Raw genomic sequence first — 72089 nt, 5'->3', positions numbered from 1 at the left:
TGAGACTGGAGGACTACCTGAGATTACTGCCCTAAAATAATCTTTAAACCTTGAACTGCAACTAACCCCTGAGGTCACCTTGTAGCTCAATAACAGATTGGCTCACAGAATAATGAATATCACCCGTAAGTACTGTGCTCCTTTAAAAAATCACCTACATGACACCAAATGGTCATCAATTTCTTTATGACAAAGATGAGAATGTAAGGGGCTAGGGAAACTAGATTAGTGGAAATGGAACAACCAGAATGGAAATAATGAGAATGTTCATGCATTGTGAGAAATGTAACCGAACAATAAATTAACTAAAAAAATGGCGTGACAGCAGGGGTTTCTGACCTCCTCTAACTTCACTAGGGGGAGAGAGAATCATTATCTCTATCAACAGCCCAAGGCTGATTCCTATGAGGCTGCCGTCAGACATGCCTCCTCTTTCCAGCCTTGTTACCAATTCTGACACCAGCCATCCCTCCCACGGCACTCTCTACTCCTCTGCTGGGTTTGAGAATTCACGGCAATGGCCACACAGAACTCAAAGACAATACTCACAGTTATGGGGTTTATTAGGGAAGTAACAGGTTACAATTCAGGCTCAGGAACACCTAGGATACCGTTCTTCTATCAGAACAGCCTCTTCTCAGCTGTGCCCGCAGGCAAGCCTCTCTCCCCGGCCCTCGGCCCCTCGGCCCCTCGGCCCCTCGGCCCCTCGGCCCCTCGGCCCCTCGGCCCCTCGGCCCCTCGGCCCCTCGGCCCCTCGGCCCCTCAGCCCCAGCCCTGCATGGGCAAGTGTTACAAGGCTCTTTACCTCTGCCAATAAGTGCCCGGAGGCACCCCATTCTGCCAGAAAGCCTCAGCCCAAAAGCACTCAACTCTCTCACTCTGTGGGACGGGAAGCCTACTGCGCAGTCTCCTGCCAGCTTCCTGATTCTGCTGCCTCTGCTGCCATTCCTCTGCCACTGCTTCTTGCCATCTCTCACTGTCTCTGGTGTTACAGCTCTCTCTGTGTCTCTGGGGTCTAGGAGGTTTCCAGTGCCAGGATCCCAGGTCCAAAGGATGAGTTCCACTCCCAGATCTTCTTTATTAGTGGAAGTAGGTCCCCCTCTTCTCTGCTAGCTTCTCTCTCACAAGATAAAAGGTGTAGCTCAAGCAAGGGTGTGATCCAGGCAAGACAGTGTCATGGATTGAATTGTGTCCCCCCAAAATATGTGTATCAGTTTGCCTAGGCCATGAGTCCCAGTACTGTGTGATTGTCTACCATTTTGTCATCCGATGTAATTTTCCTGTGTGTTGTAAATCCTATCTCAATGACATTGATGAGATGGGATTAGTGGCAGTTATGTTAATGAGGCAGGACTTAATCTACAAGATTAGATTGTGTCTTGAGCCAATCTCTTTTGAGATACAAAAGAGAGAAGAAAGCAGAGAGACATGGGGACTTCCTATCACCAAGAAAGTAGAGCTGGGAGCAGGGCGTGTCCTTTGGACCCAGGATCCCTGTGCCTGAGAAGCTCCTAGACCAGGGGAAGATTGATGACAAGGACCTTCCTCGAGAGCCTACAGAGAAAGAAAGCCTTCCCCTGGAGCTGATGCCCTAATTTGGACTTCTAGCCTCCTAGACTGTGAGAGAATAAATTTCTCTTTGTTAAAGCAATCCACTTGTGGTATTTCTATTGTAGCAGCACTAGATGACTAAGACAGGTAGTGACTTGAGTAAGGGTGGTGAGGGCAGTGACTGGGGCTAGGGTAGTAACTTGACTCACACCCTCTAGTAAAGCAATGACTCAAGATACATCCCACCCTAACCTTGCCTCATTAACACAACAGACAGTTCATTCCCAAATGGGATCACAACCACAGGAATAGAGGCTAGGATTTACAACATATCTCAAAATGGAAGAGAGTTACATCAGATCACAAAATGGAGGACAATTACATCGGACCACAAAATGGAGGATGACCACGTCATTACATAACTGTCAAAACACTGAAAATTGTGGCCCAGCCAAGGTGACGCATAACCCTAACCATCACAGGTTCCATATACCTCATTTGCATAATCCCACCCAATCATTGTGTGAGAGTCACAAAAACTATGGATAAAAAAAAAAAGGACCATATTAAGTAATTCACTGCCCCTTATCGACAAAGAAGCATGAGGAATCACTTATAAAAAGGGCTGAAATACAGAGGGTTTTGGGGGCTTCTTGGCTGAGAGCTGAGAGCTGAGAGGGTGGTGCGTCCACTAAGACATAGAAACCCTGCAACTGAAACCCTCCCAGACCCAGGTAAAAGAGCTGTAACACCTTTAGAGCTGTGGGCCAGGAGCGATGGTGCCTGTGATGGTTAAGGCTGTGTGTCAGCTTGGCTGGGCTATGCTTCTCAGTGGTTTGGCAGTCGTATGATTTTGTGATCACTTCCATGATGAGATTTGATACAATGTGATCATCTCCATGATGGGATCTGCTGTGAGTAGCCAATCAGTTGAAAGGGAATTTCCTTGGCCTGCATCAAATAAATATAAGTGGACATTTTGGCAGGGCTTGTGGCTTTTTGCTTGCCCTGGATCCTGCAGCTGGCTGCTGTTCATCGGGCCTCCAGTTCTTGGGACTTGAGCTAGCAGCTTACCTTTGGTCTTACCTGCCTATCTTGGGATTCATTTATCTTCATGGCCTGTGAGCAAGACCCTTGCTCTCTGACCTGCCGATCTTGGGTTCCCCAGCATTTGCCACTATGTGAGTCAGGATAATCCTCTGTTCTGACCCACAGATTTGGGACGTTCCAGCCTCTACAAATGCATGAGCCATTTCCTTGATATAGATCTCTCTATATGTACACTTTGCTGGTTTTGCTTCTCCAGAGAACCCAGCCTAAGACAGTGCCAGAAATGGCAGAGACAACCCGCAGGCCTGGACAATGGCACCAGAGCGGAGCAGAGCTAAGATGAAGAGCTGGGCCGAGAAGAGAACACAGCAGCGCTGTCCCAACTGAGAGAAGGATCACTCAGAAGTTGCACCAGCGGGGGCGTTTCTGCCCCAGAAAGAACTCATAGAGCACTTGAGAGTGAACGTGTATTCTCAGGAGGGTAAGCTTGTGCCCTTGAGATGTTGAAGGGACCCCTCCTGGACCTCGCCCTATGCATATCTTCATTTCTGTTTATATCTTTTGCTGGTATATTAACATTGTTGTTGCAGGCATGCTGATTCCATGAGTTTGGTGGACGTTGCAACAAGTTATCAAATACAGTGGACACAGTGAGTACCATGGGATGTCTGGTGTCAGAAATAAGGCGGAAGTTGGAAAGTGGCGATATATTTGACTTCTCTCTGCCTCATTTAAAGCAGCTTTGACTTATCGTCATTGTCAAGTATGAAGTTATCCAAAAAGTTAATCATTTCAACATCTCAAAGTTTATTTAATTAATCTGCTGTTGTTAGGTATTTAAATACTTCCCTGAGTTTAATCCTTAAGCATACTTTACCTCACATGTTTGCTGCCTTCTGAGTAGTTCAAACACTTCCTTGAACCTCCATGCTGGGGTTGAGTAAAACTCTTCATCTCTGAGCCTTTGATAGCAGCACAAGGTGAGAGGGTGAGCCTAGACCGGGGATCAACATATGGCCATCTGTCTGCTGCATCCAGTCCACAGATATGTTTCACTCATTTGGCCCACATGGTGTTCTTTAATTTTTTTTTAATTCTATTATCAAGATCTAAAACTTGAAACCTGGATTCGATTTGAAAATCTGGATTTCTGACTTCTCTTGACACCTCAGATTTGGCAACACTGAGTTCATATTCTGCCATAGCTATCATGGCTGAGTTTCAGCTGCCCCTTGTAATGAGGAATGTGTTGCCTGCCAGCCCAGGTGTGTGGACCCCTGGTGGTGCAGTGGCTAAGAGTTCGATTGCCAACCAAGAGATCAACAGTTCAAATCCACTGGAGCTCTTTGGAAACCCTATGAGACAGTTCTACTCTGTCCTATAGGGTCGCTGTGAGTCAGAATTGACTTGACGGCAATGGGTTTGGTTTTTATTTTTTAGCCCAGCTGTCTTTACTTACTCGTCTCTTGGCTCCTATATGCACTCAGGCCTCATCGAGGGCCCTAAAGATCTGTATCTGGGAACACAATCACACAGAACAGGGTCTGCTCAGGACTTTTTATAGAAGGCAGTATAGTTGAGAGCAGTAAAGCCCTGGGTTTGAGCCAGGAGAGATCAACTTTAGCCTCTGCTTGGGTGAAGTACAACTAGAATGCTCCTTAGAAGCAAGGACGGCGAGACTGCATCTTACCTACTTTGGACATGTCAGGAGGGATGAGTCCCTGGAGAAGGACATCATGCTTGGCAGAGTACAGGGTCAGTGGAAAAGAGGAAGACCCTTAATGAGGTGGACTGACACAGTGGCTGCAACAATAAGCTCAAGCATAACAATGATTGTGAGCATGGCGCAGGACCAGGCAGTGTTTCTCCTGGGCATAGGATCCCTATGAGCCAGAACAGATTCGACCGCACCTAACAACAACAACACAGTCCAGTGGGCTACTCCTTGCTCAAATTTGCTCTCTACTAAATGGTCTAGAGGGTGGTACTTAACAAATGGGTGGGGGTTAACTGTCATAATGATGTTGTTCTTGGTGGTTGCTGTCGAGTCACCTCCAACTCATGGCGACCTGTGTATAACAGAATGAAGCACTGCCTGGTCCTGCGCCATCTTCATAATTGATGGTATGTTTGTACCTTCCAGCACTGCATCAGACAAAGTTCTGTTGTGATCCGTAAGGTTTTCATTGGCTGATTTTTGGAAGTGGATGACCAGGCCTTTCTTCCTAGTCTGTTTTAGTCTGTCACTATCGGTGACCTTGCTTATATTTGAAATGCCGTTGGCACAGCTTCCAGCATCATAGCAACACACAAGCCACCACAGTACAACAAACTGACAGGTGGGTTGTTGTTGTTAGATGCCATTGAGTTGATTCTGACTCATAGCAACCCTGTAGGACACAGTAGATCTGCCCCATAGGGTTTCTTAGGCTGTAATCTTCATGGGAGCAGATTGCCAAATCTTTTCTCCCATGGAGGAGCTGGTGGGTTCCAACTTCTGACCTTTCGGTTAGCAGCCAAGTGCTTAACGATTGCGGCACCAGGGTTCCTTTGACAGATGGGTAGTGGGTCATAATGACAGGTATGGGTAAAGGGGAGTCTAGCTTGAAAAACTCCCCGAAATGACTCAGTGTCCCCAACCTCCTTGAGAACAACAGGCTTACATGTCTGCAGATTCAAAATAACTATCACATCCGGTTGAGAGCTCAGGCTCTGGATTCAAATGCCAGCTCTACCCTTTACTTGGTATGTGACCTGGGGTAAATGACTTCACTTCTCTGAGCCTGATTCCTTACGTGGGACCTCAGAAAGCAGGAAGTAAGACAACAGTTCCTGCTTCAAAGCACTCTGGAGATGACACCAAACGACACATATAAAGAACTAAAGATTTCTTGGCACAAGGGAAGGGCTTTGTATAAATGTTGGTTACATTTATTATCTACTTCCTAAGGTTGTTGTGAGGAGTAAATCCTGAGGACAAGCAAGAATTCTTACTAAAAACAAAAAGTGAAAGATAATGAGGTAAAATGCTTAAAGTCAGCAAAATGGTTATTTATCATTATCCAAAAAAACTCCAAAGGGGAACATGCATTTATCATTGCCAAAGGGAACAGAGAGAATGTGATAGTTGGACTGGGCTTGGTCAAAGCTCTCAGATAGGTTCAAGTCTTCAGACTGGAAACTGAGAGGACGGGAAACAAGAGGCAAGGGGAAGAGATTGGATTCCATTTCAAGCAGTAGGTTTTAAGTCTCCAGCAGAAATCTAGGATCATTTGTGGTGTTAGGTGGAGATCTAGAAGACCTAAATTCACAGTGAAGAGAAAAAAGGGAAGGATTTGTTGTTGTTACTGTTTTCCTTTTTTTGTGGAATTAAAATACTGGGACCTTGTCCCAGTCATCTAGTGCTGCTATAACAGAAATACCACAAGTGGATGGCTTTAACAAAGAAATTCATTCTCTCACAGTCTAGGAGGCTAGAAGTTCCAATTCAGGGCGCCAGCTCCAGGGGAAGGCTTTCTCTCTCTGTTGGCTCTGGGGAAAGGTCTTTGTCCTCAATCTTCCCCTGGTCTAGGAGGTTCTCAGCGTGGGGCCCCTGGGTCCAAAGGACACACGCTCCTGCCTCTTCTTGCTTGGTGGTAATGAGGTTTCCCTGTCTCTCTGCTTGCTTCTCTGTTTTATATCTCAAAAGAGGTTGACTCAACACACAACCTAATCTTGTAGTGGTTAAGAGCTATGGCTGCTAACCAAAAGGCTGGCAGTTCAAATCTACCAGGTGCTCCTTGGAAACCCTATGGTGCAGTTTTATTCTGTCCTATAGGGTCACTATGAGTCCTGACAGCAACTCATTTGGTTTTGTTTTTTGGTATAGCCCCAAATTGCAAAATAGCTAGCTTGAGGCACACTCGCACAACCATACAGAATTTCATACAGAAATGAAAATGAAAGAACAATTGCTACACACATGAATGAATCTCACAAACAGGAGTAAAGAAGTCAAATGCACAGCACCAACTGTACAGGTACACAGACAAGAGTTCAAAAACAGACGAAATAGCCCATGATGTTAGAAGTCAGATAAGCCATAGCGTTTATAGGGCAGGAAAGAGTGGCAGAAAGGGAGCACTCAGGGTTTTGCGGGGCCGCTAATATGTTGGTTTCTTGATTTGGGTATTGGTTATACAGGTGTTTTCCCTTTGTGTAAATTCGCTGAGCTATACTGTAATGTCTGTGCACTTGTTTGTATTTTCACCCCATAAAAAGTTGACTTCTCAGTGCTTAAGGGGACACTAAACTTCCATTCAGGGTGATGTGAAAAACTGAAAACCTACAGTGGTGATGGTCACTGAATTGTACACATTTGAATAATATTCAAAAGGCAGGCGAATTGTTACATATATATTTACCACAAAAAAAAAAAAAAAAAAAACAAGTATTGTAGCTGTTGTGATGGGTAGCAGTGTATCCCTGGGGCCAGGAGCACAGGCTTTTGGGGTCAGACAGATCTGGGCTCCAAATGGCCCTCTGGGCTCCTTCAACTGTGGCAAGTGGCTTCACGGCTCTGAGCCTGTTTCCTTCTGTATAAAATGTTAGGTGCTGTCGAGTCCGTTTGGACTCATAGTGACCCCATGTACAACAAAACGAAACACTGTCCGGCCCTGGGCAAAACAGGGAATATAATACCTGTCAAGATTCAATGGAGGAAACCTGGTGGTGCAGTGGTTAAAGCGCTCAGCTTCTAACGGGAAGGTTGGCGGTTCAAACCCACCAGTCGCTCCTCGGGAGAAAGATGTGGCAGTCTGCTTCGGCAAAGATTACAGCCCTGGAAACCCTATGGGGGCAGTTCTACTCTGTCCTATAGGGTGCTATGAATGAAATCTACTGACGGCGACCGGTTTTTTTTTTTTTTTTTCGGTGAGATTCAATGAAACGATGCATGTAAGGCTAAAGGGCAGGGCCTGGCACAGGTTCTTCGCTGCTAAGTGCAACGCAGGTTGGCAGCTGCGCACCCCAGGGGTGCAGCCCGGTTCAGCGTCATTCTCAGGGCAGCCCGGGCACTCCTGCCCCCGCGCGGGGGTCAATCCTCGGGCGTTGCACACGAGGAGACCCGCTGGGGGAAAAGAAAAAACACATCCCTGACAATTTTCTCGGTAAAAGAGCAATGGGGCCACGCCACCTGCCGGCTAGAAGGCCAGAGCCACCCGCTGCCCGGCTACACGGCAGCGCGGTGTGCTACTGCGCACGCGCAACGCCCCGCGGCCCGCGGGTTTCAAAAGGCGCCCGAGCTGATGTTGGGGGCGGAGCCTAGGACGAGGTCTTCCCTTCGCTCCCTCCCCTCAGCGGCGGCTTGAACTATGTTTCCCAGGAGCCTCCGACGCCAGACTTCCGGTTGCGTCATCGGAAGCGGTGACTGGATCAGGCCGGGCCACACAGCGGCCGGCTTGGTCACTATGGAGGAGATAGGCATCTTGGTGGAGAAGGCTCAGGTCTGGTGGGGACTTGGGCTTTTTAGTCTGGGCCGGGCTCGCGGGGATAGGGCGAAGGCGGGCCTGAGTGGAGGTCCGCGTGACTTCGAGGATCCCGGCCCGGGTCTGGGTGACTTCAGAGGCCTCGGTGGAGAGCCTTGTGTCTTCCGGAGGCCTGTCTGGGGAGCCGAGTGGTGGTAGGAGGGCGGCGAGGCTCAGAAGGCGGCGCTGGAGGATTGAATGACGGCAGAGGTTCTTTGGAGACTGAATGATTACGAGACCTGGCTGGGAAGCTTAGTGAGATCGGGGGCTCGGCGGGAGTCGGGTTGGGTGGTGAGTGCAGTGTGGGACCCAGATGGGGGGACGAATGGTGACGGGGGGGCTAAGTAAATCCTAGGGCTAGGCCGAATGATGTTTGGGGGCTGGATGACATCAAGGACCTGATGTGAGCTGGGGTTGTGCAACGTAAGGGAGCTTTGGGGGGAAACTGGGTAATACTAGGGTTGTTTGAAGGCTTCGTGACATTAACAGCCTATACGGAGAATCATGTAACATTAGGAGTTTGTGGAGAGGGGCCGGGTGGCTGGGAGGTCTGCTGAGGAGTTGATATAACAGGTCCTAGTTGGGGGTTGGGTGACACTGGGGACATGTTATGAGTAGCATATGATAGCAAAAGATCTGTTTGTGGGGCTAGCTGAGGTACGGGGCCGTTTGGGGACTGGGTGACATCAGGGGCCTATTTAGGAGCCTGAGAGGTTTCAGGGATCTATTTAGAGGAGGTGAATATGGTCAGGAGCCAGCTAGGGGCTGAACGATTTTATATGCTGAAGTGGGGAGGGGCTTCTAGATGGGTTCATGAGGACACCCTCTTCCAGCCTGGTTTTACCCCTTGGTCTAGGATGAGATCCCAGCACTGTCTGTATCCCGGCCCCAGACTGGCCTGTCCTTCCTGGGGCCTGAGCCTGAGGACCTGGAGGACCTGTACAGCCGCTACAAGGTACATTCACCCCCAACCCAGACTCCACACAGGACCCAGCATCCCACGCTCCCACCACTTCCTGGCCCAAGGCCTAGAGCCATCCCCCATCTCTCCCCACTCTGCTCACAGAAGCTGCAGCAAGAGCTGGAGTTCCTGGAGGTGCAAGAGGAGTACATCAAGGATGAGCAAAAGAATCTGAAGAAGGAATTCCTCCACGCCCAGGAGGAGGTGAAGCGAATCCAGAGCATCCCCCTGGTCATCGGGCAGTTTCTGGAAGCTGTGGATCAGAATACAGCCATCGTGGGCTCCACCACAGGTGTGTGTGGCGGGCGCGGGCAGGGGGCGCTCAGTTCATTCAACAACCGTTTCCTGCCATGTGCCGGGAAGTGTGCTAGGATCTCACAGAAGCAAACAAGGCAGGGGTGTAATGGTGTTTTTCAGAGCATTTTGAGTCTGATCCAAAGGTATAAATATATTTTATATTATTCGTGTGTCTGTATCTATGTAACTGAAAAGTTTCCCCAGAAGATGTTTACCCTTACTATGTGGGTTGATAAGTGACATGCTCAGATATGTTTTTTATTCTGCTCTAGTCTGTTTTGTTTTCAACAAAATTCTAGTCATAGGCCTCTAAATCGATTTCATGACAAACTGCTACCTATCATTTGAGAACGTTGGTGGGGTGTTAATATTGGGCTCTGAAATCGGACACAGCCACTTACTGGTTGTGGGTTTTGGGTAAGACACTGTCTGTCACTGGGTCTCACTTTCTTCATGAGGCCTTGACTACACTGGCCTCCTAGGGTTGTCCAGAGGACTAAATGAGATTGCGCACATAAAGCATTCATCGTAGGGCCTGAGCCTTGGTAAGGACTCTGTATGTAGCAGCTGTTGTTATCAGGGTAGGTCCAGGCCCTGCCTCTGTGATGGCCATTGTCTCAGGTGTCTTTTCTTGCTTCTGGCCTCTGTTCTCCTGGACTAAGCCACGTTCTTGTAATGGTTGGGGAGAAGGGTGTGATTGTGCCTGGAATTAGACTGATGGGAAGTGAGGGGAGAGAGGTATCCAGGCCCCTATCTTTGATCTCTGAGACTTAGGGGGTCAGGGGGTCTATCCCTGAGATGGTAACATGGGCAGAGTAGGTATGGAGGGAGACAGTGAGGATAATTAGGACACTCGGGGAGGTGTCCTGGAGGCTGCGGGACAGTCAGGTCTGAAGATCAGGAGAGAGATGGAGGCTGGAAGGAAATGTGTACGTGTAGAAGGCGGATTGGAGGGGGTGAGGCTGGAGGCTGGGAGAGCAGGGAGGAGTGTGGTGCAGGGACCCAGATGGTAGAGGACAGGGCTGAACCAAGGCAGAGACCACGGGGAGGAGAGGAGCGACTGATTGGAGAAACATTCAGGAGGCTGGGAGGAAGGTTGTGGGACTAATGGTCTGTGGAGGGACAGGGCAAAGGTCCAGGATGAGGCCTGGGGCTCTGGCTGGGGGGTGGGGGGACTCCCCTGAGACAGATCCAGGGGGAGGAGCACAGTTTGGGGGACACCACTAGCATCACTTTGAGACACAGTGAGTGAGAGGTGCCCAGAAGACATCCAGGGGAGGTATTCAAGGAGGCGGCTGGCCACCCGGGACAGGAGCTCAGGAGAGTCAGGGCTACAGATGGACAAGGACACCATGGGTGTGAATATGGGGCAGACTAGAAAAGGCAAGTCTGGAGGCCAGGAGGGGGTCAGTCAGGGTCTTAGTGAGAGAGATGAGGAGGAGGGAGTGGCTTCGAGGGACTGGCACCTTTCACTTTCCGTCTCCCATCCTGCCCCCTCCCAAAGGCTCCAACTACTACGTGCGCATCCTGAGCACCATCGACCGGGAGCTGCTCAAGCCCAACGCCTCAGTGGCCCTCCACAAGCACAGCAATGCCCTGGTGGACGTGCTGCCTCCCGAGGCCGACAGCAGCATCATGATGCTTACCTCAGGTGAGGGGGGAGCCCGGGGCCAGGGAGGCCCATAGACCCCAGGGCCCAGGCTGGGAGCTCCAGCTCTGCTTTCCCACCAGACCAGAAGCCAGACGTGATGTATGCAGACATTGGGGGCATGGACATCCAGAAGCAGGAAGTGCGTGAGGCTGTGGAGCTCCCGCTCACCCACTTCGAGCTCTACAAGCAGGTGAGGAGAGGAGGTGGCAGGGAAGCAAGAGGCACTACCAGGCCTGTGATTGGTGGCACAACTCCCTGGCTCACCCTTCTTTCTCCTGCCTCGGGGTTTCAGATAGGCATTGATCCTCCTCGAGGTGTCCTCATGTATGGCCCACCCGGCTGTGGGAAGACCATGTTGGCAAAGGCTGTGGCGCATCACACGACAGGTGAGTGTCTCACACCTCCCCCCATGCTCTGATCTTGGCTCTTCTGACCCCGCTCCCTGCTCTCACCCTCAGGAAGTGCAGTGGCACCGTGATTAAGAACACAAGCTCTAGGTTCAAACCTGTTACCAGCTCTACAACCATGGACAGGTGACTTCACCTCCTGGTGCCTCAGTTTCCTCAGCTAATTAGAAAATCTCACTTTACAGGGTAATTGTGAGGAATTAATGAAACAATGCAGTATATTTCCTGTGGTGGTGTCTTAGTTACCTAGTGCTACTATAACGAATACCACAAGTGGATGGTTTTTTTTTTTTTTTGATATAATTTTTATTGTGCTTTAAGTGACAGTTTACAAATCAAGTCATTCTCTCAGATATAAACTTATGTACACCTTACTACATACTCCCACTTAATCTCCCCCTAATGAGTCAGTCTGCTCCCTCCTTCCAGTCTCTCCTTTCATGACCGTTTTGCCAGTTTCTAACCCTCTCTACCCTCCCATCCCCCCTCCAGACAGGAGATGCCACCATATTCTCAAGTGTCCACCTGATGCAAGTAGCTCACTCCTCATCAGCATCTCTTTCCAACCCATTGTCCAGTCCAATCCATGTCTGATGAGTTGGCTTCGGGAATGGTTCCTGTCCTGGGCCAACAGAAGGTTTGGGAGCCATGACCACCGGGATTCTTCTAGTCTTAGTCAGACCATTAAGTCTGGTCTTTTTATGAGAATTTGGGGTCTGCATCGTACTGTTCGTTCTCCTGCTCCCTCAGGGGTTCTCTCTTTTGCTCCCTGTCAGGGCAGTCATCGGTTGTGGCCAGGCACCATCTAGTTCTTCTGGTCTCAGGATGATGTAGTCTCTAGTTCATGTAGCCCTTTCTGTCTCTTGGGTTCATAATTACCTTATGACCTTGGTGTTCTTCATTCTTCTTTGATCCAGGTGGGTTGAGACTCATTGATGCATCTTAGATGGCTGCTTGCTAGCATTTAAGACCCACTCTTCAAAGTGGGATGCAGAATGTTCTTAACAGAATTTATTTTGCCAATTGACTTAGGTGTCCCCTGAAGCCGTAGTCCCCAAACCCCCGCCTCTGCTCAAGTGGATGGTTTTAACGAAGAGAAATTTATTCTCTCAAAGTCTAGGAGGCTAGAAGACCAAATTCAGGGTGCCGGCTCCTGGTGAAGGCCTTCTCTCTCTGTTGGCTCTGGGGGAAGGTCCTTGTCAATTTTCCCAGGTCGAGGAGCTTCTCAGCACAGGGACCCTAGGTCCAAAGGACATGCTATCCTCCTGGCTTGTTTCTTGGCGGCATGAGGTCCCTACGTCTCTCTGCTCCCTTCTCTCTTTTGTATCTCGAAAGAGATTGACTTAAGATACAACCTAATCTTGTAGATTGAGCTGTGCCTCATTAACATAAGTGCCTTTAATCCCACCTCATTAACATCGTAGAGGTAGAATTTACAACGCATAGGAAAATCATATTAGATGACAAAATGGTAGACAGTCACACAATACTGGGAATCACAATCTAGCCAAGTTGACAGGTATTTTGGTGGGGGGTACATAATTCAGTCCATGACAGGTGGGTAATTATGAATTCAAATTTAAATCTGCAGCCAGCATTTAAAAAATGAAATTGAAGATGTCAAAGTACATCCCACATAATGCGAATTAGTATTGTTTTGTGAAATTTGTTTCACACACATACACACAAGTCTGTGTGCTTGTGATTATTTGTAAGTGTGTTTCTTATTGTATATTTCAGACAGAATATCTGAAAGCCACTGTAATGCTGTTTGTAAAGCCCTGGTGGTGCAGTGGTTAAGAGCTCCACTAGTAACCAAAAGGTTAGCAGTTCAAATCCACCAGCCGCTCCTTGGAAACCCTGTGGGGCAGTTAGGTGACCTATAGGGTTGCTATGAGTCGGAATTGACTCAGTTGCACCTTCTCTGAGGTGCATGGAGGAGCAGTTTTGGAGGCGTGCTCCCTTCTCTGAAGTGCACAGAGGAGCAGGTTTGGAGACATGCTTAGTGTAGTACAAAGCCGTATCAGCCCATTAAGAAACAAGTTAAACTTTAAGAAGCAAGTTAATTAAGGGGAGAGTACTTGGGAGTGTGTAGCAAGGTGTATATGGGTTTTTGTGTGAGAGACTGGCTTGATTTGTAAACTTAAAGCACAATAAAAATTATCTAAAAAAAAAAAAAGCAAGCTAAAAAGGAGAGGTCTGGGACAAACCTACCTTTACCCCATTGCAGAGTGAGCAAACCTGTGGCCCCTGGCTCTGGCATCATTTTAAAAAGTGTATGAATGGTGTATCTTGTTTTTACTGATTTTTCTGGAGGAAATCTAGATTTTTTTGTATTCAGTATCCCGATTTTTAAATGTTGGGCCAAGAAACAATTCATCTGTGGGCAAGATTCATGATTTGGGCTGCTGGGTTGCTATGGGTCGCTGGGAGAGACGAGCAGGTGGCTGGTTCTGGGACACGGCCTTGGGCACGACAGAATGACTGGCTACTTGGAGTGGTCACCCAGAGAAAGCAATGTCGTTGTTAATAACCCTTGTTATCCTGCCATTAGCCGCATTTATCCGGGTCGTGGGCTCAGAGTTTGTACAGAAGTACCTGGGCGAGGGCCCTCGCATGGTCCGGGATGTGTTCCGCCTGGCCAAGGAGAACGCACCTGCCATCATCTTCATAGATGAGATAGATGCCATCGCCACCAAGAGATTCGATGCCCAGACGGGGGGTGAGTGATGCCCAAACAGGGACTGGGGTCTCGACCAGCTTTAGTACAGGATGGTCTGGGCTGATCGTGCTGAACTCTCTTCAGCTGACAGGGAGGTGCAGCGAATCCTGCTAGAGCTGCTGAACCAAATGGACGGATTTGACCAGAACGTCAATGTCAAGGTTCGGGGTTCAGGATGGGCAAGGGGGGTGTGGTGTAGGAACTGGAGAGAGGAGGGGCTGGAATGTGGCGGGTATCATTATGAGAAGGAGGGTGAAGGTCTGAGCCGGCCCACCCCGATGCCAGGTGATCATGGCCACAAACAGAGCAGACACCCTGGATCCTGCCCTGCTGCGGCCAGGACGCCTGGACCGTAAAATTGAATTCCCGCTCCCTGACCGCCGCCAGAAGAGATTGATTTTCTCCACTATCACCAGCAAGATGAATCTCTCTGAGGAGGTTGACTTAGAAGACTGTATCCTGTTCTGGAAGTGAGGGAAGGGGCCAGGGTTGGGAACGGGGGTCAGACCTGGCTTCTTTGAGAGCTTTATTTCCACATCTGCTGTCACCACGACCCCGATGGTGCGGGGGGGCGGGGAGGGCAAAGTCCAGGGCGGGGTGGTGGTGACAGAAATAGCCCATGGATGACTTCCAGCTCCAGGCATTCACCTCCACGGGGAATGGTTTCCCTAACTCACCCACTTCAGATGTGGCCCGGCCGGATAAAATTTCTGGGGCTGATATCAACTCCATCTGTCAGGAGGTGAGTTAGGTTTTCTCCCTGGATCCCTGGTGGGGTGTGTGTGACAACCCTTCCTCTTCTCTTACACCCCTCTGCTGCAATCCTTCCTTTCCCTCCTGGCCCCCCAGGGTCTTGGTGTGTCTCTTCCTCCACCGTCACCAGGGGTCGGGAATGGAGGGAGTAGATTTTAACTTTCACCCCTCAACAGAGTGGAATGTTGGCCGTCCGAGAGAACCGGTACATTGTTCTGGCGAAGGACTTCGAGAAAGCATACAAGACCGTCATCAAGAAGGATGAGCAGGAACATGAGTTTTACAAGTGACCCTCCCCCCACATTTCCCCTGCTTGCCACAGGGGTCTGGACTTCTCTCACCTCCCCAGGTACCTCGGTCCCAAAACCTGGTCCTTTTCTCTCTTCATCCAGGATTGGTTTATTCAATAAATACACACAGTAGAGTCCAGCTTCGTTTCTTCTTAGAAGCTTCACCCCTCTGGAGAGCCTGGGCCCTGAATAGCACCTTGTCTTAGTCATCTAGTGCTGCTAATAACAGAAATACCATAGTGGATGGCTTTAACAAAGAGAAGTGCTTTTTTTTCACAGTCTAGTAGGCTAGAAGTCTAAATTTGGGGTGTCAGCTCCAGGGGAAGACTTTCTCTCTCTGTTCCTCTGGAGAAAGGTCCTTGTCCTTAATCTTCCCCCAGAACAGGAGCTTCTCTGCGCAGGAACCCTGGGTCCCAAAGATGCGCTCTGCTCCCAGCACTGCTTTCTTGGTGGTATGAGTGTGTCCCCCCGCCCCCGTCTCTCTGCTTGCTTCATTATTTTATATCTGAAGGGACTGTCTCAAGATAAAATCCAATCTTGTAGATTGAGTCCTGCCTCACTGACACAACTGCCACCCATCCTTCCTCGTTAACATCATAGAGGCAGGATTTACAACATACAGGAAAATCCACCATACCAGGAATCATGGCCCAGCCAAATTGATACACACATTTTTGGGGGGACATAATTCAATCCATGACACACCCTCTGTGCCCCTCCTGAGCTCCTGACAGGTGAGCGAGTGAGGTGCTTGCCTGGGTCACAGCCTGAGAGGCAAAGAGTAAGAACCAGGTGACTTCAGAAATTTGGGGGAAAGGGATGAAAAATGAGCCTCAAACAGAAGCTGTGGACCACAAAATAAAGTCCCCGTGCATCCCCCACCCCCATTTCTATCCCCTACAGGTAGAAGACCATTTGCATTTCCCACGATTTCTGCCTTCCTCACACTCAGGGAATATCAGGGACAGAGAGACACCCCTCAGGGTCCCCCAGAGCAGCACACGGTGGTGGGGTAGGATACCTGGATTCTGTGAAGGTAGTTCTCCACACGGGAGTGCTGGAGCATGGTCGGGGCTGGCTGCTAAGTGAACAGTTTGCCACAATCCTCACTGACATCAGTGCCCACCAGCCTGTGCATGTCGGCTCAGGCATGTCACTGAGGGGTTCTGTCTTGCTCTGTGTCTCGAGAGCTGTAATTTCTGCTGAAAAGCAAACTTCCCTAAGAAATAAGACTTCTCCTGAATTACACGTGACTTCTAGCGAAGCCCTTTTTGGTGCTTTCTGATTGCCTGAAGCTTTCCCTTCAGCATACCCTTTTGTGTCAACACAAAGTGAGGTTTGCTTCCTGGCTAAAGCTGTACCCGTAGTTGCCATCCCCGAAAGGCCTCTTCCGATTATGTCCGATGGAGGTTTGCTGTATGCACCGTTCATCCCCTTCTGGTCCATTTCAGCTGCAGCTGAACGGCCCTCTGTGACCCGGCCCTGCTCACCTCTTGCCCCATTTCTGGGTCTGGGCACTGCTGATCTACTTACAGGTCCCTAAAGGGCATGCCCATCGCTAGGCCTTCGCACTTGCTTTTCCCACAGCTTGGACTGCCCATTCCTCTTCACTGGACTAATCCCCAGTCTTGGAGGTCGCCGTTTAGACACATCTCTCTCTAGGCACCCTTCCCTGACCCCCAAAGTTAGCAGCCTTTCGTCTGTGCTCTCCTGGCACCACATACATACCATCTTGGCACTTACTACCAGTTGCTGTCAAGTTGAGTAACTCATGGCAACCCTGTGTATGTCAGGGTAATCTGCTCCATAGGGTTTTCAGTGGCTGATTTTTCAGACCGCCAGGCCTTTATTCCGAGGTGCTTCTGGGTGTACTCAGACCTCCAACCTTCCAGTTACTAGCCGAGCGTGTTAACCATTTGCACCACCCAGGGGCTCCTGGCACTTCTGCATCCTGTATAATTTCTCGTGCGCTTGCCTGTCCCCTTCCCTAGACTGAAATCTGCCCTAGAATGGGCAGGGTCGTATCTTGGTCACAATTCAAGCCCCTGCCCCTACCATAGTGTCTGTACGTGGCAGACATTAGGTTAATGTTTCTTGAACAAACATGTGAATTGTCCCTGTGTATTTGGGACGAGATGGGGTGCAGGTATAAGGAAAAATGGTGGAGGAATCAGGGGCCCTTGAAGGGAAGGAGGTGATTCCTCCATAGATAAAAAGGAGACTGCTGGTTGAGCATGGCAGGTTGAACAGAGAAGTTAATGTCCCCTTTCCTGAAACCTCACTAAAATGAGAACAAGGAGATAAAAGAGTAAGACAAACCCACAGGGACAAACACGGTTTTGGAAGTTATAAGACAAAGGGATACCTGCTTACTGATGTAGCCAACCCGAGCTGGCAGCAAAGGAAGCCCAGAGGCGGCAATTCCCACTTCACAGAGGGTTAGGAGTCTGTTATGGATTGAATTATGCCCCCAAAAATGTGCATCAATTTGGCTAGGCCACGGTTCCCAGTATTGTGTGATTGTCCACCATTTTGTCACCTAATGTGATTTTCCTGTGTTGTAAATCCTACCTCTATGATGTTAATGAGGTAGGATTAGAGGCAGTTATGTTAATGAGACAGGACTCAATCTATGGGATTAGGTTGTATCTTAAGCCAATCTCAGAGAGAAGTGAGCAGAGAGAGATGGGGACCTCATACCACCAAGGAAGCTGCACTGGGAGCAGAGCGCGTCTTTTGGACCTGAGGTTTCTGTGTGGAGAAGCTCCTAGAGCAGGGAGAGATTGATGACAAGGACCTTCCTCCAGAGCTGACAGAGAGAGAAAACCTTCCCCTGGAGCTGACACCCTCAATTTGGACTTCTGGCCTCCTAGACTGTGAGAGAATAAATTGTTTGTTGAAGCCACTTGTGTTGTTTGTGTTACAGCAGCACTAGATGACCAAGACAGAGTCAGAGGTACCAAGTTCCACTGAAGGTGAGGACTAGCGATAGGACTACCTGAAAGGCCATACTGTAGAAACCCGAGTTCATACATATGAGTTGTGTAGAGTAGAATGTCGCATATAGTAAATAAACATTGAACCAAAAATAATTGGCGTCAAGTTAATTCTGACTCATAACGGCCCTAAAGGACAGAGTAGAACTGCCCCACAGGGTTCCCAAGGCTGTAATCTCTACAGAGGCAGACTGCTACTTCTTCATCCTGCAGAGTGGCTAGTGGATTCGAACCACCAACCTTTCAGTTAGCAGGCAAGCGCTTTAACCACTGTACCATCAGGACAAACAAGCTCTTCACAACTGTACCACCAGGGCTCCCCAGGTCCCTTCTGTAGCCTGGCCCAAGACTACAGGTTTACCCTTTAGAAAGGCTGAGCCAGCAGTGCTGGGCTGGTGTGTGGATGGGGGACAGGGGTGCTGATGAAATGAGGCTCCAGGCAGGAGACTGGAGGATTCCTTCTGAGAAAGCCGAATAGTTTCAGAGAAAAGCCTGGAGAGGACAGAAGGTTGTTAACAGACTTAACGTCCTCATCTTCCATATTCAGTAACAGATCATGTCTAAACTGATTTTTTTTTTTTTTTACTTTTTCTCCTTTTCCTAATTTTTAAAAAAATTTTCTTTTTTTTTTTTTAAAGCAGTAACTCCCTGCTCCCCTCTCCTACCCTGTGGTAGCCACTCATCCACCTTTGTCTCTACATTTGCTAATTCTCGATTTTAAAAAAGAGATGAATTTTTTAAAAACATATAATTTAGAAATACAGAATTAAACTTCAAAAAAAATAAAAGGGATGGAAAGTGCCTCTTGAAAGTGGACTGGGAAATAGGGGCTGATGGTGCCTCAGGAATGGTTTTTGTTATATAATTTCTATAATATTTGACCTTTTAAATTCTCCCTACTTAAAAAAAATGGCAAGAACAAAACACACAAAAGAAAAAAAAGAAAAAGAATCCTACAAGCCACTAGATATTAGGGAGAGAAGGTAAAGAAGGAAAATGAAAACACCCTAATCATGGACGAGAAAGGACAAAGATTGGAAGATTCAGCTGCCCATCTGGGAGTCGGGGCTTTCTTCAGTTGGGATAAATGAATCCAAGCCTTAACTCCCTGTAACTTAGCAGCACAAGGGTTAATGAGAAGGACCAAGTAAAGCCCTTGCCATCGAGGTTTGAGAGAATCTTTTAATGGGAGTTTTTTCCAGTAAACATATCTCCAGGTTGAACATTAGCTAATTTAGATATTTCTTGCTTTTGATTATCAAAAGCTTCCTTAGACTGTGTAAAGTATCCTTTAGAATATTAGATCAAAGATTTAAATATTGTAACAAATAGGAATGAACTAAATTTGAATCAGGGCATGACACCCAATAGGGGAGGGCCATTGGCCATTGTCTTAGGCTGAGTTCTCCAGAGAAGCAAAACCAGTAAAGCATATAAATGTATACAGTGAAATTTATATCAGGGAAATGGCTCACGAAATTGTAGAGACTAGGATGTTCCAAGTCCATGGGTCAGGGTAGAGGCTTCTCCTGATTCATGCAGCCACAGGGGCTGGCAAACTCAAGATGGGCAGGTCAGATAGTAGGGCTCTTGCTCACAGGCTGTGAAGATCGACAAATCCCAAAATCTGTAGGCAAGATGGCAGGTAAGCGGCTAGCTCAAGTCCCAAGAACCAGAGGTCAGACAAACAGAAGCCAGCTGCAGGATCCAGAGTGAGCAAAAGCTGGCAAGCCTTGCCAGAAAGTCCACTTATATTCGATCAAAGCCACATCCCCAAGGAAATTCCCTTTCAACTGATTGGCTACTCACAGCAGATCTCATCGTGGAGGTGATCACATCACCATATGACTGCCAAACTACATCATAACGTCCAAACCACTGAGAATCATGGCCCAGCCAAGTTGACTCACAACCTTAATGATCACGGCCGTCCAGTGATAATTTCATGAGCAGTCAATCTGTGAGGTCCAAACAGAGTTCTTAAATTTAAAAGGACCAGAGGGAGCACCTCAGTCCAAAGCAATTTGTAAAGATTTGGAAAGTTTGGCTAGTTGAGTTTTTATTATACCATTAGTTCTTTCAACTAGACCAGAGGATTGAGCGTGATAAGGACAATGAAGTCTTTGAAAATTGGGGAAGATTTTACGTATTTCCTTATTTGCCCAGTAAAATGGGTGCCTTTGTCACTACAAAGGACCCTTGGGGTTCCTCAAGTGGGGATAATGTTCTCAAGAAGTTTCTTAGCCACAAACATGGCAGTAGCTCAATGACCAGGGAAAGCTTGTACCCAGTGAGAAAATCTACAAATCATTACTAATACAAACTTGTAATCACTTGAGGGGGGAAGTTGGATAAAATCAATCTGCCATTCAAGAACTGGTCCTGATACCAAGGCATATCTCCTAAATGGAGCTTTATAAGGTTTACCTGGATTAAATTGAGAGCAAGTTGAACATTGGGAAGCCACTTGTTCAGTGACATCATCAAAATGCTCCACCAGTATTTCTTTAAAATCTCTATCGTATCTCTTTCCAAATGGGTATTCATGTGCAATGCCTCTAGTACAGGGGCTTACGGGGATTTAGGGAGAACTAAGTTCTCGTTGGGTTCCATCCATATTCCAGAGGTGAGGCACTGGGAGTAACCATGTTTCTTACATTTTTTCAACCTCATCATTAGGGAGGAGCAGGTGAGGGTTAGGAACTATGAGAAATCTTGGGATTACTATACCATTGGTAGCACACAAGTCTCATACAAATCTCCACCCCAATTGTTTAGTTTCTTGACAGGGAAAACTGCAATGTTGCAAGGACTGGTACAAGGGACTATTAAGCCTTTAGCCAAAATGTTCTGAATTATAGGAACAAGTCCTCCCTTGGCTTCTTGTTTTAAAGGGTACTGAGAAATTTTAAGTAAGGGTTTAGAGCTATCTATTTGAATTTTAATTGGTTCAGCTGATAGGACCTGACCAACATCAGTAGAAGTAGTGGCCCACGAACTTTCAGGCACAGAAGATACTCCGTAGAATTGGATACAGCTTATGTGGGTCATAGGCTAAGCACCTGTAAAATAGCAATAGGCTTCTTCACTTATTTTCTATTGTAGAGTCTGTCTGTTGATTGGCTTCAAGTAAATCCAATATCATTTCTCCTGTTTCTGAAATTTTTATTTGGCAATTGCATTTAGGTAACAAATCTCTTCCTAGTAAATTTACTGGAGTATCTAAGCTGAATAAAAATGGGCATATGTCCTCTATAGGATCTGAAGAGACAGAAACAGGCTGGGAATGGGTTAAAATCTGTTCTTGATTAGTAACCCCCAGGATTCTTGAGGTTTTATTACTCTGGGGCAAGGGCTTTTGTAAATTTGGGGGTTTATTATAGAAAAGGTAGAACCTGTGTCAATTAAAAATTTACATGGTTCTTCATTTATTTGAATAGCAGTTTCTCCCTGAGAATTCAGTCCTACCACAAGAAAAGCTCCTGATTTGTCCCTGGAGCCCCTTCATTCTATCAGCTTCTGGCTACATCTGATGTTACGTTGCCCAGTTTATTTTTTAGCTTTAAACATTCCGTTTTAAAGTGTCCAGATTTCTTACAGTAGTAACAAACAAGAGGCACGTTACTGGACCCAGTCTTAGCCATATGTCGGGTGAACCTGTTCTGTGTGTGGAAATTATTCTGAGGCTGGGTCTGCGACTGCTGTAATTGCAGGGCCATAACTTGATTGTTCTCTTGGAAGAAGAACAACCAGAATGCTCCTTGGAAGCAAGGATGGCAAGACTGCGTCTCACATACTTTGGACATATTGTTAGGAGGGATCAATCCCTGGAGAAGGACATCATGCTTGGTAAAGTACAGGATCAGCAAAAAAGAGGAAGACCCTCAACCAGATGGATTGACACAGTGGCTGCAACAATGGGCTCAAACCTAACAATGATTGTGAGGATGGTGCAGGTGAGGATGGTGTTTCGTTCCATTGTGCATAGGGTCGCTATGAGTCAGAATCGACTCGATGGCACCTAACAAGTTGATTTTATTTAGCTTTAGTTGATTTTATTTAGCTCTGTTCAGCTTCTCTAGCCTGCTGTTTGAGTCAGACAGCTTATAGGCTACGGTGGCTAGCTGTGAAGTGTTTTCATTTTCTAAGTCTAGTTTGTGGCATTTTACTAACTCAGAGAGCTCTGGATGAAAGCCATTAACAAAAAGGGAGCTGAAAGCAATATGGGATCCAGACTCTTCTAGCTTTAAACCAGAGTGTTCTTGAAAAAGTTTAGTCAAACAGTACCTATCATCATAAACATTTTCATCTTCATTTTGTTTGCAACCCTGAACCTTGGTCCAATGTATTCTCGGGGGAGAACTTTGAGGATAGCTTCAATAAGGTGACAATAGCCCTGGTCTGTGCTACTATTTCCATGCCAGGAATGTTAGGCCAAATGGTCAGAGATTCTATAAGAGTTTTCCATCAGGCCTTTTCCATCCACCCCAACTAAAAACTGATTCTAGGTAGTAATATTAATAATAGCCTTTGATATGGAAACTTGAAAACCAGATAAAGGAGTATTCAGTCACAGACCAAAATAACTATGTTTAATATGTATAAGGAATTAAAGAAAAATATTACTTTTGACAGAAAAATGGAAACTTTGAAAAGGAACCAAATGGAGATTACAGATGAAAGCATACCACAGTGCAAAGGAGGTAATCAAAAAATGTTGTTAGGTGCCATGGAGTTGGTTCCAACTCATAGCGACCTTATGTACAATAGAACAAAACACTGCCTGGTCCTGTACCATCCTCACAATTGTTATGCTTGAGCCCATTGTTTCAGCCACTGTGTCAATCCATCTCTCTGAGGGTCTTTCTTTTTTCCCCTGACACTCTACTTTACCAAGCATGATGTCCTTCTCCAGGGACTGGTCCCTTCTGATAACATGTCCAAAGTATGTGAGATACAGTCTTCCACCCTTGCTTCTAAGGAGAATTCTGGCTGTACTTCCAAGACAGATTTGTTTGTTCTTCTGCAAGTTCACCGTATATTCAATATTCTTCACCAACACCATAATTCAAAGGCATCGATTCTTCTTTAGTCTTCTTTATTCATTGCCCAGCTTCTGCATGCATAAAAGGCGACTGAAAAACCATGGCTTGAGTCAGGTGCACCTTAGTCCTTAAAGTGACATTTTTGCTTTTTAACACTTTAAAGAGGTCTTTTGCAGCAGGCTTGCCCAATGCAATGTGTCATTTGATTTATCGACTGCTGCTCCCATGAGTGTTGACCGTGGATCCGAGTCAGATGAAATCCTTGACAACTTCAATCTTTTCTCCATTTATCATGCTGTTGCATATTGGTCCAGTTGTGAGGATTTCTGTTTACTTTATGTTGAAGTGTAATCCACACTGAAGGCTGTGGTCTTAGATCTTCATCATTAAATGCTTCAAGTCCTCTTCACTCTCAGCAAGCAAGGTTATGTCATTTGCATAACTCAGGTTGTTAATGAGTCTTCTCTAATCCTAATGCCATGTTCTTCTCCATATAGTCCAGCTTCTCGGATTATTTATTCAACTGACAATTGAATAACTATGGTCAAAGGATACAACCCTTATGCACACTTTTCCTAATTTTAAACCACACAGTATCCCCTTGTTCAGTTCGAACAACTGCCTTTTGGTCTATGTACAGGTTTCTGCATGAACAAAATTAAGTTTGATATTTCAAATTAAAAAGTTAAAAATACAATTGGGCTCCTAAGGATTTTAAATATTTAGCTATATTGAGTTCTCTGCTATTCTAAGAGCTAGAGACAGAAATGGCAGCGTCAAGAGTTACGATGAAGCAAATCTTATGGAATCTTTGCTAGGCTGGAACCCTGCCCAAATCTCAATTCTATGCCCTACTTCAAATTAGACCTTTGGAAACAGCGTTAGTGCAAACAGGCCCTGCTGTCAGATCTTTGCCCAAGGGCCCAGAGATCCTATGTTCAGTTGAATTATGGTTCTCCCAGTTTGCCCAATATGCTGCCTGGTAAGGACCTTTTCAGGAGTTTTTCCCGCCCACCTGCCTCATGCTTTCTGGATCATCCTTAATCCTGCACCAGTTCTCTCCCTCCACACTGGGGAAGGCTAAAAGGTTATTTTCTCTTAGATGCTCTGAAATGAAAACTCAGGCTGCTGTGCCTGCTTCTATAGCATAAAAATACTGATTGGGTAGCTTCTTATGAAATCATCCTTCCTTCTGGACATAGAAGATATTCTGTTCCCCGGTCTGTGGTTTTTTTGTTTTTTGTTTTTTTCATCTAGCATCTGTTCACGCTGCTCAGGTCAGAAAATTGACACCTGATGTTCTTTGATGAAGCCCTCAGCCCTACACCCTGTCCATGTGTTTCAGGTGGAGGTTCAGGGAAAACATGTGACTCAGGCTAGCCCCTTAGGCATTTTTAAAGGTTTTTTTTTTTTAATTGTAGTAGAATATATACAACAAAAATTTTCAATTTCAACCATTTTTAAGTGCCTAAGGTTTCTCTTCAGAAATTAGAACAAAGTCTGTCTTAGAATTTAGGACATCTGACTCCCTAATTCTAGGCAATCTGTTCTATGTCACGCTGCCTTTCCAAGTGTAAAGCTATTCCTTAGTCCAAGCTTTTCAAATTTATCTGCCAAAAACCCCTTAACAGTACAGAAGAATGGAACAAATTCTTTTTTCATTAAAAAAAAAAAGTTACTATGATTTTCATTTTTCTCTATGAAAAAACTCATTTGATGCAATATAAAAAGACAAAATTATTTGGCAGATATAAACTGCAAATCTTTAAATAAAGCTGATGCCCTATGAAGATGGGACATATCTGTATTCCAGAGATGAGAACAGGCCTGTCATGGATTGAATTACATCCCCCCAAAAATGTGTTTATCGATTGGGCTGGGGGGTGATTCCTGGTATTGTGTGATTTTCCTATATGTTGTAAATCCTGCCTCTGAGATGTTAATGTGGGAGGATGGGCAGCAGTTGTGTTAGTGAGGCAGGACTCAGCCTACAGGATTGGATTCTGTCTTGAGGAAATCTCTTGAGATATAATAGAAGCAAGCAGAGAGAGGGGGGACCTCATACCTCCAAGAAAGAAGCACCGGGAGCAGAGTGCGTCCTTTGGACTCAGGGTCCCTGCATGAAGAAGCTCCTAGTCCAGGGGAACATTGATGAGAAGGCCGACAGAGACAGAATGTCTTCCCTTGGAGCTGACACCCTGAATTTCGACTTGTAACCTACTAGACTATGAGAGAATCAACTTCTCTTTGTTGAAGCCATCCACTTGTGCTATTTCTGTTATAGCAACGCTAGATGACCAAGACAAGGCCTATGGTTGCACGCAATCATACACATTACCGCTTGCCCACTGCAGTGAGCTGACCCTGACTCATGGCGACTCCATGTGTGTCACAGTAGAACTGTGCTCTGTAAGGTTTTCAATGGCGGATTTTTTGGAAGTAGATTGCCAGGCCTCTTCCAAGGCACCTTTGGGTGGACTCAAACCTCCAACTTTTCAGTTAGCAGCCAAGCGTGTTAACCACTTGCACCACCCAGGGACTGCAATCATGCACTGAGTCACAACCCCACTGGCACCCATGGTGTTCCACATTCAGATATTCAAAATCACACACACCCATCTTCACATGGCCTTGCCTGCACCCATCGCCCAACGATCCCAGCCACACAGCAGCCCACATACCCACACCATCACCAGAGGGGTAACTAAGGTATGGCAGGTAGGGCTCTGCCCCGGGCGCCCTTGAGGAGTGGGCTAACGAGCACTTTCCACAGCCAGCTTGAGAGATCATTCAGCAATTTAAAGCTAGTTGTTGCCACAGGCCCTATTTTCCGTAGACAGACCCCTGACCATCACACACAATCGCCCTGAAACTGTCACTTCATTGCTCAGTCACAAAACAACACTCCCAGGCTACTTTGCTGTGACCTCCCTAGTCAGTTGCCATTTCAGTCACACCACCTCACACCTAAAGAGCTACACACACGCAGGAACACTATCCAGCCACGGCCAGGGAGGTGCAATAGGTCCCACAACCCTTACAGTGACACGCACATATTCGCTCACACACGCGCGCGCGCGCTCACAAGGTCAGTACAAAGAGCCACACACGTATTCTTTCAAATGCTGTGGACCAGGAGCCACTCAGGCCCCGCCACTACCTCAGGAAGAAATGGACAAAATTCCCCCTTGTGGAGCCCGCGCCCAGGGCCGCACGGTATTGTCTCAGCGTCGCACCCACGGAGAGCCCCGGGCAGCCTGGCACACAGAGGAAAATCTCCGAAGGCCCAGACAGCCCGGAGTTGTCAGTCAGCTCGCGGCCTCAGCTTCTCGCGCGGGTCCCTGGAGCCGCCTGCTCCGCGCGCGCCTGCGCAATTCGAGGCCAGGCTAGCCGGCCTCTTTTTATGGACTACATTTCCCAGAAGCCCTGGGGTCGGGGTTAGCCTCGACCTCGAGGGCCCCTTCCGGTGTGTTCTCGGTGCTTCTGCTATGCAGGGAGAGAGGGTCCCAGCCAGGCAAGAAGCAAGTGGGCACTAGGTAAGGCGGAAGGGGTTTCGTGGGGCTGGGGCTTCCTCCCAACGTGAGGCGCCCTGGGGCGCGAACAGGGCGTGTTGTGCCCGAGTCTCAGGTCTGTACGTACGTGAGGAGCACAGGAGGGAGTTTGTGTGACTCCGTGTGACAAACTGCGTGTATGTGTGTGTGTGCGGGCGCGCGCGTGACTGTGCGCCTGGCAGGGTCGCGGTGGGTCTCTGTGAAGCCGTGTGCAGCTGCTGGTGCGTGGCTCTGGTGTCACCGACTCGCCGCTCGAGGCTCCTGCTGCTTCCTCCGCCCTCTTGCCTTATAGCCCGGGGTGTCTGCCCCAGAGCCATGACCCCAAGAGGGAAGTCAAATATTGAGCCCCAGGATGAAGGTCACTAGCAAGAAGGCATAGACCTGGGCTTGGGGTGGGACTTTTAGAACTGGAAGTGTCCCCTAGACAAATTCCTGGGACGACGTGATGACAGGGTCCCCACTTGGAGGCGTTGTTGGGGGCAGTTGCATTTTTCAGAACCACAGCATTCCCAAACCTCTGATCCTAGGACTCTGCTGTGAATTCAGAAACAGATTCCAGCCTCCGCTGCTAACCCAAGATCGTCAGTTCGAATCCACCAGCCGCTCCTTGGAAACCCTGTGGGGCAGTTCTCCTCTGTACTATAGGGTCGCTATGAGTCGGAATCGACTCGACCCCAGTGGGTTTGGTTTTTTTGTTTCTCACACCTGGTTGGTGGTTGTGTGAGGCTAGGGCAGATGTAGTTTTGGAGGAGACTTTTTCAGTCTGTGCTCTTAAGAAAGACCTGGGGTCTCATGATTTCGTCTGCCCCAGACCTGCCATTCTCCAATAGAAGGCTCTTGAGAAGGAATAAAATAATTGTTGTTAAAGTCCAGATCCAGGCGAGTTTGTGTTTCCTTTTCGTTTATAAAAAGCATCTTTTTTTTGAGTACATGGAACATTTGCTTTTTTTTTTCTTTTCCTGAAATGTTTGGTGACATTTACTTTCCAACGAATCCATGCAGATGGGTCTCCCTCCTCACCACCCCAAATCCCTCATTTTCCAAGTCTTTGCTGTGCACTCATTTTCTATAATGGTAGGGAAGGACATATCCTGGAGTTTACAGTTTTGTTTTATCGAGATTAACGTTTAGGTGGAATCACATCATTGATCTTTTCCTAAGACCTCAGTTTAAATATAAGGCAAGAATTAGAAATGGTTTGACTGGTGTCAGGAAGTAAGTAACATGGTCATCTGCTTTGTATGGTGTGTGAATGTGAAGTTTAAAAGTGTAACTTTGGTTGGGAATCTGAGCCCGCAATCTGTGTTAACAGGGGCAAGGATTTTTCCAGGGAATAAATAAGTTTAGATTTATGTTTATAAAGAATTGGTCATAAGAACCCCGAGAGTATGGCCCCTGGATACTTTTTTAATTAAGTAGTTATAGTTGCTCCTGAGGTTCACCCTTCAGCCAAAAGATTAGACAGGCCCATAGAACAAAACGAGACTAAATGGGCACACCAGCCCAGGGGCAAGGATGAGAAGGCAGGAGGGGACAGGAAAGCTGGTAACAGGGAACCCAAGGTTGAGAAGGAGAGAGTGTTGGCATGTCGTGGGGTTGGCAACCAGTGTCACAAAACAATGTGTATTAATTGTTTAATGAGAAAGTAGTTTGCTCTGTAAACGTTCATCTAAAGTACAATTAAAAAAAATTGGTCTTAAGAAAAAATGCATATGAGGTTAAGCAATATTCTTAGTGATGAACAGTAATGCTCAAATTTTAATTTTTATATGAATCTCATTTGCTAATATTGGGATTTAAAAGACATTTACAAGGATTACATCCAAAATGACATTTCAGTTGAATGTTCAGTGGGGAAATGGAGGGAGAACACCACACTGTTCTGTTTTGCACAAATTTTCTTATTCAGGTTGCGGATGCCACTCACCTGACTTGTGTTCTTTCAGAGAGAAATCTCGACAGTAAAAACAACGAGTGTTCGAAAATGTTGAGCTGCTAGCAGTGTTTGCGACAGTCACACTGAGTTCCCTACAATTCCCAGGAATGTCAAGCCTGTTGGCTTCCAACATTGAAAATTTTCTTATTTTTAAATTAAATATGGATTCATTGTACTTTTCTGATTATGGAATTAATTTTGCACACTTTTTGCAAAAAAAAATCCAATTATATTACATAAAAACCAAAATCCCAAGCCGCTGCCATCAAGTTGATGACAGTTCATGGCAATTCCATGTGCTACAGAGTCAAGCCGTTCCATAGGGTTTGCTTGGCTGTAATCCTAACAGATTAATGGGCTCAAACATGGCAACAATTGTGAGGATGCTGCAGGCCCAAGCAGGTTTTTGTTCTCTTGTAACATGGGGCCGCTGTGAGTCGGAACCAACTCAGTGGCACCTAACAACAACAGCAGCGATCTTAATGGGAATATTTCACCAGGCCTTTCTTCCACAGGTGGCATGAATGGTTAGGCGCTCTACTTCTAACTGAAAGGTTATTGGCCTGAACCCACCCAGAGGGGCCTCAGGAGACGGCCCTGGTGATCTAATTCTGAAAGTTCACACCCTGAAAGCCCTATGGAGCAGTTCTACTCTGCACACACGGGGTCACCATGAGTCAGAACCAACTTCACGGCAACTAAACAACAACAGCCCCAGCAACATTATTAATACTTTGGGGACGTATATTTGTGTATGTATGTGGTCTGTGTGTGGTTTTGTTTCGGCAGAATAGACTTGCATTAATTGATCATTCAGAGGAGACAGACTTTCTAAGTCCTAGTAAGTAATTCTACATAGCCATAGATTTCTCACACTTCTGTGCATATACAGAGAAGAGAAGGGCTGATGAACCCCTTTGTCTAAGTCATCTAGTGCTGCTGTAACAGAAATACCACAAGTGGATGGCTTTAACAAAGAGTTTATTTTCTCACAGTAAAGTAGGCTAAAAGTCCAAATTCAGCTGCTCAGCTCCAGGGGAAGCCTTTCTCTCTCTGTAGGCCTTCTCATCCATCTTCTCCCAGTCTAGGGACTTCTCTGCACGGGGACCCCGGGTCCAAATGACGCGCTCTGCTCCCAGCACTGCTTTCTTGGTGGTAGGAGGGCCCCCGTCCCTCTGTTCACTTCTTTTTTTTATATCTCAAGAGATTGCCTCAAGACACAATCCAGTCTTGAAGGTTGAGTCCTGCCTCACTAACACAACTGCTGCCCATCTTCCCTCATTAACATCACAGGCAGGATTTACAAAGTAAAGGAAAATCACACAATAGCCGGAATCACGGCCCAGCCCAAATGATACACCCATTTTTGGGGGGACATAACTGAATCCATGACACCCTTCTAGTTTGATAAACCTTCCAGGTATTTCCACCTTTTAGGATTACATAAATCAAGTACGCATAATTATCATGGTACAATTTATCAAATAAGATAGCCCTTCAGGATTACAGGTTTAAGGTTGCTTTCACAGGACATAGCGATCGTCTGTCTTGTCTAGGTGTCTTTTAAGGCTCCATTACGCAAATAACACTTTAAAGGACACATTTATAATAGTAGAAAATAGAATAAGATGGTGATAACTGTAAATATTTGTGTAAATCTCTATATAGGACAGGAGACTAAGGTTGAACCTCTTATTGAAGTTCTTTTAGTACTTTATTAGATTGTTTGGCTAGTTTTATGTTGAAGAATGATTTCTCACCTTTGGTAGCTGCGGGGATGAGGGGGGATTTCTTGGTTACCTTTTTGAGAACCTGTTTTGCTAATATTATTAATTAAAAAGAATTGTATTTTCAAGGCTTGGCTCCAAAATATCATTATAAAAAAGAATGGACCTGAGGCTCAAATTTTACTACGAGGAAAAAAAGGAAGCAGTAGAAAATAATTTTATTTAATAACAATAGAATAAAGGACATAATGACCTTTATTTTAATAATAATGTTTTAATTTTTTTTAATAATTACATACTGTTAAGTAATATTTTTTAGTAATTTAAGTAATGAACAAATCTGTCTTGGAAGAAGTACAGCCAGAGTGTTCCTTAGAAGCAAGGATGGCGAGACTACATCTCACGTACCTCAGACATGTTATTAGGAGGGATCAGTCCCTAGAGAAGGACATCACGCTTGGTAAAGTAGAGGGTCAGCGAAAAAGAAGAAGACCCTCGACAAGATGAACTGACACAGTGGCTGCAACAATGGGCTCAAGCCTAGCAGTGATTGTGAGAATGGCCCAGGACTGGGCAGTGTTTCGTTCTGTTGTACATAAGGTCATAATGAGTCAGAATCGACTCGATGGCACCTAATGACAACATCATTAAGAAATTTATGTGTATCAGCTCAATCTTCATGACAACTCTATGAGATACTGTTCTTATCCCTAGTTTGCCAGCTGTTTCCTAGGGTTGCCATAGCAAATTACCACAGACTGGTGGCTTAAAACAACAGAAGTTTATTTTCTCACAGCGCTGGAGGCTAGAAGTTCGCATTCAGGGTACGGACAGGGCTGTGCTCCCTTTAGTGGAAGGCTCAAGGGAAGGATCCCTCAGTATGGGGGTAGGCAGGTAATCTAATATGACTGATGTGTGCATCAGAAGAGACAGAGTCATGTGAAGACTGAGGCAGAGAATGGAGTTATGCTGCTGCAAGCCAAGAGATGCCTGGGGCTGCTAGAGGCTGGAAGAGACAAGGAGGGATCTTTCCCTTGAGCCTTCCTCTGAAGGGAGCATGTGTCTCTTCTGCAGATGTCAGTCAGGTTAGATTAACGCCCCCCCCGCCCCCACACACACACACTCCAATATGGAGCCCTGGTGGCACAGTGGTTAAGTGATACAGCTGCTAACCGAAAGGCTAGCAGTTCAAATCCACCAGCCGCTCCTTGGAAGCCCCATACTCTGTCCTCTAGAGTCACTATGGGTCAGAATCGACTCAACAGCAATGGGTTATACTCCAGTATGACCTCATATTAACTAATTACATCTGCAAAAACCCTATTTCCAAATAGGGTTATATTCACAGGTACTGGGGATTAGGACTTGAAACCATAACCAAACCAAACGAAACCCATTGCCATTGAGTCGATTCCGACTCATAGCGACCCTAGAGGACAGAGTAGAATTGCCCCATGGGGTTTCCAGGGAGCAACTGGTGGATTCAAATTGCCAACATTTTTGTTAGCAGCCGAACTCTTAGTCACTGCGCCACCAGGGCTTCTGAACCCACAAAACCAACTGAGAAGTTAGTAGCTGTCAGACCGATTCACATTCTGAAAAGTCTGACAACAGAGTCCGTTCTTAATGACATAACCCTGCCTGTTATTTTATATACTTTAATTTGCCTTTCTCAATCAGTAAGTGACTCATCGCGAATGTCCTTCTCCAGCAATAAATATGGGGCAATGTAATCAGTGTAACTCATGCCTTAGTGTGCCATCATAACTGACCATAATTTATTTAACCTGTTGCCTGCTACAGCTATTTATGTTTCTAATATTTTTGCAATAAATTGTTATATGATAAACATCCTATTCATATATATTAATATGCTTTTATAGCTATTTCCCAAGAAAAAATTCCTAAAAATGGAATTTTTGTCAAATATCAGACATGAAGGCTTGCTGTACACTGGATCTTCTGATAGTAACTGGGGGAATACAAGAACTAAAACCACATAGTTGCTACCCTTAAATTTCTTGCAACCCAACAGAGAAAATAAGATCAGAATAGATTGAATAAGTTAAGGTAACCCGTTGCCATTGAGTTGATTCTGACTCATCGCGACCCTAAAGGACAGAGTAGAACTGCCCCATAGGGTTTCCAAGGAGCGGCCAGTGGATTCAAACTGCCGGCCATTGGTTAGCAGCCATAGCTCTTAATCACTGCACCACCAGGGCTCCGTGCCACCAGGTAATAAAAGCCACTGGAGAAATTCAGGTCACATGCCCCAGGAGCTCATAGGAAGCTGGTGTCCTCGTTTCTCCATCCACCCCTGTCAGGTTTTGACCAAATTATTTTGAACTCAGGGGAACTCTGTGGAGATAAATGGATTTTATTCTGTATGCTTTATACCTGATGGCTCAGTGTTTAAGTGCTCAGCTGCTAACCTAAAGGTCAGCGGTTCGAACCCACCAGCCGCTCCACAGGAGAAAGATCTGGCAGTCTGCTTCTGTAAAGATTTACCACCTTGGAACCCTACAGGGCAGTTCTGCTCTGTCCTATAGGGTCATTAAGAGTCTGAATTGCCTCGCTGGCAACGCAGTTTTTTATGCTTTATACCAGTGCTATCCGACAGAAACTTTCTCTGATGCTGGATATAGTCTCTTCCTACAGTCTTCGATATGTTGGAGCCCTGGTGGCGCAGTGGCTAAGAGCTATGGCTGCTAACCAAAAGGTCAGCAGTCCGAATCCACCAGCTGCTCCTTGGAAACCCTACGGGGCAGTTCTACCCTATCCTGTAGGGTCGCTACAAGTCAGAATTGACTATGGAGCATTTGAAATGTGGCTAATGCAACTGAAGAACTGAATTTTTAATTTAATTTTTAACTTAAAAAGCTGTGCGTGTCTAGTCGCTGTTATAGTGGACTGTACAATTCAATACCTGGCAGTTTTTATTCTAATGATGTTAGATCCAAAGTGAAATTAATGGGACAAGATGATTCACCAGCAGCTGGAGGGTAGCATGGCTGAAAGGACAGTTTCAGAGCAAAACAAGCTGTCAGGAATACATGAAGGAAAGCCTCACTGAGACCATCATCAGTGCATACAAGATATTGCAGTACATTCATACTCATGGACATACATAAAAAAGTCCAGGTATTAGGTGCTAAAGGGGAAAAAAAATTATTTTAGATTATCCTGAGCTTTTCCTCCAAGTTCAAGAGAAGACTGCTTTTAAAAAGAAGAGCTTTCTCATATCAAGATAAAATAAATATATATGCCTCTGTGTGTATTTTAAAAGGCTTTAAAAATTATGGATCATACTTAAGCAAAAAGTATACCAAAAATATATCATGCAAAAACAAAATTCAAACTCACAAAAAAAGATCAGACTTACTGGTCTGCTGGAGACTGGAGAAACCCTGAGAGTATGGCCTCCGGACACCCTTTTAATTCAGTACTGAAGTTACTCCTGAGGTTTACCGTTCAGCCAAAGATGAGACTGTCCCATAATACAAACAATAACACATGAAGTTCAACCATGTATACAAGACTAAATGGGCACACCAGCCCAGGGGCAAGGAAGAGAAGGCAGGAGGGGACAGGAAAGCTGATGAATGGAAATGACGAACTCAAGGTCTAGAAGGGGAGAGTGTTGACACATCACAGGGTTGGCAACCAATGTCACAAAACAATATGTGTATTAATTGTTTAATGAGAAACTAATTGGCTCTGTAAACTTTGATCTAAAGGACAATAAAAAAAATATATGTATGTCATGCAGATGAGTGGTGTTAGCATATGGGTATATAATTTTCTGAATTTTTTCTCTATTTTGATATCTGCCCTTCTGCCTGTCTTTCATTCTTACTTTCTTTACATATATGTGCATTGTCTTAGTCATCTAGCATTGCTATAACAGAAATACCACAGGTGGATTGCCTTAACAAAGAGAAATTTATTCTCTCACAGTTCAGGAGGCTAGACGTCCAAATTCAGGCACAGCTCCAGGGGAAGGCTTTCTCTGTTGGCTCTGGAGGAAGGTCCTTGTCTCTTTTCAGCTTCTATTCCTTGGTGATCATCAAATGACATGGCATGTACCTTCCCCCAGTTGTGCCTGCTTCTCTGTCCTAATCTGCTGTCTTTTATATCTCAAAGGTGACTGGCTTAAAACATACCCTACATTGATATGGCCTCTTAATATAACAACAAAAAAAAAAACATTCCCAAAGGGGATTATAACCACAGGTATCACCAAAACCAAACCCACTGCCATCAAGTTGATTCCGACTCATAGCGACCCTATGGGACAGAGCAAAACTGCCCCATATGGTTTCCAAGGAGCCCCTAGTGGATTTGAACTGCTGACCTTTTGGTTAGCAGCCGTAGTTCTTAACCACCATCAGGGTTTCCATACAACAGGTATAGGAATTCAGATTTACAACATATGTTTTAATCCATAACGTATGTATACAGTTCTTACGGATGTGATCATCAAGTCGATTCCGACTCATAGTGACCCTGTAGGACAAAGTAGAACTGCCCCCATAGAGTTTCCAAGGAGCGCCTGGTGGATTCGAACTGCCGATCTTTTGGTTCACAGCCATAGCACTTAACCACTATGCCACCAGGATTTCCACAGTGTTTAATATCTACTTAATATTCCATTACAGAGATGTTCTGTCATTATTTAACTATCTACTATCGCTGGGCTCAGAGTGCTGAACACTGCCATTCCTGCAGAAATCTTTCTATACTTTTACAATCATTTTCTTTGGACAGAGTCCCAGAAGTAGGCTTTTGTGGTTAAATTCTTCCACATATTTCTACATACCCTATTTTAAGTTTGCACAAATCTATAGCAACTGCACAGTGTCTGTCTCCCCGTAACCTTGCTCAGATGGCGTATCATCAGCCTTTTCTATCTGCCAATCTAACAACCGTAAACTGGTATTCCTTGTTTCTTCAACAAGCATCTCCTTAATTGTACTGGCACTGAATAACTTTGGTGGATGATGTCTTGTTATTTTTTAGTGAATTACCCATGCTCTGGTTTCACTCAAAGGAAGAAATCCTGGGCTTCAGAGGCAAGAAGCCAAAGCTGAAAGAGAACTGGCTGTATATTTAGAGAAATGTGGATTCAGAACACAGCTCTGCCTCTTATTAATCGTGGATTTGGGCGAGGAACTTTACTTTGAGCCCCATGATCTCATCTGCTGAATGGAGATAACTACATTGCATAATTAAATATTAATGTGATAAAGGACCCATCACATAGAAGATCTTAAATATATCTACTTTTGTTGTTGTCACCTCGCCACCTTGGGCATGAAATTCACCCCTCCCCAGGTTGGGATTTCTAATGACTTCATCCAAGAAAGCAGTATGGATGAACTTAATTGGGAAATAGAGGCTGGTGGGCCCAGAGGATTCTGGGGGCTGTAGTTCTGGCTGGGGAAGGCTCCATGTGGGCAAGTGCAGTTTTGCAGTGGGAAAGGCCACCTCCTGTTTTCTGCCTTTGTGTCTGGGAACTCCAGGCATATGCCCAAACCATGAATGGTGTCTCGGTTTAGATGGGTGGCCTCTTCTCAGCCTTAGAAGGGGGACATGGACGGAAGAAGTTCAGCTCAGGGCAGGACTCAACAGTTCAGTCTCAGCTACAGGTCAGCATCCTTATAAATTGGGGTGGGCCAGAGACCCTCTGGAGCCCTGGTGGCTCAGTGGTTAAGAGCTCAGCTGCTCACCAAAAGGTCAGCAGTTTGAATCCACCAGCTGCTCCTTGGAAACCCTATGGGGCAGTTCTACTCTGTCCTGTAGGGTCACTGTGAGTCGAAATCAACTCAACAGCAATGGGTTTGGTTTTTCATTTATTTTTTGGTTAGAGACTCTCTTGCTAGCATACCTGACCTACCTTCAGTGCAGGAGGCCTCTGTTCTGAGCTACACCTGCGCGCTGGTTTGCTGTGGCATGGGGAGGGCTTTATCCAGACTCCTTCCTGTCTTTCCTGATTTGTGTGTGCGGAGTGTTGGTGTTGGAAATAGAAACAAAGGGGGGAAAATGGGATTATATTAACGTAAGTCAATTTGGGAGTTCCGAGACACACCTGTTATCAAAGTTTCTTGTTCCTCTCCCAGCCCTGGCTTCTCTGGACTCTGCTTCTCTGGTAGAGGAAGCCCAAGGAAGACTGACACGTTCCTGCAGTTCTAAAACCATGGCCCATGTAAGTGTATGTTTCTCACCCTTGAAATGTTTTTGAATTCGTGTGATCATTTTTCTCATTCTCAGACTTGCTTCCTAAGAGAACCCTATTGCTGAACCTGCTGCCCAGTTGCTCTCGTCATCACAGTGACAAATGGTACGAAGCAGCCTAGGGTCTTTCTTGCTCAGGGTCTCCTTTCTCCTACCCGTGCTCACCTGTTCATCATTCACCATCTCCTCAGTCCCAGTCTTCTCTCAGGAGCATCGACAGAGCCGTGGAAGGTGAAATCTGCTGGGGGAGGTATTTTAGCTTCCCTTGTCAGAGTCATGTAGCCCTGGTGGCCCAGTGGTTAAGAGCTTGGCTACTAACCAAAAGGTCGGCAGTTGGACTCCACCAGCCACTCCTTGGAAACCCTACAGTGCAGTTCTACCCTGTCCTCTAGAGTTGCTATGAGTTGGAATTGACTCAACGGCAACACACTTGTTTTTTGTTTTTTTTGTCAGCCTCATGATCCCACTGCATAGAGATGATGTTTCCATTAGAGCTTGTAGTGAAGTTTTCACCTCCAGAGACCTGAATTCTGCTTGCTGATGAGATAGAATATAGTGTTGAACGTTCTGCCCATGGTGAGATATCATGCCTTCAGAGGCTTATAGGACTGCATTGGAGTGTGATTGGAGCCTGTGTATAGGGACTTCAGGGTCTAGCCACGGGGTCCCTATCTTAGTTATCTAGTGCTGCTATAACAGAAATACCACTTATTTCTGTTCTAACAGCACTAAACTCAAACCAAACCCGTTGCCGTCGAGTCCAACTCACAGCAACCCTATAGGACAGAGTAGAACTGCCCCGTAGAGCTTCCAAGAAGTACCTGGTGGATTCAAACTGCTGACCTTTTGGTTAACAGCTATAGCACTTAACCACTATGCCACCAGTGTTTCCATAGCAGCACTAGATGAGAAATTTATTTTCTCACGGTTTAGGAGGCTAGAAGTGCAAACTCAGGGTTCCAGCTGTAGGGGAAGGCTTTCTCTCTCTGTCGGCTCTGGAGGAAGGTTCTTTTCTCTTTGAGCCCCTGCTCCTGGTCGATCTCCATGTGTCTTGGCATCTCTCTTCCCCCATCTCTGCTTCCTAGCTTGCTTGTTTAATCTCTTTTATATCTCAAAAAGACATCGACTCAAAATACACCCTACACTAATCCAGCCTCATTAACATAACAGAGACAACCCATTCCCAAACAGGATTATAACCACAGGCATAGAGGTTAGGATTTACAACACGCATATTCAGGGGACACAATTCAATCCATAATGGTCCCTGAGGGATGAACAACAGGAAAAAGTTGAGTTTTGTGGTTGAGGAGGTTGTGTTGGTCTCCAGTGACATCAGTGTCATTGTGGATCATTCTACATCAGCATGTCTGCTTCAGGAACAAGGCAAGTGTTCATGAAGTATAGTGGTGGTAGCAGGTCAGATAACCCCCGGATCCCTAATGGTGGATGGAAATACACTCAACAGGATTTCAGAAGATGTTAGACATTTTGTCCACCTTAAATACCTAAAGATAAAAGAAGGATAAAGTCTGATATATCTACAAGATGGATGATTAGCAAGCCAGTAAAATACATTAACTAAAGTTTGTCACCACAGAAAAAAAATGTTTATGATAATCTTGCATAATGATGAACCTGAGTTTTGGTAAAATCATGTAATGTGATTGAAGTCTTATTTTCTAAGATGTAGACTTTATGGTACTTTTACAGGAGAAAAAAAAATTGTCCTATTTTTCTCCTTGAAGGGAAAAGAGGATGGGACTCACGTTTATTCAGAACTTGAAATGTGGTCATATAATAGGCAGTGTACTTATTTAAGCTATTTCATTTAATTGGGAAATTTTGATTATTTTATTCATTCCAAGACCCTTGGATGGAGCCCTGGTAGCACTGTGTTCGGCTAACCAAAAGGTCAGCAGTTTGAATCCACCAGCCGCTCCTTGGAAACTCTATGGGGCAGTTCTACTCTGTCCTGTAGGGTTGCTATGAGTCAGAATCGACTCGACGGCACTGGGTAGACCCTTGGGTGATTATGTCATCCCATGGTGTACAGGATGTTTTGTTTGTATCAACAGTGTTCTTTAAAAGCATATAGGCACTCTATTCAGAAATACTAATTTCCTTACTCTTCCCTATATGTCACAGGCTTGACCCCCAGCTTAGTTGCTTGCTCGGTTGACTCTTCCCTGCAAAACAATTTTCCATCTTGAAAATACGTTTTAAAAACTATTTAATAATACACGGGTTTTACAACTTAACAACAAAAAGACAAACGGCCTAAACAAAAAATGGGCGGAGGACTTGAAGGTATTTTACCAGAGAGGTTATTGAAATAGCCGAAAGGCACATGAAGAGATGGTCAATGGCATTAGCTATTAGGGAGATGCAAATCAACACCACGATGAGATACTACTTCACCCCCACTTAAATGGCAGTGATCAAAAACCAGAAAACAGTAGGTGTGGGTGAGGCCGTGGAGAGACAGGAACCCTCATCCGTTGCTGGTGGGAATGTAAAATGGTGCAGCCACTGTGGAAAACACTTTGGTGGTTCTTCAGAAAGTTGAACATATGACCCAGCCATCCCAGACCTAGGTATGTACCCAGAAGAACTGAAGGCAGGAACACAAACAGAAACCTGTACACCAATGTTCACTGCAGCACTTTTCACAGTAGCCAAAAGGTGGAACCACCGAACTGGCCGTCAGTGGGTGAATGGATAAACAAAATGTGGTGTGTACATAAATGGAATACCATTCAGCCATAAAGGGAAATGAGGTCCTGATACATGCCACAACATGGAGGAACCTTGAACACATCATGCTGAGCGAAATAAGTCAGTTGTAAAAGGACAAAACCTGTATGATCTCGCGAATATGAAATAAGCAAATATATAGAAACCAAAGATTATAAGTGGTTGCTGGGGGGGTGGTTTGCTTAGGGCATCGAGTTTATGTTAATGGTGGTGGAATGATTTGGAAAAGGATAACAAGAATGGTTGCATAACTTCAAGAATATAATCAACATCATCATGCATGTAGAAATTGTTGAGATGGAGTATGTTTTGTTATATATATTTCCAACACAATAAAAAAAATCACAGGGGTTTGTCCTTTCAGGTGTCATTGGCGTTCAGGGACGTGGCCATTGATTTCTCTCAGGAGGAGTGGGAATGCCTGGACCCTGCTCAGAGGGGCCTATACAGGGATGTGATGTTGGAGAACTACAGCAACTTGGTCTCATTGGGTAAGGCTGTTTGCCTCAAATAATTTACCATCTGTCTCTGGAATATCCACTTCCTCCAGTGTTCAGCTTCAGAGCTCTGTTTTAAGAAGCCAGCTGAATTTCTGCCCCCTGGAGGTGCAATGGTTAAGCACTGGGCCGCTAACAGGAAGGTCAGTGGTTCCAACCCACCAGCTGCTGTATGGCAGAAAGATGTGGCAGTCTGCCTTTGTAAAGATTACAGCCTAGGAAACCCTATGGGGCAGTTCCACTCTGTCCCATAGGGTCGCTGTAAGTCGGAATTGACTTCAGGGCACACAACAATTTCTACCGAAATGGTTTAAGCATTGTTGGGTTGGAAATGGGTACCTGCATTAAGCCTTCATCTTCTGCATCCTTCAGTGACCTTCACTCCTCCCCCGGCCCTTCCTGCAGCTGCCCATTTTCATAAATGACTCCCAGATTTGAGCTCTACAGCATTGTAAAAAGAACCAGATCTCATATGTATGCTCAGAATTCCCACAGATACTCTGTGTTCATTTCTGGCCACCTGCAAGGAGAACAGCTCGTCCCAGGGCTCCGGTTTTCTTTGGTTAGCAAAAGAACCTCTACAGCGTATAGTGGTGGATCAGGTTAACAGAAGTCACTTAAACCTCAAGGAAACACATCCCATCCATCCGAGAAGAGGCTTACTCTCTTTAACCCGCTTTGTGGTTTGAAAGTTACGGTCTGCGAATCTTGCATTTTCCATGGAAGGAAGATCTGAGGAAAAACCGGGAAGCATTTAGGAAACTTACTGTTTTTTTTCTCAGCAAAATAACAGTGGAGCCCTGGTGGCACAGTGGTGAAGGGCTACTAATGCTAACCAAAAGGTCTGCGGTTCAAGTCTACCAGCCACTCCTTGGAAACCCTATGGGGCAGTTCTACTCTGTACTATAGGGTCGCTATAAGTCAGAATTGACTTGACGGCAGTGGGTCAGTACACATCCTTTTAAGCCCTTTAATTCATTTAATCCTCACAACAGTCCTATGAGGTAGATAATATCAGCCCCATTTTGCATTTGATAAAATTGAGGCACATTGTGGGTAAGTAACTTTTCAAGGTCGTACAGGCAGGTGGCAGAGAGGATTTGAACCCGAGCCATATGGCTCCAGAGTTTGTATTGTCAACCCCTCTCTATACTGCATTTAAAAGCACAGCAGACCTTTTCCCTCTCTGATTCAGTCTCCTATCTAGTCACTGAGCCCTGGTGGCACAGTGGTTAGGAGCTCAGGTACTAACCAAAAGGTCAGCAGTTCGAATCCACCAACCGCTTGTTGGAAACCCTATGGGGCAGTTCTACTCTGTCCTTTAGGGTTGCAATGAGTCAGACTCAACTCGATGGCAACAAGTCTGTTTTTTTTTTTTTTTTTGGTATCTAGTTTCTTTAGTCCTGTGATCATGAGTTCACTTTAGTGTGAATGTCCTTCGGTGGCCTTTTTCTTCACTTTATCAGGTACCATTTTGACCCACAGTTTATTATTAATGTAACCAGGTCTGATTAAGTCACTTTGAGCTGACATTTTTTTTTTCCTATATCATGTGGCATTTCTTTTCTTAGGAGCAGGATGTTCCAGTCCTAAGCCAGATGTGATTACCTTACTGGAGCAAGAGAACGAGCCCTGGATGGCAGTGAGGGCAGGGACAAGAAGCTGGTACACAGGTGAGTGACAGCAAAGCAGGAGGGAGGAGCCATCACAGCTTACAGCCCACAGGTCGGGGAGGAGGCTGCCTCTCACCTGTTGTTTGGAAAGCCTGTGGAGAAAAGGCCGGAAACCTGGGAAGACATTATGGTCCTCTAAACACGAGCTGCCAAAGGAACTTTATCTTTGCCCCCATTTGCCAGGCTTCTTGGTTTCCTTCTTATACTTTCCCCTTCCTTTCAAAGAGGGACCTGCTTGCTTTCTTCCCTGCTAACAGCCATTTTACCTGTATTTCCAGGTCCTCTTTTACCTTTACACTTTTACTCATTTCTGCATTGCGTAAAATTATTTTATTCAATAATTATGCACTTACTCTAAGCCAAGCACTGTCTTAGAGTCTAAGCACTATTGTTACAGGTTCCTGTATGTTCATGGAGTTGTTGATGTTGTAGTAAAGGAGACATATAGTAAGCAAGTAAACAGACAGATAATGTAATATCAAGTAGTGATATATGTTGTGGAGAAAACAAATAAGCAGGGTAAGGAGACAGGATGTTGAGGGGTTGTCAGAGCTAATTTAGATAAATTTAGTGCCTTAGGCTGGGTTCTCTAGAGAAGCAAAACCAGTAAAGCATATAAACATAAGGAAACAGCTCATGCGACTGTAGGGGTTGGAACGTCCCAAGTCCTTGGATCAGGATAGAATCCTTTCCCAATTCACGAAGCTGCTGAAGCTGGTGAACCCAAGATGAGCAGGTCGGAGAGCAGGGCTCCTGCTCACAGGCTGTGAAGGTCGAGGGATCCCCAAGGTCGGCAGCGAAGACTGTAAGGTTTCTCCTGAATCACGTAGCTGCAGCGGCTGGTGAACCCAAGATAGGCACGTTGGGGAGCAAGACTCTTGCTCGCAGGCTATAAAGATCAGTGAATCCCAAGATGAACAGGTAAGCTGCTAGCTCAAGTCCCAAGAACCAGAGGTCAAACAAGACAGCTGCTGGATCCAGAACAAGCCAACCACCTTTGCAAGGTGAGCAGGAAGGAAGCAGATGGTGGAAGGCAGAAAGATGAAGGCTGAGGGGACGGTGAGCCACCACAGGTCCCACCCCCACCGGTACCACTCAGCAGATTCCATCATGGGGGTGATCACATACCAAATTTCAACAGGGAAGTGATCACAACATTATACGACTGCCAAAACACTGAGAATCATGGCCCAGCCAAGTTGACACACCATCTTAACCATCACGGTCAGGAAAGGCCATCTCTTTAAAGACAGGTATGAAGTAAGGCCTCACGTCATGTCAATACTGGGGAAGAATGTTCCAAGCAGAGTGAACCGCAGGTGCAGAGGTTCTGAGATGGTGTCATCTGTGCTCCCAAACCAGGTTATGCCAGCTGGTGTGGATATTACCGTGCAATTACTTTTATATTCGTGTTTTTATTTCTCTTGGGTTTTCGTTTCTCTTGAGAATGTATAGAAATGGAATTGCTGAGTCACAGGATTATCTGTCTTTTCTTTAGCATATGGAAAACCCCTCCTCCCCCCCTTCCCAAAATCCATTGCCGTCGAGTAGATTCCAACTCATAGCGACCCTATAGGACAGAGTAGAACTGCCCCATAGGGTTTCCAAGGAGTGCCTGGTGGATCTGAACTGCCGACCTTTTGGTTGGCGGCCATAGCTCGCAACCACTGCACCACCTAGGCTCCTAATATGTACAGAGGTATAATTTACATAACATAAAATACACCCATTTTAAGTTCTATAACTTAAAAATAGCTTTATTAAAGTATAATTGACATACAACAAACTGTGTATACTTAAAAAGTATACAATTCAATAAGCTGACTGCAGTGTCACTATATTTATGAGCTCTTAGTTTTTTTTTAGTGAAGACCATGTGGGCAGAGCAGAGATCAGACACTTTTCTAGGTGAGGTCCACAGGTTTTCATTATAGAATAAAAAGGACAGGGATGAGTAGAATAGCATACATCATCATCAGCCTAGTCTTCCTGAAACTAGGCTCCCGTCTCAGGGTGATGATAGATTGCATCTAAGTATGCCCCAGTTTGCATCTTGGGAGGAGAACGCCTGAGTTCCTCTCTTCCAGGGTTAAATATTAATTGGATAGCCATGTCTATGTGCTAAATAGCATGGGCAGAGAACAGGTAGGGGAAAGGGTAACACAAGGAGGCAGTGAAAGATAAAACCAAAACCAAAACCAAACCCAGTGCCGTCGAGTCAATTCCGACTCATAGCGACCCTATAGGAGAGAGAACTGCCCCCATAGAATTTCCAAGGAGCGCCTGGCGGATTCAAACTCCCGACCCTTTGGTTAACAGCCGTAGCACTTAACCACTACACCATTCAACGAAACCAACTTAACCATTTCCCATTCAACGAAAGATAAAAAGGCGGTCATAAAAGTGGAAGGCCCCCTGTAGGCAATGTACATCATTTATTGCCCCTGTTTAAGCAATTCTAGATTTACTGGCCAAAGAGAACAGCCCTTCCTCCTTTACCCCACCCACTAAGACAGCTTAACAGAGTTCTGGGTTTCTTCAGAGGGTATCATCTCCCCCTAGGGCACGTACTTTACCTTATGTCTGTTAGTAGCTTTTATGTCCGTTAGCAGCTAGGGAGACAGTGAGAGAGAGTTACAGCCTACTGGTGCACTCGGCACTGGCCTGTGCACACACCTGTGAGACCATTACACAGCCCGAAACAGAAACATGTCCGTCGCCTCCAGGAGTCATCCTGCCCTCATGTTCCTCCCCAAGCAACTGCTGATCTGCTTTCTGTCACTGTAGTTTGCACTTTCTAGAGTTTTACATCAATGGAATCACACTATGTCTCATTTTTTACATTTAATTTCATTCACTCCTCATAATTATTTTGAGATCCACCCATGTTGCCGTGTGTATCAGTAGGCCATTCCTTTTGATTGCTGGCTAATACTACGTTATATAGATATAGTACTACTTGTTATCCATTTACTTGTTGATGGGCATTTGGGTTATTTCCAGTTTGGGGCTGTTATGAATAAAGCTGCCATGAACACTCATGTAAAAGTGTTTGTGTAGACACATGCTTTCATTCGTCTTGGGTAAACATCTGGGAGTGGAATGGGTAGATCATATGGTAAATATATGTTTAAAGTTCTAAGACAGTGCCACACAGTTCTCCAAAGTGGTTGTACCATTTTACTTGCCCAGCGGCAGTGTAGAAAATTCCAGGCCTTCCACATACTCACCAGCACTTGGTACGGTCACTTAAAAATTTTTTTTCAGCTATGCAAAGAGGTGTGTAGTGGTATCATGTTGTGGTTTTAATTTTCATTTCCCTAATGTCTAGTGATGTTGAGCAAATTTCATGTGCTTAATTTGTCATCCATGTGTTTTCTTTGGTAAAGTGTCTATTAGAATCCTTTGCCAGTTTTCTAATTCAGTTGTTTGTTTGCATATTACTGAGTTTTGAGAGTTATGTTTTGTGGATTCAAGTCCTTTATCAGATGTGTGATTGGCAAACATTTTTTTCCATTTTGTGGTTTGTCTTTTCGTTCTCTTAACAGTGTTTTCTGAACAGTACAAGATCTTAATTCAACTCCAGTTTATCACTTTTTTCTTTTATGGACTGTGCTTTTAGTGTCATCTCTAAAAATCTTTGCCAAACCCAAGGTCACAAAGACTTTCACCTATGTTTTCTTCTAGAATTGTTACTGTTTTGGGGTTTTTGATCCATTTTGAGTTAATTTTTTATAAACAATGCAAAATATGAGTCCTTTTTTTTTTTTTTTTTGGCATATGGATATCCAATTTTTTCAGCAGTATTTGTTGAAGACTATCCTTTTCCCACTGAATTGCCTTTAAATTTTATTGAAAATCAGTTGACCACGTATGTGTAGTTCTGTTTCTGGACCCTATATTCTGTTTCATTAGTCTATTTGTTCTTCTTTATACCAATATAAGTACTGCCTTCATCCCTGTAACTTTATGATAAATCTTGAATTTAAGTAGCGTTAGTCATTTAACAGTGTTCTTTTTCAAAGTTGTTTTAAACCAGTGTCCCAGTCCTAGGATAAATCCCACTTGGTCATGGTGTATAATCGTTTTTATATGCTGATGGATTCAGTTTGCTAGCATTTTATTGAGACTTTTTGCATCTGTATACATAAGAAATATTGGTCTGTGGTTTCCTTTTCTTTTGATGTCAGGTTTTGGTATCAGGCTAATACTGGCCTCACAGAATGAGTTGAGAAATATATCCTCATCTTCTATTTTTTGGAAGAGTTTGTGAAAGACTGGTGTTAATTCTTTACATGTTTGGTAGGATTCACCAGTGCAGCCATCTAAACCTGGGATTTTCTTTGCAGAAGTTATTACATTTGTAATTGAATGTGTTTACTTACTATTTTCGATTTCTTCTTGAGTCAGTTTTGGTAGTTTTCCATTTCTAAGAATTTGTCCACTTCACCCAAGTTATCTAAATTATTGAAATACAAGTGTTCATAATATTCCTTTATAGTTCTTTTTATTTTTGTTTGGTCTAGGCGCCTGGGTGGCTCAAGTAATTTGTTGTCAGCTGCTAACCCAACGTTGGCAGTTTGAACCCACCCAGTGACTCTGGTGCACCGCTTCTGTAAAGATTACAGCTGAGAAGTCCCTGGGGAGCAGTTTACTCTGTAACACACGGGTCGCCATGAGTCAGGGCCAACTCAAGAGCAGCTAACAGCAACAACAAATTTTTGTATGGTCGCTACTAATGTCTACTCTTTCATTTCTTATTCTAGTAATTTGAGTCATCTCTCTTTTTCCTTAGTCAGTCTAGCTAACGGTTGGCCAATTTTGACTACCTTTTCAAAGTTCCAGCTTTTGGTTTCTTTGATTTTCTGTATTTTTTTCCTACTAATTAATTTTCTCTGTAATCTTTTTCTTTCCATTTGCTTTATCTTTGGTTTGCTCTTCTTTTTCCAGTATCTTAAGGTGGAAGATTAGATTACTGACTTGAGATCTTTCCCTTTTTATATATGTATAAGCATTTACAACTATGTATTTTCCATTAAACACTGCTTTAGCTGCATCCCATAAGTTTTGGTATTTTTTTTTTTAAACATTTTATTGTGGTTTGGGTGAAAGTTTACAAAGCCAATTAGTTTCCCATTCAACAATTTATGCATTTTGTTTCACGATGTTAGCTGCAATCCCCTTAATGTGATAGCAATCTACCCACTTCCTCCCTGGGTACCCCGTTTCCATTTGCCCATCTTTCCTGCCCCTTCCTGCCTTCTGAACTTTGTTTTTGGGCAAATGCTGCCCTTTTGGTTTCATATGGTTGATTGTTCTGAAAAGTACATTCCTCACGGGTGTTACTGTTCACTTTATAAGCCTGTCTGTTTGGCTGAAAGGTGATCTCCGGGAGTGGGTTCAGTTCCAGGTTTGAAGGGTGTCTGAGGGCCATAGTGGTTCCACCAGTCTCTATCAGACCCATAAGTCTGCTCTTTTCTATGAATTTGAATTTCGTTCTACATTTTTCTCCCACTCTGTCCAGGACCTTCTATTGTGATCCCGATCAGAGCGGTTGGTAGGGATAGCCAGGCACCATCTAGTTCTTCTGGTCTCAGGCTAGTGGAGGCTGTGGTTCGTGTGGTTCATTAGTCCTCTGGACTAATTGTTTCCTTGAGTCTTTGATTTTCTGCACTCTTCTTTGCTCCAGATGGGAAGAGACCAATAGTAGTATCCCAGATGGCCATTCATAAGCTTTTAAAACCCCAGTCGCTACTCACGAAACTAGGATGTAGAACATTGCCTTTATGGACTATGTTATACCAACTGACCTAGATGTCCCCCAAGACTATGGTTCTAAGCCCTCAAGCCCAGTGACTCAGTCCCTCAAGGTGTTTGGTTATGGCTAAGGAGTTTTTATACCTTTGCTCCCTGTATGTTCTACTGTATATTTGGATGTCTTGTAGCACATACAAATATGTATGTAGAAATATCCTCTGCCAAACTTATATATGCTCGTGTGTGTAATCCCATATGCCATCCCACACCTATTCAGCTTACATATCTACCCATGTATCCGCTCACAGATTATTGTTATCACTGTTATTGCAGGATTGTGTATGTAATAGTATATACCGTTGTTGCCTTTTACTCCTGCGTACCTCCCAGTGCCTTCCTTTGCTTCTGTCATGTGCTGACACCTACCTTATATGCCTACTATCTAGTTAGTGATTTTCCCTCCCTCCTCCTCCCATGCCTAGTAACCACCAAAGAATGTTTCTTTCTGTGTGTAAACCTTTTCTTGACTTTTTATAATAGTAAAACCAAAATCATTGCTCTCCAGTCGATTCTGACTCAGCAACCCTCTAGGACACAGTAGAACTGCCCCATAGAGTTTCCAAGGAGCAGCTTGTGGATTCTAACTGCTGACCTTTTGGTTAGCAGCTAAACGCTTAACCACTGCACCACCAGGTTCTCATATGATATTTGTACTTTTGTGACTGACTTACTTCACTCAGCATAATGTTCTCCAGGTTGATCCATGTCATGAGATGTTTCGTGGATTCATTGTTATTCTTTAACATTCCGTAATATTCCACTATGTGTACGTACCATAGTTTGTTTATCCATTCGTTCCTTGGTGGGCACTTAGATTGTTTCCATCTTTTTGCTATTGTGAATAATGCTGTGATGAACATGGGTGTGCATATTCATGTCATGGCTCTTATTTCTCTAAGATATATACCTAGTAATGCAATTGCAGGATCGTATGGTATCTCAAGTTCTGACTTTTTAAGGAAGCGCCATACCATTTTCCTCAGTGGTTGTACTATTTTACAATCCCACCAGCCGTGTATGAGAGTTCCAATCTCCTCACACCCACCAGCATTTGTTGTTTTCTGGCTTTTTGATCATTGCCATTAGTGCCAGGGTGAGATGATACCACATTGTTGTTTTGCTTTGCATCTTCCTAATGGCATATCCTTGTATTTGTTGGCTGCCTGAATGTTTTCTTTAGTGAAGCGTCTGTTTCTGTCCTTTGCCTCTTTTTTAATTGGATTGTCTTTGTTGTTGAAGAGCTGAAGTTTTCTATAGAGATTAGTCCCTTGTCAAATATGTCATTGCCATAATTTTTTTCCAGTCTGTAGGTTCTATTTTTACTCTTTTGAAGAAGTCTTTTGATGCACTTAAGTGTTTAATTTTTAGGAGGTCCTAGTCATCTAGTTTATCTTCTGCTGTTAGTGCATTTTTAGCTATGTTTGACAGTCCATGCCATAAATTAGGGCCCCTAGGTTTGCCCCTGTTTTTTCTTAAAAAAAAAAAAAAAAAGTTTTTTTTTTTTGATCTTTATAGTTTTTTATATTTAGGTCTTTGATCCATCTTGAGTTAGTTTTTGTATATGGTGTGAGGTATGGATACTGTTTTATTTTTCTCTAAATGGATATCTAGTTTTACCAGCACCATTTGCTAAAGAAACTCTTTCCTCCCCATTTAACCGATGTCAGCCGTTTGTCAAAGATTAGCTGTCCACAGGTGGATGGGTTACTTCTGGGTTCTCAGTTCTGTTCCGTTGGTCTATGTGTCTGTCATTGTACAGTGTCAGGCTGTTTTGGTTACCGTGGTTGTATAGTAGTTCTGAGATCGGGGACTGTGAGGCCTCCTACTTTGTTCTTCTCCTTCAGACCTCGCTTATCCAGAGTCTCTTTCCTTTCCATATGAAGTTGGTGATTAGTTTTTCTGTCTCTTTAAAGAATGTTAATGGAATCTGGATCAGGATTGTATTATATCTGTAGATCGCTTTGGACAATATTGACATTTTCACAATGTTAAGTCTTCCTAACCATGAGCATGGTGTGTTCTTCCATTTATGTAGGTTTCTTTTGTAGTTTTCTCTGTATGAGTCTTTTACATTCCTAGTCAGGTTTACTCCTAAGTATTTCATCTCTGATGGGGCGGGGGGGGGGGTGGGTATTGTAAATAGTATTGTTTTCCTGATTTCTTTTTTGGAGTGCTCTTTGTTGGTGTAGAGGAATCTGACTGATTTTTGTATGTTGATCTTGTACCCTGCCACTTTTCTAAATTCATGTTAGTACGGTGCTTTCTTGTAGAATCTCTGGGATTTTCTATGTATAGAATCATTTCACCTGCAAATAGGGATAACTTCATTTCTTCCTTACTAATTTGGATGCCTTTTCTTTCCCTCTCTTGCTTTGTTGCTCTGGCTAGGAATTCCAGTACGATATTGAATAAGAGTCATGATAAAGGACATCCTTGTCTGGTTCCCATTCTCAAGGGGAATGCTTTCAGTCTCTCTCCTTTGACAATAATGATGGCTGTTGGTTTTGTATATATGCCATTATTTATGTTGAGGAATTTCCCTTCTATTCCTGTTTTGCTGGTTTTTTTCAGGAATGGGTATTGGATTTTATCAAACGCCTTTTCTTCATCGATTGATATGATCATGTGGTTCTTTTCCTTTTTTTTTATTTATGTGGTGGATTATGTTGATTGATGTTCTAATGTTGGACCATCTTTGTGTACCTGGTATGAAACCCATTTGGTCATGACGTATTATTTTTTGATATGGTGTTGGATTCTATTGGCCAGGATATTGTTGAGATTTTTTGTGTCTATATTCACAAGGGATATTGTCTATAATATTCTTTTTTCATGGTGTCTTTGCCTGGTTTTGGTGTCAGTGTTATGCTCACTTCATCGAATGAGACTTCAGGAGCGTTCCATCCTTTTCAGTGTTCTGGAACAGTTAGAGTAAAATTGGTCTCAGCTCTTGTCTGAATGTTTGGTAGAATTCTCCAGTGAAGCTGTCTGGGCCAGGGCTTTTTTTCGGGAGTAGGGGGACAGTTTTTTTACGACCTCTTCAGTTTCTTCTTTTGTTATGGGTCTGTTCAAATTTTCTACTTCAGTTTGTGTTAGCTTAGGTAGGTCATGTGTTTCTAGAAATTTGTCCATTTCTTCTAGGTTTTCAAATTTGTCAGAGTATGATTCTTTATAGTGTTCTTTTATTATCCTTTTTATTTCAGTAGGTTCTGTTGTAACATCACCCATCTCGTTTATTATTTGTGTTATTTGCTTCTTTTTTTTCCTTTCTCAACTTGCCCAGTGGTTTGTCGATTTAACTAATCCTTTCAAAGAACCAACTTCTAGTCTTGTTAATTCTTTCTATTGTTTTCTTGTTTCATTTATTTCTGCTCTAATCTTTATTATTTCCTTTCGTCTGATGGCTATGGGCTTTTTTTGCTGGTCTATTTGTTGGAGTTGTAGGGTTTAGGTATTGATTTTGGCTCTTCTTTTACTATTACAAATTGACATCTGAGCAGTACTTTCACTGTGTCCCAGAGGTTTTGGTATGTTGTGTTTTCGTTCTTGTTGATTCTAGGAATCTTTATATCATTTTTTGTTTCTTCTATTATCCAGTGGTTTTTAAGCAGAGTGTTATTCAGTTTCCATGTAAGAGAATGAAAAGACAGACCACAAAATGGAAGAAAATATTTGCCAATCATACATCCGATAAAGAACTTGTATCCACAATACATAACTCTTAAAACTCAATAATATGAAACCAAACAACTTCTGAGGAAGGGACATTTAACCTGAGGCCTGAAGGGTGAGAAGGAGCCAGCCATACAAAGAGCCAAAGTCAGATGTCTCTGGATGAGAGAGCAGCTTGTAAAAAGCCTTAGGATACAGCAAAGATTGTGGCATATTATAGGACCTAGGGTCCCTTGTGGTATAGATTCTCAAAATGATCGGCATCAAAATCATCTGATGAGAAAGACCACATGCCATGTAAAGTCTAAAATTTTTTATAGAAAAACTTCGCTAACCCCTACTCTAAGCCTTTCACACACTTTTAATGTGTATTATGTTACTTATCTCCTATTTCTACTGTAAGATGCAACCTCCCACGCCACCCACAACACAGAAAAATGGCATTATGGCATTTTTTTTTTCCCTTCTTGCTTTTTTTTTCAGATTTGGAGTCCAAGTATGTCACCAAGAAGTTATTTCCAGAACAGGATATTTATGAAATATATTTATCTCAATGGCAGACAGTGGAAAAAAGTAAAACCTGCATTGATGAGGACACCATTTTCAGAAATGGATTGCAATGCAAACATGAATTTGAGACAGAGGAAGAACATCAAATGGGATGCACTAGTGAAATGATACTCAGAAAACATGTATCTTTTCCTCTACATCAGAAAATTCATACTGGAGAGAAATTATATGAATGTGCAGAATGTAGAAAGGCCTTTAGACAACAGTCATACCTTATTCAACATCTGAGAATTCATACTGGTGAGAGACCCTATAAATGTAAGGAATGTGGGAAAGCCTTTTGTCGTGTGGGAGACCTTAGAGTACATCAGACAATTCATGCTGGGGAGAGACCTTATGAATGTAAGGAATGTGGGAAGTCCTTTAGACTTCATTACCACCTTACTGAACATCAGAGAATACATTCTGGTGTGAAACCCTATGAGTGTAAGGAATGTGGGAAGTCCTTTAGTCGTGTTAGAGACCTTAGAGTACATCAGACAATTCATGCTGGGGAGAGACCTTATGAATGTAAGGAATGTGGGAAGGCCTTTAGACTTCATTATCAACTTACTGAACACCAGAGAATTCATACTGGTGAGAGGCCTTATGAATGTAAGGTTTGTGGAAAGACCTTTAGAGTGCAACGACATCTTAGTCAGCATCAGAAAATTCATACTGGTGTAAAACCGTATAAATGTAATGAATGTGGAAAGGTCTTTAGTCATGGCTCATACCTTGTTCAACATCAGAAAATTCATACCGGTGAGAAACCCTATGAATGTAAAGAATGCAGTAAGTTCTTTAGTTTTCATGCAGAACTTACTCGACATCATAGAATTCATACTGGTGAGAAACCCTATGAATGTAAAGAATGTGGAAAAGCCTTTCGTCTTCAAACAGAGCTTACTCGGCATCACAGAATTCATACTGGTGAGAAACCGTACGAATGTAAGGAATGTAGGAAAGCCTTTATTTGTGGCTATCAACTTACTTTACATCTGAGAACTCACACCGGTGAGATTCCTTATGAATGTAAGGAATGTGGGAAAACCTTTAGTAGTCGCTATCATCTTACCCAACATTACAGAATTCATACTGGTGAGAAACCCTATGGATGTAAAGAATGTGGAAAAGCCTTTCGTCTTCAAGCAGAACTTACTCGACATCACAGAATTCATACCTATGAAAAACCCTATGAATGTACAGAATGTGGGAAGGCCTTTATTCGTAGCAATCAACTTATTTCACACCAGCGAACTCACACCAATGAGAATGCCTTTGAATGTACGGAATGTGGAAAGGTTTTTAGTCGTCACTATAATCTTACTCAGCATTACAAAATTCATACTGGTGAGAAACCCTATGAATGTAAAGAATGTGGGAAGGCCTTTCGCTTTCAAACGGAACTTACTCAGCATCACAGAATTCACACTGGCGAAAAGCCCTATAAATGTAAAGAATGTGGGAAAGCCTTTATTCGTAGCAATCATCTTACTCAACATCACAGAATTCATACTGGTGAGAAACCTTACAAATGTAAGGAATGTGGGAAGACCTTTAGTCGTCACTATCATCTTACTCAACATCACAGAATTCATACTGGTGAAAAACCCTATTTATGTAAAGAATGTGGGAATGCTTTTATTTGTAGTTATCAACTTACCTTACATCAGAGGATTCACACTGGTGAGATTCCATATGAATGTACAGAATGTGGAAAGACCTTTAGTCGTCGGTATCATCTTACTCAACATTTTAGACTTCATACTGGTGAGAAACCATATGGATGTAAAGAATGCGGGACTACTTTTCGTCTTCAAGCAGAACTTGCTCGACATCACACAATTCATACTGGTGAGAAACCCTATAAGTGTAAAGAATGTGGGAAGGCCTTTAGTGTTAATTCGGAACTTACTCGACATCACAGAATTCATACTGGTGAAAAGCCCTATAAATGTAAAGAATGTGGGAAGGCCTTTATTCGTAGTGATCAACTTACTTTACATCAGAGAAATCATATTAGTGAGGAAACCCTACAAATATAGAGTATATATAGTATATATTAGCTTTCAGGAAATATTCATAACTTTTACAACACCAATGAGTTCATAATTTAATATAAAAATCCAAAACCATTGCCATCGAGTTGATTCTGACTCACAGTGACCGTATAAGACAGAGCAGAACTGCTCCATAGCGTTTCCAAGGAGTGTCTAGTGGATTCAAACTGCCAACGTTTTGATAAGCAGCCAAATGCTTAACCACGTTTGTTAGGGAATGTGAGAAAACTTATACTAGATTATGCGTGGGAATCCTTTTTGCTTCATGTTCACAGCTTAACAGAAATGGTTTTATATATGCTATATCTTCATTTAAAAAGTTGAAAAACTGTAACATCACCCAGTCATGGTTAAACTTTAGCAGATTGATACTGGTGCAGTACATCTCAAACCATCCAAGGTGAAGGACCCCCCACCTCATCTTTTTGTAAGATACAATAAAAAATGAATTACCAGAAAAAAGAAATGGAAAGAAAACCAAAATACGAAAGCCAATTTTTTTTTAATTAGATTTAATGGGCATAAATTAACTCTCAAATTACTGTAAAGGTTTCTAAATGCTTATTTTTGGTGTCAGTACTTAGCTCATTACAGACCAGAAGTCAACAATTTGCAGACTGGTGTCAGTCCATGGACTACACTTTGTATAGCACTGTAACAGAACATGGCGCCCTGGTGGCACGGTGGTTAAGAGCTATGATGAACTATGACTGCTAACCAAAAGGCAGGTAGTTCGAATTCACCAGCCTCTCCCTGGAAACCCTAAAGGGCAGTTCTCTGTCCTGTAGGGTTGCTGAGCCAGAATTGACTTGTCAGTGACAGGATTGGTTTTCTGGTAACAGACAACAATTCTGTCAGTGTAATGGCTGTGGGAAGACTTTAGCCATGGTACATGCTTTACTATAATTCTTACAACTCCACCTCTGCCTACGTGGTATCTGCCAAAACACTCCTCCCCCCTGTGCCTCGGTTTTAAAATATTGATAATAGTATTTACATGAGGATGAAATGTTACAAGATAAAACCTTTAAGAGAATATTTGGCCCACAACGTGCTCAGTAAGTATTTTTCTTGTTTTTATCACTAGTGATACTGTTAGTAAATTTGAGTGCGAGGAAAACCCTGTACATATAAGGAATTCATGACAACCTTCCACTGCCATTCACTCATTTAAAATCGAAATAATTAGTTGTGACTAAATACAGTAAACCACCATTTCTAAAATTAGGTCTCATCTCTGAAAATCAATATGAGAAAAATCTGTGGATTTAATGAGTGTGAAAATCATGAGAGTAAAGCTTCTGAAGAATACGAGTGGTGAAGCTTTTTCTTTTCACAATAAATTTAAAAAATGGATGTTATAGTCTGCTTTTTCTGCCCACAATTCATGATAAATTAGAAACTAACAAGCAACCATAAGACCACTGTCCATTTGGAAAAGTTAAAAGAATAGTACAATGACCACCGGTGTGTGCTCTCAAGAGTCAATGGTTGTTTATGTTTCATATTTGGTTTACATATTCTCTGCTGTAGTATAAATTACAGACATCACATTTCCCCTCACTGTATGTAAACGTGCACGTCCCAAGAATAAAAGCCCTCTCCTACTTAATCACTGTATAATTTAGTACCTAAAGAGATTAACTGTAGTTCCATCATCTGTAATACTCAGTCCATATTCATATTTCCTCACTTGTGTGAAGAATGCTTTTCATAGATAACTTTTAAACTTCAAGAACCAAAATAAATTCATGGATTGCATTTGGCTATGTCCTGTCAGTCATTTTTAATAGTAACACCCTCTCCCCCAACTTCATTGTGACATTGATTTTTTGAAGAGTTCCAGACAGTTGTCTTGTAGAATGTCACATTCTGAATTTTTATCATGAGCCAATTAGGCTCAGATTAAATATTTTGGCAAGAATAGTTAATAGGTGATACTTTGTATTTAATTTTATTTTGCGTTTATGTTATCCTACATTTGATCGCTTGGTGTAGCACAGTATATTTCTGAAAGATAGCCACACCAATATATCCCATCCAACATTGTTTATTTTATAATGTGATGTTGACAGTCCCCCATCAAGAGGCGGGGCCCATGGTCCTTCCTTTTGAATCTGGGAAAGCAGGCAGAAATAATGATAAGACTTGTAAAACACTATGTGACTTCCAAGACTAAGTCACAAAACACAATACAGTTTCCACCTGGCCCCCTGGGAAATCTCACCCTTGAAGCCCAGCCATCATGCTGTGAAGGAACCAAGTAGCTACATGGAAATATCAACTAGAAGTGTCCCGTCTACAGAGTCCTGGCTGAGTCTCAAGTAACATCAACCTCCGGATGTGTGAATGTGTGAGCTTCCAGATGATTCTAGACCCCAGCCTTCAAGCCATCCCAGCTGGTGCCAAGTGAAGCACAGACAAACTGTCCACCTTTAGCCTGCCCAGATTGCAAATTCGTGCATAAAATATTGTTATTTCAAGCCACTAAGTTTGGGGTGGTTTGTTAACTGAAATACTAGGATCCTCTGTTGTAAAGCTAAGTATTTCTTTCCATTTAATAAGTATTTTTAGAGTGATGCTTTGGCAGTTCCACCTGGAAATTCAAAATCACCAATAATACAACTATACTAAAGAGAAAACTAAAATATAAGGGACAATTTAGAAATGAGTGATAATGAGATATGGCCATTTACTCATCGAAAAACTGATAATGTATTCTGGAAACAAATACTAAGAAGGGCCAGCATTTTCCCCATTCTGCTCACACCTTTATCCTGAGTGCTTCATACAATCTCTCTAACATAGTAAGCACTTGATAAAACTGTTAAAAGACTGAATAAGCATTCACCTCAAGAAACTAGGGGAAAATAAATGAAAGAAATGAAACAAAAAACCAAACCTGTTGCTGTCAAGCCGATTCCGACTCATAGCGACCCTATGTAGAACAGAAAGAAACTCTGCCCAGTCCTGCACCATCCTCATAATCCCTGTTATGCTGTAGCCCACTGTTGCAGCCACTCTATCAATCCATCTCGTTGAGGGTGTTCCTTTGTTTCGCTGACCTTCTACCAAGTATGATGTCCTTCTCCAGGGACTGGTCCCTCCTGATAAGAAGTCCAAAGTACAGGAACCAAGTCTCACCATCCTTCCTTCTAAGGAGCATTCTGGTTGTACTTCTTCCAAGACAGATTTGTTTGTTTTTCTGGCAGTCCATGGTATATTCAGTATTCTTCGCCAACACCGTAATTCAAAGGCATCAATTCTTCGCTCTTCCTTATTCACTGTCCATCTTTTGCATGCCTATGAGGCAATTGAAAATACCATGGCTTTAGTCAGGCATACCTTAGTCCTTAAAGTGACATCTTTGCTTTTTAACACTTCACTATGTAATAGGTGCCATCATTTCCTAACATTTGCAGATTATTTCTGTATGTTAACAATTCAGTGTAACAAAAAGTTGAGTATTTTGAGTCATATAATAAAGCAAATAACAGTTAATAGGGCAGTGGATTATTCCTCCAAAGTGCCATATATTTGTAACCTGGGGAAAGAGTGCCTTAATCCAACATATCTGAAAGAATTCTCTGGGAATGCTAGTACTTAGTGGTACTTGAAAAAGTTTTCTGTGGTCACAGAGGCTTATGAAGTGCTGAATACTAAATACCTTCTATGAAAAAATGCTTATTTCAGACTCTCAAGAGTCTTAAAGAGCCTACAGTAAAGAATGGACCAGGCAGTGTTTCGTTCTGTTGTGCACAGGGTCGCTCGACAGCACCTAACAACAACAACAACATGGTAGAGAATATTTGCTTAACTTTATCTCAGTGTGTCTTCAAATTTACTAAGGAAGTTTCATTCACAATACCTAATGATATCTTTGAAGCCCTCATGGTACAGTGGTTAAGAGCTCGGCTGCTAACGAAAAGGTGAGCAGTTCAAATCCACCAGCCACTCCTTAGAAACCCTGTGGAGCAGTTCTCCTCTGTCCTATAGGGTCACCACGGTCAGAACTGACTTGATGGCAACAGGTTTTTTTAAAGGGTATCTTTGGAATGTGAACCCGCACTAGAAATGCTGCTATAACCAACAAAGAGTGACAGTAAAGATGAAATGTGCAGATATGATGGCAGATGCCTAGCTATGTCTGGAAAGGATGGAAAGGAAACGCCTGGTGCATTTCTCTGCCGCTGCATCTTCCTCTGGAGTCAGCTGCCTGCTCTCTGAATGTAGGGCTGGTATTTTTCTACAAAATTTTTTTTAAGAAATTAAAAATTACAGTATATTCAAAATTACTTATATGAATATACTGAATGTATTTAAGCCTGTTGACTGGCATTTAGATTTTGACAATTTTTCACTATTTCAAATATATCACAATGAATATCATTATCTGCGATCACTAGTTATGATTTCTCTAATTGTATACACCTAGAAGTAGACTTGCCGATACATTACATACAGGTAGTCCCTGACTTACAACATATTCCAGTTAGGAGGAACCCCACTTAAGACTTGTTTTTTTTTTGGTACATCTTATCATTAGTAATATGTAATACGTCTGCAGTTCAAATCCACCAGGCACTCCTTGGAAGCTCTCTGGGGCAGTTCTGCTCTGTCCTATAGGGTCTCTATGAGTCAGAATCGACTCCATGGTAACAGGTTTTTTTTTGTGAGGGAGGGGTATAGTTTCACTTTGGAGCCCTGGTGGTGCAGTGGTTAAGAGCTCTGCTGCTAACCAATAGGTCAGCAGTTCGAATCCACCAACTGGCCCTTGAAAACCCTTGGGGCAGTTCTACTGTGTCCTTTAGGGTCTCTATTAGTCAGAATTGACTCGATGGCAATGGATTTTTTTTAATAGTTTCACTTTAGATATATGTTTTAATATGTATTTTCCTAAATTTTCAGTTGAACGTTCTTTCAAACATGTTTCTTGGCCCATCACCATTCCTTTCCTTGGACTTTTCTATTCTTGGCCTTCCCCATTTTTTTAATTTTATTTTCTAATTGACTTGAATGTCATTCTGGATACTACATTTGCTATATTGATGCAATCACTTTCTCCTTGATGTTCTATAGCACATTTGCTATTTTTTCAATGAGACACATACATGGTTTCTAGGTTTTCAACTGTGTAATCTGCCAATAAAATTTCACTTATTTTCCAATATTTATTCTTATCACTTTATTTAGCTTTTTTATTGCAATAGCTAGAATCTTCAGAACAAGGTTGTATATTCTGGTGATAGCAGGCATCTTTTTTCTCCAAATTTAATGGAAAGTTTCCCAACAGTTAATCACTTTTTATAATGTTCACTCTTCATTTGGGGATAGATTCTCTTTTTGCCTCTAAATAATTTCCTTCAGTATATGTGGGGGAGAGGGAAGATGCCTACTTTTATTGAAAATGGCTGCTAAATTTTGTCCAAGCCCATTTTGTTATGTTACTATAAGCTTACATTTTTCTTCCTGAATTTATTGATTTGTACTTATTAATTTAAACTATAAAATTTCTTGTAATACACTATGACTTTCTGTCACACTGTTGAAGTTCACTTGGTAATATTTAGTTAGTATTTTCCCATGTATAGTCACGAGGGAGGCAGTATTATAGTTTCCTTTTTTTCTTTTTTTGGTATGAGTTTGTTGCTGTAATCACCTGTTCTTTAAAAATTAGAAACAACTTGTCTTTAACATATTATGAATTTTTATATATTGGCCTTGTATTCTGTGACCTTGTTTATTCAGTTCTAGAAGTGTTTGTTTTTATAGACTACTTAGAGTTTTCTACAAACACAGTCATGACGTCTATGAAAACAGTTTCTTTTAAATTTGTATTTTCACATTTCTTTTACTTGCCTTATTATTGCACAGGCTAGGAGATCCTGTACAGTACTGAATGGAAGCACTCAGAGCAGACATTCTTACCTTGTTTCTGTCTTAGGTAAAAAGCATTCAGTGTTTCATTATAAAGTTTGATGTTCGCTGTACATTTTCCACAGACACTCTTTATCAGATTGGGGAAATTGTTTTTATTCTTCTCTTATTCAGCTACAGCTGCTAACCAAAGGGTTGGCAGTTCAAATCCACCAGGCGCTCCTTGGAAACTCTATGGGGCAGTTCTACTCTGTCCTATAGGGCCGCTATGAGTCGGAATCGGTTTGGTTTTGATTTTTGGTATTGAGAGTTTTATCATGAATGGTTTAAATTTTTACATAAAAAGCAACTATTGACGTGATTTTTGGTTTCTCTTTTTTAAAGTGGTAAATGACTTTGATTAATCTTAGAATGTCATACCAACCTTGCATTCCTGGATTATGCCTCACTTGGTCATGATATGTTATCCTTTTTATATGTTGCTGAATTCAATTTGCTAATTATTTTCAAAGACTTTTGTGTGTATGGTTATTATCGATACTGGTTTGTAATTTTTTTTCTTATAAACACCTTTCTCAGATTTTAGTATCAGTTAAGTTGACTTCATAAAGTGATATGGGAAGCGTTCATTCTTTTTCATTTTCTGGAAGTGATACTGTAAAACCGGTATTATTTATTTCTTAAATCTTGGGTCAAACTGCCATGGAAACCATCTGAGCCTGGAGATTTCTTAAATGAGAAGGATTTTTAATTATAGTTTCAAGGGTAATATAGAAAAAAAAAAATTGTATTTCTGTATTCCAGCACACAATTACAAAATTAAAAAGAAAAAAGTTTCATTTATAAAGAACATCAAATACTTAATAATAAATTTAACAAAACACATGCAAGACCACTACCTGAAAACTATACAAAACTTTGCTGAGAGAAATCAGAGAAGACCTTAATAAATGGAAAGATATACCATAATCATGGATGAGAAGACCCATTAGAATTCAGTTCTCCCCAAACTGATCTATAGATTCAGCGTAATCCCAATCAAAATCCCAACACTCATTTTTGTGGTAAACTGTGAAATATATGTGGAAATGCAAAGGACTTAGAATAGCCAAGACAACGCTAAAAAAAGAACAAAGCTCAGGAATTTACATTACCAGAAAGCAAGATTTAATACAAAACTAGAGTAATCAAAACAATGTGGTATTGGCATAAGGACAGACAGATAAATGGAACAAAATATAGAATCACAAAGTAGACTTACACTTAATACAGTCATTTGATTTTCCTAAAAATCAAAATGCCAAGGCAGTTCAGCAGTTCAATGGGGGACAGGAATATTTTTTAAACAAACGGTGCTGAAACTACTGAATGAACTTTGGGAGAAAAAATAAACCTCACCCTATACCTCACACCATACACAAAAATTGAGATGGATCATAGCTATAGATAGTGGAAGCTACAACTATAAAGCTTCTAAAATTAAAAAAAAAAAAACTTTGTGACCTTGGGGTAGGCACAGATTTCTTAGGACACAAAAAAGCCCTAATCCTGCTATATATATGTATAAAATTGCACTAATGAAGTAAAAACTTATCAAAAGAGATCATTAAGAAAATGAAAGTCATGGACTGAAATAAAATATTCGCAAGACATGTATCTGAAAATGGCTTGTGTCCAACATATATAAAGAACTCATACAACTTGAGAATTAAAATAAAAACAGAAATGGGGGGCAGGGGTTAGATGTACACGAAGACTTCATAGAAGAAGATATACAAATAGCCTATAAGCACACAAAGAAAGTCCACAACTTGAGTCATCAAGAAAATGCAAATTAAATCACAACACACTATTACAATATCTCCAGTAGAATCGTTAAAATAAAAAAAAGTACTGGCAACACCAAATGTTAACACGGATGTGGAGCAACTGGAACTTTCATGTATTGCTAATGGACGTAGAAAATAGTGCAACTATCAGGAAAAACTATGTAATTTTCTTATCTAAGTAATACACACCTACCCTATTGTTATGGGTTGAATTGTATCCCCCCAAAATACATGTTGGAGTCCTAACCCCTATACCTGTGGATGTAATTGCATTTGGGAATAGGATTTTCTGTGTTATGTTAATGAAGCCCTATCAGTGTAGAGTGTGTCCGAAGCCTAATCAGTACTGAGTTATAAGGAGCAGCACAGACCCAGACAATCAAACACAAAGGGGTAAGACAGACATCTGATGACTAAGGAGGCAGAAGAATCTACAAGCCCAGAAGCTCCAAGAATTGCCAGCTACTAGAAGCTAAAATGACAAAGAAGGGCCTCCCCCTAGAGCCACACTCTCATTTTGAATTTCTAGACTCCTAAACTGTGAGGAAAAAAATTCCAATTCTTTAAAGCCACCCACTTGTCATATTTCTGTTACAGTTGTTGTTAGGTGCCATCGAGTCAGTTCTAACTCATGGCAACCCCGCGTACAGCAGACAGGAACATTGTCCAGTCCTGCGCCATCCTCACAATCGTTATGTTTGAGCCCACTGTTGCAGCCACCGTGTCAATCCATCGCACTGAGGGTCTTCCTCTTTTTCGATGACCCTCTACTTTATCAAGCATGATATCCTTCTCCAGGGACTGGCCCCTCCTGATAACATCTTCAAAGTATGTAAGACATAGTCCCACCATCCTTGCTTCTAAGGAGCATTCTGGTTGTACTTCTTCCAAGACAGACTTGTTCATTCTTTTGACAGTCCATGGTATATTCAATATTCTTCACCAACACCATAATTCAAAGGCGTCAGTTCTTCTTCAGTCTTCCTTATTCATTGTCCACCCTTCGTATGCATGTGAGGAGATTTAAAACGCCATGGCTTGGGTCAGGTGCACCTTAGCGTTCAAGGTGACATCTCTGCTTTCTAACATTTTATAGAGGTCTTTTGCAGCAGATTTGCCCCTATTGTGATCCCTGTCAGAGCAGTCAGTGGTGGTAGGTACAAAGCTTATTATTATGTTTATTGTTGTTATTTTACTTCCTTAGACATTTACAGATCATTTTTAGTATATTCATTCAATGAAAAATATACACGCCAATACCTAAAACTTTCAACCACAGATCAGGTAGGTAAGGGAATGTCTGTTGTAGAAAATGAAATGTGTTCTCTTTAGTTTTAAATGAATTCTGTACACCCAATCAATATTGTATCACTATAAGCTCCTTTGATAGAAAAATTAAAGAATATTCTTGCAGCTGGGTCAAGAGAAAAAAAAAGAGCATCCACAGTAATTCTGAGGTCAAGCAGAATATGAAACCTTGCAATAAATATCCAAGTTTTCAAATCCAGTCCCTTGTTCATTAAGAAAAAGAGGTAATTACTGTAAGCAGCAGTGTAAGGGAGGGAGGCCACTGAAGGACGGGAAGACGCAGGTGCTTTGTAGAGGTGCCCATTTTCAACCCTACAAATCTCAACTTATTCCTTTGGGAGCAGGAAGAAGGAAGTCTGCTATTTCTGAATAGACAGCCCTGAAATTCCCAGTGGAGAAAGCTGACAGGCCAGAGAACAGGCACTAAACGATCCGAGACTGGTGGCCCTACCCAGGGCGATTAGGTGGCTGTAGTTCTCCAACATCACGTCACTGTACAAGTCCCTCTGAGGACCGTCCAGGCACTCCCACTCCTCCTGAGAGAAGTCGATGGCCACGTCCCTGGATGTCACTGACCCCTGAGACCACAAACACAAGTACTACAAGGAAACCTCTTCAAGCCAGAAGGAGAAGAGGTGGAGGGCCGCACTGCAGGAAAAGGAATGAGACGGAAATTCACACGACTAGAGCAGGGTACCTACACGTTCTTGAAGGATCCTGCTGCTGCAGAGCAAACTTCTTGCATGCTGTGGGATAACGTCCTTATCCCATTCATCCCAGCATGGCTGGGAATGGATAAAGAATCTGAGTTTCCCTATTACAGAAAACAGTAAATATCAAGCACAGTGCCTACTTAGTGTCTGCCTCTTAAATTCTCAGTAACTGTGCACTTCTACACAATCTTTACCCTTTAAGGTGTGAGGAAAAAAAAAAAATCATGAAATCCTCCCCCACAAGTTCTGTGTATCTACCTTAGAAAACTGGGTTTACGTAAAATTGAGAACTGTTCGCAGTCCTCCAGTTCATTGGATCTGATGATATCAAGGCATTTTTCTTGCCATAAAAAATAACTCTACATAAAGCAGTAAACTAGTCCCTACACCTGACACACTAGAGTTAATCATTTTATATATTTTGTTGCCCCCCACGTGTCTGTCAGTTTGTCGTACTGTGGGGTTTGTGTATTGCTGTGAAGCTGGAAGCTATGCCACTGGTATTCAGATACCAGCAGGGTCACCCATGGAGGACAGGTTTCAGCTGAGCTTCCAGACTAAGACAGACTGGGAAGAAGGACCCGGCAGTCTACTTATGAAAAGCATTAGCCAGTGAAAACCTTATGAATAACAGCAGAACATTGTCTGATATAGTGCTGGAAGATGAGCCCCCCCAGGTTGGAAGGCACTCAAAAGATGACTGGGGAAGAGCTGCCTCCTCAAAGTAGAGTTGACCTGAATGACGTGGATGGCGTCAAGCTTTCGGGACCTTCATTTGCTTAAGTGGCACGACTCAGAAGAAACAGCTGCAAACATCCATTAATATTCGGAACCTGGAATGTACGAAATATGAATCTAGGAAAATTGGAAATCATCAAAAATGAAATGGAACGCATAAACATTGATATCCTAGGCATTAGTAAGCTGAAATGGACTGGTATTGGCCATTTTGAATTGGACAATCATATACTCTACTACGCTGGGAATGACAACTCGGAGAGGAACGGTGTTGTATTCATCGTCAAAAAGAACGTTTCAAGATCTATCCTGAAGTACAATGCTGTCAGTGATAGGATAATATCCATACGCCTACAAGGAAGACCAGTTAATACGACTATTATTCAAATTTACATACCAACCACTAGGGCCAAAGATGAAGAAAGAGAAGATTTCTATCAGCTGCTGCAGTCTGAAACTGATCGAACATGCAATCAAGAGGCATTGATAATTACTGGTGATTGGAATGCGAAAGTTGGAAACAAAGAAGAAGGATCAGTAGTTGGAAAATATGGCCTTGGTGCCAGAAACAATGCCGGAGATCGAATGATAGAATTTTGCAAGACCAATGACTTCTTCACTGCAAATACCTTCTTTCACCAACATAAACGGTGACTATACACATGGACCTCGCCAGATGGAACACACAGAAATCAAACTGACTACATCGGTGGAAAGAGACGATGGAAAAGCTCAATATCATCAGTCAGAACAAGGCCAGGGGCCAACTGTGGAACAGACCATCAACTGCTCACATGCAAGTTCAAGCTGAAACTGAAGAAAATCAGAGCAAATCCACAAGAGCCAGAATATGACCTTGAGTATATCCCACCTGAATTTAGAGACCATCTGAAGAACAGATGTGACACATCGAACACTAGTGACCAAAGACCAGACGAGTTGTGGAATGACATCAAGGACATCATCCATGAAGAAAGCAAGAGGTCACTGAAAAGACAGGAAAGAAAGAAAAGACCAAGTCAGAGGAGACTCTGAGACTTGCTCTTGAGCGTGGAGCAGCTAAAGCAAAAGGAAGAATTGAAGAAGTAAAAGAACTGAACAAAAGATTTCAAAGGGCCTCTCAAGAAGACAAAATAAAGTATTAGAGCAGCTAAAGAAAAAGGAAGAATTGATGAAGTAAAAGAACTGAACAGAAGATTTCAAAGGGCCTCTCGAGAAGACAAAATAAAGTATTATAATGACATGTGCAAAGAGCTAGAGATGGAAAACCAAAAGGGAAGAACACGCTCAGCGTTTCTCAAGCTGAAAGAACTGAAGAAAAAATTCAAGCCTGGAGTTGCAATAGTGAAGGATTCCATGGGGGAAAATATTAAACGACACAGGAAGCATCAAAAGAAGATGGAAGGAATACACAGAGTTATTACACCAAAAAGAATTAGTCGATATTCAACCATTTCAAGAGGTGGCATATGATCAGGAACCGATGGTAATGAAGAAAGAAGTCCAAGCTGCTCTGAAGGCATTGGCGAAAAACAAGGCTCCAGAAATTGATGGAATATCAATTGAGATGTTTCTACAAACAGATGCAGCACTGGAGGTGCTCACTCGTCTATGCCAAGAAATATGGAAGACAGCTTCCTGGCCAACTGACTGGAAGAGATCCATATTTATGCCTATTCCCAAGAAAGGTGATCCAACTGAATGTGGAAATTATAGAACAATATCATTAATATCACACGCAAGCAAAATTTTGCTGAAGATCATTCAAAAACAGCTGCAGCAGTATATCGACAGGGAACTGCCAGAAATTCAGGCCAGTTTCGGAAGAGGACGTGGAACCAGGGATATCATTGCTAATGTCAGATGGATCCTGGCTGAAAGCAGAGAATACCAGAAGGATGTTTACCTGTGTTTTATTGACTATGCAAAGGCATTCGACTGTGTGGATCGTAACAAACTATGGATAACACTGAGAAGAATGGGAATTCCAGAACACTTAATTGTGCTCATGAGGAACCTTTACATAGATCAAGAGGCAGTTGTTCGGACAGAACAAGGGAATACTGATTGGTTTAAAGTCAGGAAAGGTGTGCGTCAGGGTTGTATTCTTTCACCATACCTATTTAATCTGTACACTGAACAAATAATACGAGAAGCTGGGCTATATGAAGAAGAACGGGGCATCAGGATTGGAGGAAGGCTCATCAACAACCTGCGTTATGCAGATGACACAACCTTGCTTGCAGAAAGTGAAGAGGACTTGAAGCACTTACTAATGAAGATCAAAAACCACACAGGCTTCAGTATGGATTATACCTCAACATAAAGAAAACAAAAATCCTCACAACTGGACCAATGAGCAACATCATGATAAACGGAGAAAAGATTGAAGTTGTCAAAGATTTCATTTTACTTGGATCCACAATCAACAGCCATGGAAGCAGCAGTCAAGAAATCAAAAGACGCATTGCATTGGATAAATCTGCTGCAAAGGACCTCTTCAAAGTGTTGAAGAGCAAAGATGTCACCCTGAAGACTAAGGTGCGCCTGACCTAAGCCATGGTATTTTCAATCGTATCAAATGCATGTGAAAGCTGGACAATGAATAAGGAAGACCAAAGAAGAGCTGACACCTTTGAATTGTGGTGCTGGCGAAGAATATTGAATATACCATGGACTGCCAAGAGAACGAACAAATCTGTCTTGGAAGAAGTGCGGCCAGAATGCTCCTTAGAGGCAAGGATGGTGACAGTGTGTCTTATATTCTTTGGACATGTTGTCCGGAGGGACCAGTCCCTGGAGAAGGACATCATGCTTGGCAGAGTACAGCGTCAGCAGAAAAGACGAACACCCTCAACGAGGTGGACTGACACAGTGGCTGCAACAGTGAGCTCAAGCATACCAACAATTCTAAGGATGGCGCAGGGCCGGGCAGTGTTTCGTTCTGTTGTGCACAGGGTCACTATGAGTCGGAACCGACTCCACGGCACCTAACAACGTATTTTGTTGCTGTTGTTGCTGGCCGCCGTCGAGGCCACCCCCGGCTCATGGTGATGGTGGTCACAATATCTAAGGTCTTCCCTGATTCTGGGAACATGCAGCCATCTACCACGTACACACCAGGTGATCTTCTCACTGTTACCGTCCAACATCCCTCACTAAACCCTTTCTTAAACGCCTCACAAAGCAGATCGGCTTATCACACACACTACGACTGAGGCCACTCAACAGCAAATTCCATTTTACTTACCTGGGAAACTCAACTGTGTGGAGAAGTTTCACTCTTTCCCGCATATGGTCAAATGGGACAATCGTCTCTATTTTCTCACAACCCACCAGCCCCAGTTTCCTGCAGAACCAACCCTTCCACCGCTCCATCATATCTCTTGACGGACGCATGAATGTTGAATAGACACTGAATAATGTGTTCAAAGAAAACAACAGCACTTTTGGGAAAAGAAAAGCACATACAAGAACAACACTGGACTCTGTTTTTGTTCTTCACCATAATAGGAGGAACTGTGAGGTAGGATCTTGGATCTTTAGGTAGGGAGCTTCATGAGACATTAAAAAAAAAAAAAAAAGTCATCTAACCTGAAAGTCATCGTATTTCAAGAAAAGAGAACTACAAACTTATGTGGGCCATGTTTTTAGAATTACGGAACTCATCAATTTTCCTCTGGTTTCCTCTCCTGGGGAGAAGAAAAAAGTAGACCTTAAGTCAAGTTCCCAAAAAGACTTAATATAGCTATTTTCTCCTCCATTTCTACATCTCAACTAACACTCAGCCTCCTGCTACACACAGACACACATATACTCACACACATTCATACACATGTACTCAGAAATGCTCACACAATCTCACACACACTCACATACACACACTGACATACTCATACACTCACACACATTCATACACGCATTTTCTTTCTCTCACACAGACACACACACACTGTCATACAAACTGGAAGAGGAGTCTGAAATACGTCAGCAAGAAGGATTCTGGCCAGTCCTCCATTCTGAGGATGTGAATCTAGACCTATGACTGGGCCCCTCATTCTACCTTTAACAGATCCTCCTCCCCAGACCCACCTTTCAAAGACGAGAAGGGGCCATACCTTGGCATTACTGACATTTGGGGCCAGATAATTCTTTCCTGGGTGGCTGCCTCATGCATTGTAGAATGTTTAGCAGCATACCTGGCCTCTGCCCACTAGATCCAAGTAGCCTCCCCAGCTGTGACAACTAAAACTGTCTCCAGACGTTGCCAAATGTCCCCTGGGGCGGGGGGGGCAAATCACCCCCAGTTGAGAAACACTGTTCTAGAACAACAGGTCTAAGTCTTTTAGGTCACATACACTTTTAATAATCTCATTAAACTATATACTTTCTTTCCTCCCAAAATCCACATTCATAAATTTCTATAACACTTACTTCAAGGGGTTTGTGGTCCCCTGAAAAATCATAAGTGTGCAAAAGAGAACCCCAAAATTACACGAGGCATTTGGTACAAGTAGAGAGCCCCGGCCCAAGCCTGAGAACAAACCTTGTTTTAAAACAGCAGTGACTCTCTCCAGTGCTTGACCTTTAGTCATCCTTTAAAATATGCCCTGAAAGAAAACTTCTCTGTGATCAAGCAGAAACAGGATGTCGACAGCCTGTTCCCACAAGGTGTTGACACACAGCATTATCGAAAAATCTCCTTCACAATGAACCCTCCAGAAAAGACATTCTTGAGAAAGCAGTTTAATAACATGTTCCCAGAAAAGCATGTCCTGTCATTGTCCTGTGACACCCCCCACGTACTCTCCTACTTGCACAAAATAACCTGTTGCCATCAAGTCGATTCCGACTCATAGCAACCCTACAGGACAAAGCAGAACTGCCTCATAAGGTTTCCAAGGAGCAGCTGGTGGATTTGAACTGTTGACATTCTGGTTAGCAGCCAAGCTCTTAATCACTGTACTGCCAAGGTACCCTACTTGCACATATGGCTGGAATCTAAGTCACCAATCACTGAAGTTCCCGTATATGTTACTCCCCAATCACTGACAAGTCCCTGCTCTGGGAAAGCCCACCTCTAACTTCCCTAATTATCTGAAAACCAACAAGAATACTGTAGCCCCCATTCTTTGTTTAAACCCTATAAAAATGTTTGTGTAATTATCGTGCCTCAGACTTCGGGGTTTCATTTTCATGAGCCACATAGTTCCCACTTCAAATTGATTTTTAACCCTTAATAAACCTCTTTACTTTATTTCCGTCAGACTATGCGTTTTCTTCAAAAAGAATTTGTCAACATTAAACCATTTCAGGAGGTAGCACATAATCAAGAACCAATGGTACAGAAAGAAGGAGTCCTAGCGGCACCGAAGGCACTGGCGAAAAACAAGCCTCTAGGAATTGATGGAATTCCAACTGAGATGTTTCAACAGATACAGCACTGGGGTGCTCACTCGTCTATGCTAAGAAATTTGGAAGAGAGCTACCTGGCCAAGTGACTGGAAGACATCCATATTTATGCCTATTCCCAAGAAAGGTGATCACCAATGTGGAAATTATCAAACAGTATCATTAATATCACACACAAGTAAAATTTTGCTGAAGACCATTTTAAAAAAGATGCAGCAGTGTATTGACAGGGAGCTGTAAGAAGTTCAAGCCATATTCAGAGGGGGATGTGGAACCAGGGATATCATCGCTGATGTCAGATGGATCCTGGCTGAAAGCAGAGAACACCAGAAAGATGTCTACTTGTGTTTTACTGACTATGCAAAGACATTCAACTATGTGGATCGTAACAAATTATGGATAACATTGCGGAGAACGGGAATTCCAGACAATTATGTTCATGAGGAACCTGTACATAGACCAAGACGCAGTCATTCGAACAGAACAAGGAGATACTGTGTGGTTTAAAATCAGGAAAGGTGTGCATCAGGGTTGTATCATTTTATCATACTTATTCAATCTGTATGCTGAGCAAACAACCTGAGACACTGAACTGTATGAAGAACAACTCAGCATAAGGAATGGAGGAAGACTCATTAACAGCCTGCAATACGCAGATGACGTAACATTGCTTGCTGATAGTGAAGAAGACTTGAAGCCCATGCTGATGAAGATCAAAGACCACAGCCTTCAGTATGGATTACACCTCAACATAAAGAAAACAAAAATCCTCACAACTGGACCAATAATCAACATCATGATAAACAGAGAAAAGATCAAAGTTGTCAAGGATTTCATTTTACTTGGATCCACAATCAACACCCATGGAAGGAGCAGTCAGGAAATCAAAAGACACATTGCATTGGGCAAATCTGCTGCAAAATACCTCTTTAAAGTGTTAAAAAGCAAAAATGTCACTTTAAGGACTAAGGTGCGCCTGACCCAAGCCATGGTCGCCTCATATGCATATGAAAGCCGCACAATGAATGAGGATGCCCAAAGAAGAACTGATGCCTTTGAATTATGATGTTGGCGGAAAAACACTGAATATACCACGGACTGCCAGAAGAATGAACAAATCTGTCTTGCAAGAAGTACAGCCAAAAAGTACAGTGAGGATGGCAAGACTTTGTCTCAGGTACTCTGGATATGTTATCAGGAGGGACTAGTCCCTGGAGGAGATTATACTTGGTTAAGTAGAGGGCCAGCAAAAGAGGAAGACCCTCAATGAGATGGATTGACACAGTGGCTGCAAGCATAACAACAACTGTAAGGATTGCGCAGGACCAGGCGGTGTTTCATTCTGTTATACACAGGGTCGCTATGAGTTGAAACCAACTGAACAGCGCCTAACAACAATAACAACGTTCATTACAAGTCTAGAACAGCCAGAAGCCAAGATTCCAACCCAGATACTCTGGGTCCAGAGTCCATACTCTTAACCAGGACACTATACTGCCTCTCACAGTCCGCACAAAGTGGAGCCTTAAAAACAACTTGGGCTGCCAAACTTCAGAGGAAATCCAAAAAATTCCACTTATGACCTCTGGAAAAACCCTGGCTCTGGTTACAACCCCTTTCTGTGCTATCCCTTTCCATTCCTGAAAGCCTCACAGAAAAGATGACTTTTGTAAGTTACTGGCTGAAATCATCTATCTATTTCTAGTCCTGCCTTGCTTTGAAAGCAGGCTTGTGAAGACCAAAAGGTATCTGGTGTGTAACTCCACCTAAGCACTAATCTCCTTATCCAGTCATAGTCTAAAACACAGCTTCAGCTTTATCCTCTGGAGTTGTATTTTTATAGCATCACAGAGAGTGCACAAAAAGATGTGAACCATCTGCCAAATGGCTACATCGATGTTCAGTGGAGAGGTATGTAACAAGGGAGAGACAGGCTCCAATGGTGGGTATCCAGTGGCATGTCCCCCATCATTCACTGAAAATTCACTGGAATCCCAATATTCTAAAAACAAAAACGCATTTAAAAACAAAATACGAACACACTCTACAGATGTGCAGCAATAATGCTTTCATCCTCCTGGGGGAGAAGGGATCTTTGGTGTGACTGAGGAAAGAAAAGGAAAGCATGAGACTCCAGACATCTCTTGAAACAAAGGCAGAGTTTGAAAGCACCTTCTGAGCTACACCCTCCCTCACTTCGCACAAACTGAGATGGAAGTAAAAGGGGGCTCAGTTCCCAGGAGGTTCCTGGGGCAGACCTCTGAGAAAGGTTCCCAATACGCAGCTGTCCTCCTGGAGGACCTCTGGAGACACCTCCAGCTCTAAAATCGCCATCCCAGGTCCAGGTCTATGCTTCCTTGTGGACGCCTTCATTCTAGGCTCAATATCTACCTCCTTCTTGGGACCACCCCTCACGTGTCTATCAGTTTGTCATACCGCTGGGGCTTTCCTGTAGCTGTGATGCTGGATTATGGTGCTGGCGAAGAATACCGAATATACCATGGACTGC

At 43.3% G+C, this 72089-nt stretch overlaps 2 protein-coding genes across 2 annotated transcripts; both read left to right on the top strand.

The window, feature by feature from the left end:
* The first annotated feature begins 7999 nt into the window (after window positions 1–7999).
* Window positions 8000–15320, top strand: PSMC4 (proteasome 26S subunit, ATPase 4). The gene is made up of 11 exons (XM_049900303.1): window positions 8000–8084; window positions 8962–9060; window positions 9172–9358; window positions 10868–11014; window positions 11095–11204; window positions 11307–11400; window positions 13976–14143; window positions 14228–14304; window positions 14429–14597; window positions 14830–14885; window positions 15073–15320. Exons 1-11 carry the CDS (start codon window positions 8049–8051, stop codon window positions 15184–15186), a joined length of 1257 nt encoding a protein of 418 aa, XP_049756260.1. The 5' UTR covers window positions 8000–8048; the 3' UTR covers window positions 15187–15320.
* An 11078-nt stretch (window positions 15321–26398) lies between these two features.
* Window positions 26399–55059, top strand: ZNF546 (zinc finger protein 546). Its single transcript, XM_049902460.1, has 6 exons — window positions 26399–26612; window positions 26683–26763; window positions 36561–36646; window positions 39797–39923; window positions 41501–41602; window positions 51575–55059. Exons 1-6 carry the CDS (start codon window positions 26399–26401, stop codon window positions 53686–53688), a joined length of 2724 nt encoding a protein of 907 aa, XP_049758417.1. The 3' UTR covers window positions 53689–55059.
* Window positions 55060–72089: the final 17030 nt, after the last annotated feature.

This window comes from Elephas maximus, chromosome 11 (genome assembly GCF_024166365.1).
Source record: "Elephas maximus indicus isolate mEleMax1 chromosome 11, mEleMax1 primary haplotype, whole genome shotgun sequence".
Classification (NCBI taxonomy): domain Eukaryota; kingdom Metazoa; phylum Chordata; class Mammalia; order Proboscidea; family Elephantidae; genus Elephas; species Elephas maximus.
The sequence above is the reverse complement of the archived record's forward strand: the minus strand, read 5'-3'. Positions and strand labels throughout refer to the sequence as shown.

Excerpts from the sequence above, each read along its gene's own strand:
- ZNF546 (XM_049902460.1), top strand. The coding sequence starts at position 26,399 with ATGGACAAAATTCCCCCTTGTGGAGCCCGCGCCCAGGGCCGCACGGTA. Across the intron at positions 39,924-41,500 it reads CAGCAACTTGGTCTCATTGG|GAGCAGGATGTTCCAGTCCT; the intron begins GTAAGGCTGTTT and ends TTCTTTTCTTAG. Across the intron at positions 41,603-51,574 it reads GACAAGAAGCTGGTACACAG|ATTTGGAGTCCAAGTATGTC; the intron begins GTGAGTGACAGC and ends TTTTTTTTTCAG.
- PSMC4 (XM_049900303.1), top strand. The coding sequence starts at position 8,049 with ATGGAGGAGATAGGCATCTTGGTGGAGAAGGCTCAG. Across the intron at positions 9,359-10,867 it reads CATCGTGGGCTCCACCACAG|GCTCCAACTACTACGTGCGC; the intron begins GTGTGTGTGGCG and ends CCCCTCCCAAAG. Across the intron at positions 11,401-13,975 it reads TGTGGCGCATCACACGACAG|CCGCATTTATCCGGGTCGTG; the intron begins GTGAGTGTCTCA and ends TCCTGCCATTAG.